The sequence below is a fragment of the Lampris incognitus genome, chromosome 17, assembly GCF_029633865.1.
Source record: "Lampris incognitus isolate fLamInc1 chromosome 17, fLamInc1.hap2, whole genome shotgun sequence".
Lineage (NCBI taxonomy): Eukaryota > Metazoa > Chordata > Actinopteri > Lampriformes > Lampridae > Lampris > Lampris incognitus.
This window is the reverse complement of record NC_079227.1, coordinates 17,934,182-18,006,270: the sequence shown is the minus strand read 5'-3', so window position 1 is coordinate 18,006,270 and position 72,089 is coordinate 17,934,182. Positions and strand designations below refer to the sequence as shown.

General features: G+C 41.8%; 2 protein-coding genes across 2 annotated transcripts; one reads left to right on the top strand and one right to left on the bottom strand.

Annotated features, from left to right (window-relative positions):
• Positions 1-18,942: 18,942 nt before the first annotated feature.
• LOC130127354 (60S ribosomal protein L19-like) lies at positions 18,943-25,628 on the bottom strand. The gene is made up of 6 exons (XM_056296969.1): positions 25,595-25,628; positions 24,279-24,385; positions 22,401-22,523; positions 22,066-22,186; positions 21,427-21,537; positions 18,943-20,305 (listed from the first exon to the last, which is right to left on the bottom strand). Exons 1-6 carry the CDS (start codon positions 25,597-25,599, stop codon positions 20,179-20,181), a joined length of 594 nt encoding a protein of 197 aa, XP_056152944.1. The 5' UTR covers positions 25,600-25,628; the 3' UTR covers positions 18,943-20,178.
• A 1,737-nt stretch (positions 25,629-27,365) lies between these two features.
• gpam (glycerol-3-phosphate acyltransferase, mitochondrial) lies at positions 27,366-69,614 on the top strand. The gene is made up of 21 exons (XM_056297474.1): positions 27,366-27,501; positions 38,274-38,400; positions 38,532-38,651; positions 41,094-41,167; positions 43,676-43,789; positions 44,308-44,457; positions 44,824-44,923; positions 45,534-45,670; positions 46,595-46,694; positions 48,783-48,995; positions 49,312-49,425; positions 50,793-50,878; positions 59,518-59,630; positions 61,439-61,509; positions 63,358-63,625; positions 63,997-64,154; positions 65,291-65,368; positions 66,280-66,417; positions 67,775-67,964; positions 68,373-68,431; positions 69,079-69,614. Exons 2-21 carry the CDS (start codon positions 38,317-38,319, stop codon positions 69,193-69,195), a joined length of 2,484 nt encoding a protein of 827 aa, XP_056153449.1. The 5' UTR covers positions 27,366-27,501; positions 38,274-38,316; the 3' UTR covers positions 69,196-69,614.
• Positions 69,615-72,089: the final 2,475 nt, after the last annotated feature.

Below are 72,089 nucleotides of genomic sequence, written 5' to 3'. Positions count from 1 at the left end.
GTATGGCTGATATAATCACTTCTTTCCATGAAACTGGAGTTTTCCCTTTTGTCAGAGCCCAGTTGAATGTTCTTAGTAGAATAGGTGTCAGAGCCTCTTTCATACTCTTGTACCGCTCCGAAGTGAATCCGTCTGTGCCCGGGGATTTATTAGCTTCAGTCTGGCTATAGCCAAGTAAATTTCTTCTTTTGTTATCTGTGAGATTAGTGCTTTGTTTTGATCGTCTGTAACGGGTTGGCAAATTTAATGATTTGAGTAGTGCTCCATTTTCTTATCATTATCGACCAGAGGTTCTGAATATAATTTTTCGTAATATGCCTTAAAACAGTCTTCAACTTCCTCCTGTTGGTGAGTGTCCTTAGTTTTGGGGTCCTTTATCTTATATATTGTGTTATCTGCCTGTTGTTTTCGACGTTTGTAGGTCAGTAATTTTGTGTATTTGCTGCCACCATCATAGTACTTTTGTTTAGTGAATATAATTTTCTTTTGGATTTCTTTGTGTGTGTGTGTGTGTGTGTGTGTGTGTGTGTGTGTATATATATATATATATATATATATATATATATATATATATATAATCAGCTCCTTATTAGTTGAGCACTCGCAACACCATTGACGGTTTCGGGAAAAAAAAGCTATATATACACTACCGTTCAAAAGTTTGGGATCACCCAAACAATTTCGTGTTTTCCATGAAAAGTCACACTTATTCACCACCATATGTTGTGAAATGAATAGAAAATAGAGTCAAGACATTGACAAGGTTAGAAATAATGATTTGTATTTGAAATAAGATTTTTTTTACATCAAACTTTGCTTTCGTCAAAGAATCCTCCATTTGCAGCAATTACAGCATTGCAGACCTTTGGCATTCTAGCTGTTAATTTGTTGAGGTAATCTGGAGAAATTGCACCCCACGCTTCCAGAAGCAGCTCCCACAAGTTGGATTGGTTGGATGGGCACTTCTTTGAGCAGATTGAGTTTCTGGAGCATCACATTTGTGGGGTCAATTAAATGCTCAAAATGGCCAGAAAAAGAGAACTTTCATCTGAAACTCGACAGTCTATTCTTGTTCTTAGAAATGAAGGCTATTCCATGCGAGAAATTGCTAAGAAATTGAAGATTTCCTACACCGGTGTGTACTACTCCCTTCAGAGGACAGCACAAACAGGCTCTAACCAGAGTAGAAAAAGAAGTGGGAGGCCGCGTTGCACAACTGAGCAAGAAGATAAGTACATTAGAGTCTCTAGTTTGAGAAACAGATGCCTCACAGGTCCCCAACTGGCATCTTCATTAAATAGTACCTGTTAGAGCCTGTTTGTGCTGTCCTCTGAAGGGAGTAGTACACACCGGTGTAGGAAATCTTCAATTTCTTAGCAATTTCTCGCATGGAATAGCCTTCATTTCTAAGAACAAGAATAGACTGTCGAGTTTCAGATGAAAGTTCTCTTTTTCTGGCCATTTTGAGCGTTTAATTGACCCCACAAATGTGATGCTCCAGAAACTCAATCTGCTCAAAGAAGTGCCCATCCAACCAATCCAACTTGTGGGAGCTGCTTCTGGAAGCGTGGGGTGCAATTTCTCCAGATTACCTCAACAAATTAACAGCTAGAATGCCAAAGGTCTGCAATGCTGTAATTGCTGCAAATGGAGGATTCTTTGACGAAAGCAAAGTTTGATGTAAAAAAAATCTTATTTCAAATACAAATCATTATTTCTAACCTTGTCAATGTCTTGACTCTATTTTCTATTCATTTCACAACATATGGTGGTGAATAAGTGTGACTTTTCATGGAAAACACGAAATTGTTTGGGTGATCCCAAACTTTTGAACGGTAGTGTATATATATATATGTTCAATCTGGTTTCTTTTTCTCATTATTTCTACGTTAATTTTGGGATCTATTGAGTTCTTATGTGCAGACTCTAGTTTTTTCAGTTCACCCTGAAGGGTGTTGCATTTCTCTGCTCTTTGTTTCTCAAGAACGGATGTTAATGTAATTGCCTTCCCTCTCATTACTGCTTTACAGGTATCCCAGAACATGGGCGGAGACACCTCTCCATTATCATTATATTCTGAATAATCTGACACTTCCTTTGCAAACTGTTCAATGCTACGTTTATTCAATATGCTAGAATTAAATCTCCAATGTGTAAGCCTCCTTGTATACGTTGTTGTTAGGGACGGGTACACTGGGCAGTGATTGGAGCGCTCCATTGTTCCAATATGAAATTTTTGCACCCTGCTCTTATCTGTTCCAAATAATATGCAATAATCGTTTCTCAAGGCATCCGGGTAGCTTAGCGGTCTATTCTGTTGCCTACCAAGTACCAACACGGGGATCCCGGTTCAAATCCCGTGTTACCTCCGGTTTGGTTGGGCATCCCTACAGACGCAATTGGCCATGTCTGCGGGTGGGAAGCTGGACGTGGGTATGTGTTCTGGTCGCTGCACTAACGCCTCCTCTGGTCGGTCGGGGCACCTGTTTTGGGGGGGAGGGGGAACTGGGGGAAATGGCGTGATCCTCCTATGTGCTACGTCCCCCTGGTGAAACTCCTGTCAGGTGAAAAGAAGCGGCAGGCAACTCCACATGTATCGGAGGAGGCATGTGGTAGTCTGCAGCCCTCCCCAGATCGGCAGAGAGGGGTGGAGCAGTGACCGAGAAGGCTCGGAAGAGTGGGGTAATTGGCTGGATACAATTGGGGAGAAAAAGAGGGAGAAAAAAGAAGAAATAATCGATTCTCGAGTATGTTGAATGTGGGGGTGAAAAGAATGTATAGTCTCTAACTGATGGATTTAGGTTTCTCCAAACATCAGTGAGTCCTATCTCTGATATTATTGAGTTTATTTTCTTTGTTATTTTTCAGGGTTGAAACATTCTTGTACCAGATGAGTCAAGGTGAGGATTCAGAGTGGTATTAAAAATCACCACCACATACAAGAGTCCCTTATGCTTCTATGGCAATCCTATCCAGTATTTTTATATAAAAATCTGACTCTGAGCCAGGGGGAATATATACATTGTAGAAGGTAAACAAAATTTCATCAGCTTTTCTCTTTATCAGTACGAATCTGCCTTCTCTGTCCTTGTTAGTAGATATACACTCACCGGCCACTTTATTAGGCACACCTGTCCAACTGCTCGTTAATGCAAATTTCTAATCAGCCAATCACATGGCAGCAACTCAATGCATTTAGGCATGTAGACATGGTCAAGACGATCTGCTGCAGTTCAAACCGAGCATCAGAATGGGGAAGAAAGGTGATTTAAGTGACTTTGAACGTGGCATGGTTGTTGGTGCCAGACGGGCTGGTCTGAGTATTTCAGAAACTGCTGATCTACTGGGATTTTCACGCACAACCATCTCTAGGGTTTACAGAGAATGGTCCGAAAAAGAGAAAATATCCAGTGAGCGGCAGTTCTGTGGGCGAAAATGCCTTGTTGAGGTCAGAGGAGAATGGCCAGACTGGTTCGAGCTGATAGAAAGGCAACAGTAACTCAAATAACCACTCATTACAACCAAGGTATGCAGAAGAGCATCTCTGAACGCACAACACGTCGAACCTTGAGGCAGATGGGCTACAGCAGCAGAAGAACACACCGGGTGCCACTCCTGTCAGCTAAGAACAGGAAACTGAGGCTACAATTCGCACAGGCTCACCAAAATTGGACAATAGAAGATTGGAAAAACGTTGCCTGGTCTGATGAGTCTCGATTTCTGCTGCGACATTCGGATGGTAGGGTCAGAATTTGGCGTCAACAACATGAAAGCATGGATCCATCCTGCCTTGTATCAACGGTTCAGGCTGGTGGTGTAATGGTGTGGGGGATATTTTCTTGGCACACTTTGGGCCCCATCTTCTGATGGCTACTTCCAGCAGGATAACGCGCCATGTCATAAAGCTCGAATCATCTCAGACTGGTTTCTTGAACATGACAATGAGTTCACTGTACTCAAATGGCCTCCACAGTCACCAGATCTCAATCCAATAGAGCACCTTTGGGATGTGGTGGACCGGGAGATTCGCATCATGGATGTGCAGCCGACAAATCTGCAGCAACTGCGTGATGCTATCATGTCAATATGGACCAAACTCTGAGGAATGTTTCCAGTACCTTGTTGAATCTATGCCACGAAGGATTAAGGCAGTTCTGAAGGCAAAAGGGGGTCCAACCCGGTACTAGCAAGGTGTACCTAATAAAGTGGCCAGTGAGTGTATGTTCATATATCACTCTTCCAGAGATCAATATAACTACCCCTTTTGTGTGTTTTGATCAATTTGAAGAGGAAAATACATATTTAAAGCCTTGTCTTTTGAGTTTTTCATGTTCTATCTCTGTCGTGTGGGTTTCCTGCAGGAATGCAATATGTTTTCTCTTTTTAATTTTGTAAGAATTTTGGTCTGTTTGACTGGGCTGAGAAGCCCATTAACATTTAGAGAAATTACATTAACTATGTGGTGCCTATACTCAAAAGTTTTAATTTTGTCTTCATCCGTGGAGGATATTACCTTATATAATATAGCACACAACCATGTGGTGCCTATACTCAAAGTTTTAATTTTGTGTGCTATATTGAGCAGGATAAGCGGTTAAGATAATGGATGGATATTGTATAAGGTAATATCCTCCACGGATGCAGATTTCTTACATTGAGTAAAAAATAAAAATAGATCTCCCCAACTTTTAACACAAAACAATAACACACACTCAAGAACATTAGAACTAAAGAAACTTCCCAGAAAAAACTGACCCTCATCCCTGAAGTCCCTGTTGGAAGGTGGAGGATAATGTCCCCCCAAAGGGGTGGCCCTCCCTACAGGCGGAATAACCAACATTCCATATCCCCTAGATAAATCCAACATATACAATAATGCTAACCTGCTCAATCGGTGATTTCAGTATTTGCAAATTGTCTTACTTTATATTAGCGGGGCGGATAAGTGACTGAGGTGTGCACATCTGGATAAAGGCATGAAAATGGGTACATGGGGGTTTTAGAGTATGCTGATTTCAAAAATAGCGGGATCCACGATGTCACTCCAACGGTTCCCGCCCAAAATGAAAAATGGCCACAATAAAACACGTTTTTGCAAATAAATCAGCCTTAATACTGTGATTGCTACTATCAAAAAGACTATACCTAGGTTTTTTGGGTTAACAAATGCAATAAAACGCATGTTGAATCAGTTAAGGTACATCTTCATGCTAAAAATTAAAAAAAAATTAAAATGGCCGTCATGAAATACCTTTTCAACTATCGATGAGCAGTATAAACAGAAATCACCATGATAAAATGCCTATACTTAGATTTTATGTGCTTTATCTAGTGCTTTCTCAAACATGCTTTTTTTTTCAGCCTTTAAACATGTTTGCGTATTTAGTCCTTGTACCTAGCAGGTAGGTTGCGCTGTCTTCCAGAACATGTGGTGTGACATTTTGACCTTGGATAAAGTCTGTCTGGTATGACCTGCTTTGGACTGTGAGTAACAGCCATGTCTGCTGACTGCACAGCCTCAAGTTCAGCACAGTGTTGCTCCATCAACTGTTCTACTTGTGATGCCTGTTGGAAAATTAAGCTCCTGCTTCATCTGCACAATTTGCTGACCATACATCTCATCTAACTCTGCCCTAAGAACCTCAAGCTTCTGGATAGATTCCCTCTCTATCCTTTGGAGTGTGTCCATCTCAGGCATGCTACCCTGGTGACAACGTTTCTGCAGGTCTTCTATTGTGCACATGAGTAGCATGATCTCATTAGATGACATTCACTCCTTCTGTCTGGAGGTCATAAGTTCACTCTTGCAGCTTTCCAACTCAATTTGCCCTTTCTTCAAGGCCAATTTACAACTAACCAACTCACCCTTACAGCTCTCTAAATCACCCTTGGCGCTTTCCATCTCATCCAGGCATCTTTCAAGCTCCAGCTCCTTAGAGGTCATTCGCTGGTGGAGGTCATTCAGATGTTTCTTAGAGGACTCCAGCTCATCTTCCAGCTGGGTAAGAGAGCAGTCACATTCTCTTACCCAGCTCTCTTACCCAGCAGTCACAGCAGTCACGTTCTCTTACCCAATCGCTGTCACGTTCTCTTACCCAATCGCAGTATTTATGGCTGATTTATTGGCAAAAATGTGTTTTATGGCGTCTTGATTTTTTAATTTTCGGCGGGAACCGTTGGAGTGATGTCATGGTTCCTGCTATTTTTGAAATTAGCATACTCTAAAACCTCCATGTACCCATTTTCATGCTTTTATCCAGATGTGCACACTTGAGTAAAAAATGTTACATATCCGCTCCGCTATATTGCCTTCAGCGGGCAACTATCCACAGGGGGGGAAAAAAAGAGGAGAGAACGACTCAAATTTACCTCCCTCATTTCTAAGCAGTTCACTTACATGTTATTTGTGGTCTTTTAATGCTGGGGTGATCTTCTAAACTCCTGAAGCTTTTCTCTCTCTCGCGTCTCCATTCGTTTTCCTCCGTCCCTGGCGTCTGCTTGTTGCCATGGAAACGCCTTCTGTATGTTCTCCTTGTTGGAGCCTGGATCCTTTCTGGTGGTGGCCCCTCGCTCACAGCTCCCGTGCAGCTTGCTGTGTGTTCTCGTAGGTCCGTGGACCGGTACTCCCGTAAATCTGAATCACCAGAAGTCCCCAAACCCTTCCTATTAAAGGCCTGAGGCTAGGGAGTAGGGTAGAATCTGACACCGGTGGTGTGTCCAGTTGTATCTGAGTCTTAACCAGATTGTTCATGTTTCTGTGTACATGCGGTGGATTGACGCTTTGTAGAAATCATTGACGCTCATTGCACACTTAATAATGCATCATGTGTAATGTAAGCTTGGGATACACACGGTCATTTGTGCTCACAGGGGTTTGTACCAGCATGCTTAAAATACAAAGTCTTTTGTAACTAATGTGCATTTGCCTAAATCAAGCCTTTTGGCAGTTGCTTTTGTTTAAATTACTGCCATCTGGGGTGTCGGCAGTTTAGCATTGACCACTCAGAGATCCACTTGAAATAACAAAGCACTGCTGTATTAGTGCCATCAAACAATTATAACAGTGGAAGCTGAATTTTACACACTGGTGCTGTAGTATCTCTTGGTAAAGGTCATCCTTGGTAAAGGTCATCCTTTAGTATGGCTTCCGACATCCTTCCTTTTTTTCTGCCGTATCCGTGTGTTAGCCATAATTTCACCTCGTCTCTATCTGCTCTCTCCTTCCTCATTTGGCTGTTATGGTGAAGACATAAAATGTTGTGCAACACTAACCATTGAATTGAGCAACTACAAACACTTAATGATTTGGAGTTACATGGATTGGTTATTGTCTTAGATATGCCAACAATCCAAAGCATCAAAAAGCACTCCCTCCCCCCTTTTCTCCCCAATTTTACTTGGCCAATTACCCCACCCTTCCGAGCCGTCCTGGTCGCTGCTCCACCCCCTCTGCCGATGTGGGGAGGGCTGCAGACTACTACAGGCCTCCTCCAATACATGTGGAGTCACCAGCCGCTTCTTTGCACCTGCCTGTGAGGAGTTTTGCCAGGGGGTAATAATGCGTGGGAGGGTCACACTATTCCCCCCAGTTTCCCCTCCCCCCTGAACAGGCGCTCCAATTGACCAGAGGAGGCGCTAGTGCAGCGACCAGGACACATACCTTCATCCGGTTTCCGACCTGCAGACATGGCCAGTTGTGTCTGTAGGGACGCCCGACCAAGCCAGAGGTAACAAGGGGATTCAAACCAGCAATCCCCGTGTTGGTAGGCAACGGAATATACTGCTACACTACCTGGCACCGTCCAAAAGTACAGCTATTTGAACTTTGACCCTTAAACCTTGACCTCTTACAACTTCGGATTAGGGGTTATTGAATGGTTACAGGACAGTGCTCCGTAGACTGTTGCTCAACATTTTCATGTTGCAGCTCACATATGAATCTACATATAAACATCACGTGTACCTGATGATCAATGTAAACTCAACATTTCTTCTGCTGGAATGTATGTACCTCAGCTTGCCTTGCCATGTTTATGAGACAAGAAGCACAGAAGATGGCAAGTTTCAGTTGGTCATCAAATGAATCAAATGTAGCACAGAAGCTGTGGAAGATATTTGAGATAAGCAGCTCTAAGTTGTAGATGAGATTGGATGAGAGTAAGAAAGTGAAAAGCGAAGTGTGAGATCAGTCAAAGCCATTGGAAGACTTTTAGAAGACTTTCTAAAAGGGCCGAGCCTCGCCTGTATGAAGTCAGTTCTGACAGCGGAACCTAAAGGAGTGTATCTGATCTGAGGTACCCTCAGATCTGACAGCACAGCCCCTCTTGATTGATCCCTGATCCGTGTCACCGAGCACAATTAATCCCTCATCGGATCATTTGAAGGAAGAGGGAAAAGACGAGAGCGGAGACTAAAACCTTTCAATCCATCCCATGCTTTTAGCTGGTACAATCTGTCTACCTCAGAATTAAAGTCAGCCAATCAGATAATAGAGGTGAGTGAAGTGAGAATGGCAGAAAAGGGAAGAGCAGTAAAAAAAAAAAAAAAAATGTACAGGTAACGTATGAGACGTTATAGTGTTTATAGTGCATGCTGTTATGTGCTGGGAGGATTGCCATGACTTGTACATTGGGGAAACCAAACAGATGCTGGCCAAGAGGATGGCACAACACAGGAGGGCTAATGCGTCAGGCCAGGTCTCTGCAGTCTACACCCATCTACAGGCCAGTGGCCACTCTTTCAAGGATGAGGATGTGCACATCCTTGACAGAGAGGAATGCTGGTTTGAACAGGGAGTCAAAGGGGCCATTTTTGTCAAGAGGGAGTGACCATCCCTGAACTGAGGGGGCGGCTAAGAGTACATCTGTCACTATCTTACAAGGCTGTGATTGCAATCATTCCCAAATCCTCTGTGAATAGTACACATGGCCTTTGAAACTCTAGTTAATGCTCACAGCCATTTGCATATGTACTACTACTACTTTTGGCTGCTCCTGTTAGGAGTCACCACAGCAAATCATCCATTTCCATCTCTTCCTGTCCTCTGCATCTTCCTCTGTCACACCAGCCACCTGCATGTCCTCCCTTACCACATCACATTGGTTTCAGTCATCATGCCACTATTGTTTATAAGGGTGGAATACCTGCAGTCAGTTGAGACTGAAGAAGTCACTTAGATGAGTGATGAAACGTTTCTCAATAAACGTGTGCAGATGAACTGATTCAACTTTCTGGTATTTCCTTACTTGGATTATTGAGCATGCATCAAGACACCGATAGACAGTTTTACAATGGTGTTTTATGGGACGTCACACTTTATTTAACACTTTTTAATTACTTCTTGCGTGAAGCACTTTGTAACTCCTGTTTTGTAAAGTACTTAATAAAGTTTATCTATTATGTACTGTCATTTACTGTATTTGCCTGTTTCTCCCTCTATGAATGCAAAGTCCTCTGAGACTGTTAGTTAGATTTGATTCAGGGCCATACATAAATAAACCTGACTTGACCTGACGGCTGTAAATCTCAGTTTAGGATTAAATGTGGATTTTATGCAGCTCCTGTCTAACGTTCATCAATCAATGTTTGAAAACCAGTGTGATACCATGGTCAAAAGGGTCTTTCCATTGTGCATAACTTTCACACCAATTTGATAGGGTTTATTGATAAAGTATCATCTTTTGGAAATTGCAGATGTTTTGTTTTGATGCAAAAATTGTCATTCTTTATTTGATTCAGCAGGAAACCCTGGAGATAGAGGCTGATCCAACACAGGTTGGTTGGAGTATAGGCTCTGCTGGTTCGAATCACTGTATCAAATGGAGGGTCTATTCCTTCTTTGGGTTGGAAACTGGAAGATAGCATGTAAACCTACAATGTCCACCATATCTGGCCTCTATCTGGATGCTATATCTATGTCTGTATCCGGACTATATGTCTATATCTATATATCTTTGTCTATAACTGGACTGTCTATATCCGGACTTTAAGTCAATGTCTATATCTGTATGATATGTCTTTGTTTAAATCTGGACTATATGTTTATGTCTACATCTGGACTATATGTCTGTCTATAGCTGGACTATATGTCTATATCTGGATTATATGTCTTTGTCTATATCTGGACTTTAAGTCTATGTATCTATATCTGGATTGTATGTCTTTTAAATCTAGACTATATGTTTATGTCTATGTCCGGACTATATGTCTATAGCTGGACTATATGTCTGTATCTGGACTGTATATCTATGTCTATACCTGGACTATATGTCTATATCTGGACTATATACTATAGATCTATGTCTATATCTGGACTATATGTCTATATCTGGACTATATCTATGGACTATATGTCTATATCTATATTTGGACTATATGTCTATATCTGGCTATATCTATATATAGACAGTATATCTATGCAAGGTAATGCAGCCCTAAAGACGACACTGTATTCTGACTCTATTTAAAGTCACGTATTTATGGCATTGTGAATATTTATGTGCCTTGAGTATTTTTCATGTTGGGTAAAAAATGAAAAGTCCAGTTACTTTTACAGTTACTATTATGTTTAAAGTGGCCATCAACATGGTTCCTCATCTTCTACTTTATTCTCTGATGTCAATCAGGACCCCCAGAATCGACCCGCTGAGTGAGTTTGTGTTTTGTTTCATCTGTCTTGGGGAAGAGTCAACTGACGTACAAGTGGAAAGCTAGCTGTGCTGCTCTCTCACCCTTTCCCTTGTAATCCTCCTCCTCCTGGTCCCTATTTAATCCAATTAAAGCTCACGCTTCAGGAAATAAGAATGGCCCCTGGTAATGAAGAAATACATTAACCAAGTTAAAAAAAAACTGTCTCCTTGCACAATGCCTGTGTTCTCCATCAGTAATCCCTATCATTTGTGTCTGAAGATCTTCCCACATTAATTCTTCGAGATGGTTTTCATTCTATATATAGCCGCCTGTGAAACCATTTGATAACAATTTACAGAAATAGTGCCGTTGGTGTTAGCACTGTGTAGTGAAAACACAACACAAAGATAATGATGGTGGGTTATGAGGCGTGGAACCACCATCCCAGTTTTTCTAAGTTCTTAGAGATCGCTCTCAGGCTTTAAGCTAGTGGACTGCTCACCCCTACTGCCTGCAAAGACCAGGGAGACGATGGCTAAATACAGTAAAACAGCTTTTGTTATGTTGGGGGAGGAAGCCAAGGAGGCCATTCACCTTCTGGTGTCCAACCAAACAGACTTATGACCTAAAAACCATTCTACAGTTCTGGCCAATATTCTGATTTTTAGATGCAAAGCACTTAAAAATGTCACAAATTGACATTTTGTCTCATCTTTAGCTGTACCATCTCCAAAAATGTCTTAGTGAGTGCAGCTAAAAATACATGCTGTTGTTAGACATTAAAGAGTCTCTTTTTTTCATTTCTTTAACATTATCCTCATCAGTATGAAAACTGTCAAAATGTATATTTTTCTGCACCCCCACCACAGTTATCGCTTAGTCTCTCTCATTCGGTATTAGCAAGTGGGATCTCGTAGAAACACCACCGACAGAGACACAACTAAGACGTGCTCTATCACTTTTAATGTGCCCAAACAAATTAGTTCTGTTTATTACCCTATCGGAAATTCTCTTTGTGTCTGTGGCAACTCTTAGACAAATACAACCACAACAGAAAATACATTGCAATTAAAGACAGGCATTTGACAACAAAGTGCTCCACAACAACATCACCAAAAGTTGAGAATTAAGTGCAGCAAAATACAATTGACACACACCACATATCTCCAGGATTTGTTTAACAGAGCTATCCTGGAAGGTATAAAGGATCTCTGGGCGTGGAAGTTTTCGTTCTTTGGCGTCTGCCATTTTTGTTGTCTCCAAACACTCGAAAGAAAATTAAAGAGACGCCGATCTTGTTAACATTAGTCACAGCTCTCACTTTGACATTTTTTCATTCACCTTGACACTGACAGTGAATGTAAGGTTACTCCATACGTCAGAGCTTGCGAGTGAGATAATTCACCAATAATACCTTGATTGACATTGAATCTGACTAATACAGGACTAATGCAGACCTTGCCTCTTAATGATTTGTCAGATTCGAGGTCAGTCAAGACGTGAACACAAGGGACTGCGGATGTTTATTTATTTATTACAAAATCTAACTCAATTTGTCAAAATCAACCGTGATCAACTGGCAATCAGCCTGCGATCGACTGGTCTATCATGATCAACTGGTTGGGCATCCCTGCTGTAGGCCATGATTAACAAACCATTTCAAGGGCTTGTAATCTGTTGATCAGCCCCACAACTCAGTTTCCCCCAATGAGCGACATCATTCACACATCATTTGAATACCGCTCTTGACAGCATTTGATAAGATCTTCCCACCTCTCAATCGCGCACACGCACATACGCATGCACACAGGCACATGTACACACACACACACACACACACACACACACACACACACACATCACTGCCTTTCTGTTCGGGTTACCAACAGATGCGTCTGCAAACACTTCAGTCACATCCTCTCCAGGGAGCATAAAAGAAGGCATCCTTCAAGGTCCAGACTAGAAGTGAAAACAACTGAAAGATGGGCACATCAGGGACCTGAGGCCTAATTTGGCTGACAATGGTTGCAAGTCGACATATGGTGGCCCCCAGCATCCCCTACATCCCAACATTTGCACAGAGCTACCATGCAGCTGTTAGGCATCTGTGGCTTTATCGCTCGTCTTTAGGACAAGCTCAGGGAGAAAGAAACTGCATCGGAGAAGGCAAACCATGTAAGCATGAAGCATGATATCTGCCATAAAGAAGCTGCTGACAGGCTGAGAAGATACGCCTCTTTGCCGGTGAGGGTTTTGCGGTTCAATGGAGACTGGAGTAAAGCCACCTACATGCTGTTTGATCTTCTCAAAGAAAGGCGAGGTGGGGAAGCAACACCTGACGTGGCTGCCTATCATTTCTCAACTGCATACACCTCATTCACCGACGTTAATGTGAGACGGAAGTCAGCGCCTCTGAGATGCAGCATTGCATTTTCCTGAGAAGTGGTTTCTCAGTCTAGATGATTTTAAGAGGTGAAGCGGGCCTCTCTAAATCCTCTAAAACCTAGCATGATTTTTAACAATATTACAGCTACTACTACTATTACCATTACTGCTGCTACTTCAACTACTATGGATGTAATATGTGTATTATTTGATGACATTTTTCATTAAAAACAAATGGAGTGCAACAAGCTAAAATCAATGAAAAAGTAAATTAAGAGCAAAGCATATTGAAGAAAATTCATGGTTATATTTAGCATATGACAGGCCTGACACTGAGCAAAGGGACATCAGATTTAACTGTGAATATGACCTTGGGGGCGTCCGGGTGGCGTGGCGGTCTATTCCGCTGCCTGCCAGCATGGGGATCGCTGGTTCGAATCCCTGTGTTACCTCCAGCTTGGTCGGGCGTCCCTACAGACACAATTGGCCGTGTCTGCAGGTGGGAAGCCGGATGTGGGTATGTGTCCTGGTCGCCACACTAGCGCCTCCTCTGGTCAGTTGGGGTGCCTGTTCGGGGTGGGGGGGAACTCGGGAGAATAGCATGATCCTCCCACGTGTTACGTCCCCCTGGGGAAACTCCTCACTGTCAGGTGAAAAGACGGCACAGTGGCCCAGTGGTTAGCGCTGTCGCCTCACAGCAAGAAGGTCCTGGGTTCGAACCCCAGGGTTGTCCAACCTTGGGGGTCATCCCAGGTCATCCTCTGTTTGGAGTTTGCATGTTCTCCCCATGTCTGCGGTGGGTTTTCTCCGGGTGCTCTGGTTTCCCCCACCATCAAAAAGACATGCATGTTAGGGTTAATACTCCTGTCTGTGCCCCTGACCGAGGCATGGCAAGATGAAATGGAGTTGATCCCCGGGCGCTGCACGGTGGTTGTTCACTGCTCCTAACTACACAGCTAGGATGGGTTAAATGCAGAGCGTAATTTCCCTACGGGGATCATTAAAGTATATCAAATCAAAATATCGAGAGCCACGAGAAAAAAAAGTCCCAATTGTAATTAGTTCAGTATATACTTGTATGGGACAATCAACAGGGGCAATGAGTAATCAACTGTCCACATTAAAAGAGGTCTTGACTCTTCTTTACCTTAGACCGGGGTTTTGCTCTGACATCACACACACATCATGAAATGAATTCAAATTGGCAGCTACCAAGCCAAACGATTGCTCACCCAGCCCAGCTGGGCGGATAAATTGATAAGTCAAGGATGAAATGCGGCACGAACACACTTATAGAGACTACTGTGACAAGCAGACACTCAAATGGGCACACGACCATAAGGTATAGTGACAGCACCAGGTGACCGCCAGGGTGTTTGTGCCATGTAAAAGCATTTGAAGAAAATGTTGAGACAAATCCTGGTTGACACACACAATTATGCAACTCTTCATGCCTGAACAGGCCTATGTATACAGTAGGGTTTCAGGTCAAATGGTACGTATGGCCATCGATACAGGAACCAACCGGTACATTAGGACAGACAAGGCGCTGACCTTTGTAGGGCAAATACAGAAACCGACACACTCAGTGAGTACTTTGGGATCATAAATGAATCAGTAAAAAAAGAAAAACATAATCCTTTAACAGATGTACAGGCCACCTATTATGGACTTGCGCATTTAGGAGGCATTGACAGCAGAATAAGATAAGATGCAATCTATTAATCCCCGTGGGGAAATTCATCCTTTGCATTTAACCCTTCCTATTGTATAGGAGCAGTGGGCAGCTGCAGCACCCGGGGACCAACTCCAGTGCTTTTTTCCATTGCCTTGCTCAGGGGCACAGATGGGAGTATTAACCTGAACATGCATGTCTTTTTGATGGTGGGAGGAAACCGGAGCATCCAGAGGAAACACCCATGCAGACCAAGGGAGAACATGCAAACTCCACAGAGAAAGGGCCTGGGGTTCGAACCCAGGACCTTCTTGCTGGGAGGCAACAGCGCTAACCACTGGGCCACCGTGCTGACAGAATTATAAACTTGACATAATTACACTAAGTCCTTCTGCAGCATTTGCCGTCACTCGCCATGTAATTGGTAGACTTGCTTTATCAATAACTAACCAATTACCTCCGAGTCAGCCCACAAAGGAAGGAGGGGAGAGGGGGGTCTGGTGACGTATATCTGATGTTCGTTACAGACGTGCTTCATTCAAAAGCCTAGACTTGAGCTGCAGTCTGCCTCAGTAAATGGTTGTTTCACCAACATTGCGTCACTAAAGCACTCATCCACTGTCAGTAATTAAAATCCTACTTCCCTGGGATCATGTTGTAGATACAGCCAGCCATTAGGCAACAAAGTATTTTTATAAGGTCAAAGTGTGGGTGAAAAAATGAAAAATTAATAAAACCTGCACGAATTTATAGCATTTTATAGCTCCGTCCCGTAACTCTCACATACACAGACCTTTATAAAGCGCTTTATAAAAGATGCATTTGGACACTGAGTGGCAATGTGCACTTTGTTTCTGCTAATGCACACAAAGGCTCAAAATAAATCGAGGGTAACATCTATGTGAAGTTTGATTTTGATGTGAAACAACTATTCAAAATCACAGACAACTAATTCTTTTTTTCTCTCTCTATTCCCACTTGAGGTCAATATGGTCAATAGGCTACCCAGACACCATTGGAGGGAAAAGCAAGGAGACACGGTGGACAGGCCGCCAGTCCATCATAAAGTACACATAAAGTCACTCACACTGCCATTCATACCGTAGCTATGGGCAATTTAGAGTCTCTGGTTCAACTACCATGCATGATTATTGGACTGTCAAAGGACCAACGTGCTAAATACACACAATGTATGAGGCTGCAACCGTTAAAACCAAACCTTCAGTTGTGTCTCCGTCATCCTCTAAAGCCAAAGACCCATTCTGGTATCACATGGGAGAAATGAATAATGCTTTATTTTGTGTTTAAGTACTCGTCCCATTTTGCTGGTGGTAAAGGCGAGTCGGTGTGTGGCTTTGGTCCACAGTGTGGTACTAGTAAGGCAATGTTGTAGAAGGGTGCACTCTTGTGGTTTATCAAAGCTAGAGCAATAAAAGTCCTTGTAAGGGATGCAAAGGCCAAGGTGACCAATAATGTAATGCAGGAGTTTGTCAGGTCAAGTTTAACATTGTCATTGAAACGGAATAAAGGTGTCATTTTAAGTTGCGGAAAGTTGAATCAGTTAATCTGGACACATCTGTTGCCATTTTACAATGCTGTGATTGCAACTATTCCCCAGTCCTCTGTGAATAGTACACATGGCCATTGTAACTCTCGTTAATGGTCACGCCCATATTTGCATATGAAACCGATCATTGTTTTCGGTCGTTATGCCAATCGGGGTGGCATGCCTCAGGAGGTAGAGTGGGTCATCTAGTAATCGGAAGGTCGCTGGTTTGATCCCTGGCTCCTGTGGAGAGCCTGTCAAGGTGTCCTTGAGCAAGACACTGAACCCTTAACTGCTCCTGATGAGCAGGTTGGCATCTTGCATGGCAGCCTCCACCATCAAGTGTGTGTGTGTGTGTGTGTGTGTGTGTGTGAGAGAGAATGGGTGACTAGAAAAGCGCTAATAAATGCAGTCTATTTAATGTATTGTTTATAAGGGTGGGGATACCTGCAGTCAGTTGAGACTGAAGAGGTTACTTAAATGAGTGATAAAACGTTTCTCTCAATAAACGTTGTGTCCAGATGAACTGATTCAACGTTATTTGATTTCCTTAACTGGATTATTGGGGTATCACTTTAAGTGTCATTTTAAGAATTGAGTTTTAATCTTCAAGTTTTGGAAAATGATACATATCCAAATATTAAATTCATTGTCAGTTTTTCCAATTGGGCAATATTTTTGAAATCAGGCTAGGATTCTGGGAGATCTTGGCATCTTTTAAAGAAATGATCATTTCATGTAATGTAATGTAGAGGCATGTATTAACCATTATGAAATTGCACTAAATTTTTGGGGGTCCTTTAGAGAGTACAGCTCAGAGAATATCATCATATATATTCATTTAATATGTCAACTATATTATACATCATATGTTGGTAATGAGCTGCTCATTACCAACCATAATTCTAGCATTTCAGTCCTTACCACACACTCATCACAGACACACACGCCACTGATATCCATAAACGCTGCCTGCAAAGACACTCTGTCATTCATAAACTCAAGGCACCTTCTGTCAAACCTCACTCTCTCTCGTTATTGTATAAAAGCATACTTTGCTGCTCCACCTGTTTCTTAACCATCACAAGAGGCACCAATAGGAACCAGCTCATCCGCTTCTCACACAGCAGCATCCAAAATCATCAGCCTTCCCACCCCAACCTATCAGACCTCACCCCATTAACTCATTCCTCATTTGGCTTCCATCTGGTTGCAGGTAGAGGTCCCTCACGTGCAGACGGCCCACTTTAAAAGGTGCTTTTTTCCTTCTGCCATTGAAGTCTAAACTTATTGAACCTCTTAACTCTTGTGCTAATGTATTATTGTCTACCTGTTCTCTATGTGTGTCCTATATGTGTACATCTATTCACTGCATGTGAGGCTCTGTACAATGGGTGAAAACCAATCTCCTCTAGTGGGACAATAAAGTATCTACCAATCTAAAAAAAAAAAATGCATTATACAAGAAAGTCAATGAGACCTTATCTTGGCAAGATGGTATGACATGAACTCTGCAATGCTGCATAACTCTGCATTATCTGTGACATCTCGTCTCCTTCTGGATCTTAAGCATTTTGTAGCTCGTCCCTAGAAATTCATAGGTATGAACAAAATGGCTTCAATCTACAATTTAATAAGCTCTCTCTTTCTTTTCTGTTGGGAATCTAACAGTGTAACTGCTGCTTTTCTTGAGAATATTCAACAAAATCCATCCATCCATCCATTACCCAAACTGCTTTATCCTGCTCTCAGGGTCACGGGGATGCTGGAGCCTTATCCCTGCAGTCACTGGGCGGCAGGTGGGGAGACACCCTGGACAGGCCGCCAGGCCATCACAGGGCCGAGACACACACACACACACACGCACGCACGCACACACACACACACACACACACACACACACACACACACACATATGGGGATAATTTTACATTGGCTAAGGATAGCTAAAAATTGTGTTTGTATAATTCTAATTTTGGCCACGCTAGGTACCGAGCTAAAGTTGTTTCAAAAAGTTGTTCAACAAAATCATCAGAAAATAAATAAAATAAACCCAATATTCGGAATAACTCTGGATGAACACATTAGATATGTCACGTCTTGTCTTCAGATGACATGGCTGGTGTCTGCATTTGTGATTGTACACAGCCCTGATTGGGCTTCACTAGAATGGTAGGGAGTACACAATGCCCACAGGAATTACTGGTTCCTTGGTGAAGATCAGACAAAAATATTTGAGATGTTCAACACACACGCACACAGAGGAACAAGTTTCTAACTCATTTTATATCAAACGATATTTAGCACAACATGTAGTGTCCATCTCTCGGCCTTCCAAGTTTAAAATGGTGTGCATCGGGGCGCCCCGGTGGCTCACCTGGTAGAGCGCGTACCACATGAGGCTGAGTCCTTACTGCAGCAGCCTGGGTTCGAATCCGCCCCGGGCCCTTTGCTGCATGTCATCCCCTCTCTTTCCTGTCTCTCTACTATCACTATCCAATAAAGGCAAAGAATGCCAAAAAAAAAAAAAATCGAAAGTGGTGTGCAGCCAAACAGACATCACCTAAAGGTGATGATAAGAAATCATCAATAGATATGATTGATGATTTTTGACCATTGAGAGTTAAAGGACAGATAAAAGGTTGAGGGGAACATGGAGACCAGTGAGACATATCCATTTTTTAAAGCTTCAGTTCAAATAAAACGCTTTCATCTTTTTATCATTCACACGCTATTTTATTGAAAACACTGAAACCATGACATTGCGCTTTGGGTGTCTAGAAAAACGCGATATAAATGTAATTATTACTATTTTTAATCCAAAAAAAACAACTTTTAACATGCCACGCTAACATTTTTTTCACCAAGATACAGAGGGGACCTTGTCAATAAAAACTTTGAGAACTTTTTGCACTTTGACCTATAACGTAAATGTATATCTTTTAATGTTCTGGTACATTTCAGCATAACAACCTATGAATTGATTGTTTTTATTTCCTTTACTAAATCAGAAAATAGAAATGTCAACTGTGTTAGGAAATTAAAAAAAAAAAAAAACACGCAACTGCATTTAATGATAAAATGAAGTAACTTGCCAGTAATTCATTCTTTCCTATGTTGGCTTCTTAGTCATGTTATCCACAAAACTGAGGCTACAGCTTATTTTAAGAGGGAGCCGAATCAACAGCTCGCACTACCAATAACATATTAGTCGAAGTTGCCTCAAGCAAGTTTTAGATGCCCCTAATATATGTAATTTAGGCCATAGATTGAACTAACTCTTAAATCACTCAAATACCGTATGGAAGACGCCATTCATCGGTGGATGACATTTGAATTCAACTGCTGATAGACCAGACTAGTGAAAAATCCATCGTCCTTCAATCATTACACATGAAAATAGAGGGTTATTTGGTTTGACACACTAGTCCCTCAAGGAGAAATTCTCAATTTCCCAGGTCAGAGTGACGTGTCGGCTACAGAACGGCATCCCTGAGCATCCGATGTCTTTCTCAAACTCCTTCAGCACAGTGGATGCTCGCTGTCACTCCAACCCTCTAGTTGAAGGAGAATGACCTTCCTAATCCTCACTATGGCACCCTGCTGCCAGGTTACACCTGCCCTGATGGAAAGCAGACAGGAGCAGCTTTCCCTACTTTGAAAGAAAAAAAAAAGTCCGGAACAGGACATTTCACTGAAATGTCAAACTTGTCGTTGAAGGCCAAATTTGTCAACAAACATGGGTTGCGGTGGCACAAGTCAGCATCAAAAACAACATTTATGGTACACTCTTTTGTGCAGGCAATCATTTTTGATGCAAGAAAATTAATGTTTGACAAATGTAGGCCTTTGCACGGGTTGATAATGTTCACAATTAAGAGTCATGTAAAAAAATTTATTGACAACAATAGCAGGAATTTTTGGGTAGGAGATGTGTTGGTACTCATTTCTTTGCTGTCTCCTCCTCTTTTGACAAGTTCTTGATAATTTCTTCTTTCTTGGCCAGGAGACGTGCCTCTCTGCGCTTACGGGCCTCCTTTGTCTTTGAACGGCGGGCTTCGGCCTGGTCACTAAGTAGACAGGAGACAAAAATAAAAAATGACGCACTGGAGCCCGACAAAATTAACCTTACAAGGTGGTATAGATTTAAATTGCTCTGCAAAGCATACACAAAGGTAAATCCTAGATGTTTCCACAGATAATTAGTCACCCCCCCCCTTTTTCCTCCCCAATTGTATCCGGCCAATTACCCCACTCTTCCGAGCTGCCCCGGTCGCTGCTCCACCCCCTCTGCCGATCCGGAGAGGGCTGCAGACTACCACATGCCTCCTCCAATACATGTGGAGTCGCCAGCCACTTCTTTTCACCTGACAGTGAGGAGTTTCACCAGGGGGACGTAGCACATGGGAAGATCACACTATTCCCCCCAGTTCCCTCTCCCCCCCTGAACAGGTGCCCAAACTGCCCAGAGGAGGCGCTAGTGCAGCAACCAGGACGCATACCCACATCTGGCCTCCACCTCCAAACACAGCCAGTTGTGTTTGTAGAGATGCCCGAACAAGCTGGAGGTAACATGGAGATTTGAACTGGTGATCCCCGTGTTGGTAGGCAATGGAATAGACCACTACGTTACCCGGACACCCATAATTAGTAATGTCAGCACAGTGGACATAGGTGTCAGTTTATGGAAATTTTTTGGAGCAACCACTAAAGTGTTGTTTCATGCATACAAATAAACAACAAATAATCTAAATGTAGTTATTTTGATACTAACTTAAAATGGTTAAATGATGACGATAGCCAAAGTATAGCTGCTAAACAATATAACTTCAGCAACAGCTATATGCATCAAACAGACACCAAGCTGATCATCCACTGACATCACACATTATTTGGCAGTGCTTAACCATAAGTACATAAGGCATTACCCATCAAACATAATTCAACCAAATAGCAAACATTCTTCAATGGGCATGTAAATGCAGTGGTCTTTTGCCATTTTACGGAATCACTCAACACAATCTGAATTCTGGAGGGAGCAGTGTGCACATACTCTTGTTGATTTAGAAAGGTCGCCTTTTCCACAAGAGAGTATTATCAAGCTTTGAACAGCAAAACATGTATTTCACAAGAATAAATCAATGAAGAAAATCTTGAAGCCACATTAGAAAAAGATTCAGTGAGAACTTACGCCAGGAGTTTCTTGCGAGCCTTGTCTGCCTTCAGCTTGTGGATGTGCTCCATGAGGATGCGCTTGTTTTTGAAGACGTTACCCTTGGCTTTCAGGTAGAGACTGTGGTACCTGAAAAGAGGGAGCACTGCAAATTACCAAAGAGCCTCTTGAAGCAATATCCCTTTCCCTACCCAACGATAAAAATAGAAACGCTCTCAATTGAGCCACCAAACCGAGGACAGATTGCTTGTTTAAAAAGGAGTCTTGAAGGCCGTTACAAAAAAAAACATGTTCTGGTATGCTCAGATAGTTATAAAATGTGTGTAAGAAGGGTATTAACAAGGTGATTTTTTTATGGGGTATTCAAAACAGAAGAAAGGCAGGGAAGAAGGCTGCTTTAAAGTAAAGTGGAGGGTGAGGCTAGGGTTTCTCACAAATCAAGGCACTTGATGTACAGAAAGGATGAAGAAAGTATTCGTCAAAATCCTATGCCAAATCAAGGCCAGTGTGGGGAACTTAAAAAAGCCATTAATTCCATCAGCCCTTTTTGAGGAAAGACCCTATCAGATTCATGATTTCCGGAAAAAGACCAGCCTAAACGCAGTGCTCTCTTTCAGGTGAAGTGGCTTTCTTTTCCACATGATGGCCTTCTCTTACATGTGTCTGTCAATCTTCTTGGACTCCCTGTAGCGCCGCAAGAGACGACGCAAGATCCGCATACGTCGCATCCATGTCAACTTCTCTGGCATGCGAGCGTTAGCCGTACCTTTCCTCTTTCCTAGGTTAGAAGAGAAGATAATACCAATGTGTCTCATCCCCGTTCAAGAACAACAGAATAACATTTGCTGTGTTTTAGCACCACATGTATTTTTTGTCTGATAATGGTTTGCACTATCAACATTTTCCTTAATGAAAAATATGTAAAGGAAAGTTGGTACAGCATGAAGAAACAATCATGTAAGTAGCCCTTAAAGCATGAGTCAAATACTCACCGACACCCATATGCCGTCCTTTGCGGCGTGCCAGTGTGTTCTTGCGGCAGCGAGCATGGGAATGAACTGTCACAGGTTTCCTAATAATCAATCCATCCTTCACTAGTTTTCGAATCTGTTGGCCTATGGAACATAGAAAACAGGTTAATATTAGTGCTGTCAAAATTAACGTGGTAATTTTTGCGATTAATTTGAAATATCTGGAGCTTGTTCAGAAAGCTGCAGCTCGTCTGGTGTTCAACCACCCTAAGTTCTCCCACACAACTTCCCTTCTCATGTCCCTACACTGGCTCCCAGTAGCTGCTCGCATCCAGTTTAAGACTCTGGTGCTAGCCTACAGGGCAGTGAAAGGAACAGCTCCTTCCTATCTCCAGGCCATGGTCAAGCCCTACACCCCCGCCCAACCACTTCGCTCTGCTGCCTCGGGACGCCTGGTTGCCCCATCGCTCAGAGGCCCCTGCTGCCGATCGACCCGGTCACGGTTCTTTTCTGTCCTGGCCCCACAGTGGTGGAATGAACTTCCCACTGGTGTCAGGACAGCGGAGTCGCTGCCCATCTTTTGGCAGAGGTTGAAAACTCACCTGTTTAAGAACTACTACCCTATTACTTGTTCTTAACACTCATTGTAATCACGCATAAAAAAAACAAAAAACTCTTTCTTGCACTTTTACTTTAGCACTGGTTTTGCTCTTAGATGCTTGTTTAGATGCACTTATGACCTCTGATGACTAGTAGTTCTCCTGATTTCCTATGTGAAATGTACTTATTGTAAGTTGCTTTGGATAAAAGCGTCGGCTAAATGACTGTAATGTAATGTAATGTAATTTAAAGCGTTAAAAAAATTCACAACATTATCGCAGCTGCGTTTTGTTTTATTTCCTGTGGTGGCTGTGCAATGCTGTTTCACAGGCATACTGAGCCCAGCTAACACAAAACGTTGCACCAATGTCGCCAGTAAGTGCCCATTTGGTCACCGCGACATTATCTTCTGGGAACGTTCTTGTGATGTCGCAGCAATGTTTTGAAGCAAACATTGCCATTTGGTCCTGTGGATAACGTCGCAATGTTGTGTCGGTTGCAGACATGTATGGTGCTGTGAATAGCGTTTCCGTTGTGCATTCTCCCTCCTGCTTGTCAGCGTATGGAGAACTGTTTTTTTCCCCTACTCTGGTCCTCACTGGACTATTACAGTGCGTAACCTTTGTCTCCGCTTTCTCACGGCAGTAGGCTTTATCTACTTCCAGCCCTCATCCCCTCATGGAGAATATTAGATATTCTAGTACTATGCTGTGCCATTGGGGTGCATATGGGGTTCTGTGATGCGCCACTATAAACACGTAATAAACGTTATGAATTCACAACACCTTAAATTCAACTGCCAATTGAACATGGAACACATTTTTGTTGTTAATTATCATTTATATTAATTCACGGAAGAAATTATTGCCTTCGATGGTTTGGAAATTTGACTAGCACTTTAACATATCAGTGTGGGTTTTGTTGTTATTTAAGTTAGCGCATATAGAACTATGCCTTCCAAGCTGACATTCAGTTTTGATGGCCTTGATGGTTTTATTGGAAATCTATAGTTCACAGGAGAGAATCTGTATCCAAAGTTAAAAAGTAGTTGAATTTAAATATACTTTGTGTTGATTCTACATTAATTCCGTGATTTTACATTTAAATAGCCATACTATACGCTCCAGTTTTAAGAAGAAAAAGGTGATTAATCACAGTACATTTTGCTGTGATTAATCGCGATTAATCATCATCAATCATCATTTTTAATCGATCGGCAGCCCTAATTAATTTACAAACAAAGAGGAAATGGGGCAACCAATAAATGTACATTTTGAAGAGAGATTTAAAATGACTTACGAGAGTTTGCATTAGCAATCTCATTGGTCTCATTTGGGTCCAGCCACACCTTTTTCTTGCCACAGCGCAAGACACTGGAAGCCAAACGCTTCTGTAGCCTGAGCATGCTGGAAGAGGGGGAAGAACAAAATTACATTAGCTCTTATGTGGAAGGCATCACGTCTGTCGTGTCTCTGAGAGCGATGAAAAAATACAAGGCAAACTAAAAACAGCAAGGTGAAGATACCAATTCACAAACAATTCAAATGTAAGTCTATGTCTGCCACTGCTAAACTCAGACGACCTCACGACCCTATCAGCAGTCTAAATTCAATGTATCCTCCTGCATTATCACTTAACTGTTTTCCCTTCATGAAGACGTTCAATGGCTTTGGCTCTCAGCCATAATAGAATAGAATATTGTAGAATATCTATTTTTCCAAAGGGGACTTTATAGTAGCCAGTCCGAAGCAGATAAACAAAATATGCACATAAATTACACAAAGATACCCTAATAAATTACACATGATATTATATATACTAATAAATTATACTTCTTTCAGCTTGTTCCCTGTTTCTCAGGGGTCGCCACAGCAGATTGCACAGTTTTCATCAGTCCCCTGTGAGGGCACAGCGCCAGTGGCGGCCGTTGTTAACCCGGGCCTCAGCCAATCCCGTATGGAGCCTCGGTCTTGTCAATCCGCATAATGATTTGGCAAAATTTTACGTCGGATGCCCTTCCTGACACAACCACTAACCCTATGGACGGGGTCACAGGTAAAGCGCTGGATGCCATCCCAGTATTCATGGACTTGCACCCATGCCTGTCGCCTGATACTAATAAATTATACTACAGTACTTAAATGCCAATATACCATACTAATATACTACCATCCTAATAATGTACCAATACTAACATACTGTACAAGTAATATACTACGTAATTATACATAGTACATACAAATATGGTTGTAATACGATCTCTTCTTTGATTCGCACTACTTTATACCACATCAAATTGGGACAGAGGAGATCTGTTTGACAGAGTAATGCTGCAGGCCTCATTAAAGGCTCGACTGTATTATCAATCGCGGTTGGCTAATTAGCGATACGGTACAGTACTCGCTAGGTACATGTAGGGGCATATCTTCGCTGTTGTTGACGTTGACTGCATAGGACAACGTGCCTCTACGACGTAGGAACCTAGACACGAACCTTGGGGCTCACGATTGTCTTAATTTACCAAGGAATAACGACAAATAACACATCATGAAGTGGTCATTTACACACGTATTACACAAATTATACAGATAACATTTCACACCACGTACTCTCACCTCATTGTTTGCAAAGCGAAATAAGGCGTTTGCGCCTGCGTCACGGGAAACAGGATTCGTTTCTCAAAGTCGGGGGGGGCTGCCTATTGTTCAGGCAAGTAGAAAGTCGAAATGTTTCTAATGTTTTCTTGAAATTGTATCTGCATTTAAAATAACAATCTTTATGGGATTACTATACGCTTTTGCGTCTAGGTTGGTGCTTACGTTTACATAACTTTAAAGTCACATTTATGTGATCCCCTACAGACGGCGCAGTGGTAAGTTCCATAGCGGTGTATGGCCCTTTTCTAATCAATAGGGGGCGATGTTTCCCGATTAAGCTGGTAAACGGCCATACCTTCCTGCTCACAAACGTCCCATCATATATGAATAGAAAAACAATGCTTGCTGTTGAGCCTTTATATTTGTCTGGATGTTGCCTTTTGATCGGTGTTTCCTTGGAAAAGTGATTTTTAAACTAAACGTGACCAACCCCATCGGATAACGGCAAAATGCATAGAAAAAAACAAATAAATAAAATAAGTGACGAACAGTTGATCACAATTTAAAATATAATAATATAAAACCTAGATATTCCACTGGCTCATTTGCATTCAATGGGCCAAAAGTCCAGAATTTCCTGTTCAAGGGATATTTTCTGTTATCAACTCTAAATTACAGCACATCAATCCCTGATTTGCATGAGGTCAGAAAATGGAAAATATTGTTATATATGAGATGTAAAATTGAAAGATAACTTAATTTGAAGAGGAGGGGGGGCTTTCCATAAATTATCTATTTGCTTTTTTAACTGTGTTGTCTGGTTAGGCTGGTTTTATGTTTATGTATTTCTAGGATAATTTATTTTTTAATTCTTTTGGCATTCTTTCTCTTCTTTGATTTGTCCTCTCTCCATCCAAGTAAACGGACTTTGTGACGTGTGTGACTGTGTGCGTGTGTATGTCTGATAATACACAAGCAACGTCACCAGTAGCTACACACATAGACATCGCCCTAAAAATAGAAATGACTCCTGTCCTGCAGCAACAATCAAGCTTTAATTGACTGCATAAACCTGTGGCTAGACGTGACACTTTAATCTCAGGTGGAGGCTTGTTTCACTTAAGTCTTAAATGTACTGGGGATAAGATCAAGTGGCATCTCCTCCACTGGAATATGCGCGTGTGCGCTTGCGCATTTCTAACGAGTGTAAAATAATGGTTGAATTGACTTGGGGTACAACCCTGCAGCCTTCTGTGCGAAATACATTTTCAGTTGGATGACTCGCTTTTCAGTAGAAACCCACTGTAGATCTCTTGATCGTTCAGAGCACAGTGAGTTCCGGGACCGAGATTCAAAATAAATCCATTTTTTTCTATTTTTTGCTTCATGCGTCTTCATTTGTAGAAATGGGCCACTTCAAATACTCACATTGTAAGCTGCAACAATTTATTTCCCACAGACGGCTGGACTTCAGTCTTATTCATGCTAAGATACGTTTGTTATACTCTCCCTTAACTTTGATTTTAACAAATCTATTCGCATCTGTCTTCATCACGTTGATTCGTTCATCCATGATTAAAGAAAGAAAAGTATAATGAGATACGATGTATGATTGCGGATTAGAGTGCCGGTCAGTGCTCGGACGCACAGAGAACAGCGGCCTCTGTCGGTATGTGTTGGCAAATCATCACCCGGTTGGCAGCTCCCGCTGCCCTTCTTCCACGGGGGTTCATTTGCGTCAAACTGCCGGTTCTGAGTCACCGCCGTCGGCAGAGCTCAAGAGCGGCAGCTCGCCGAGGTGAGCGGACAGGTGGCGTCGTGACTAGCCACTCAGCCGTAAAGGGTGATAACCCGCTACAGCTACGTGACAGTTTCGCAGACCGGCATATTCTTAAAATATGATTCAACGTGAAATTGCTTTCAAGGTAAGTGGAAACGTCTCGCCTGGTAAAGGCAAGACAGCTAAAGCGGTTAGCCGCGTTTTTGTTAGCTAGCATGTGGCTGTAATGTCTTGACATGTCAAACTGATATTTTTTGAGATGCGCTGGCCGTTTCTGTTTTTGTTTTTTGTGGCTACTTTTCGGCACATCAACATAGCTTCATCAAGCCAGAATACTAACGTTAGTTTGTTTTCTCATCCGGTACTGCAAATTAAAACCAAATTTGCTATCTGTTGCCTTATATACATTCAAGTTGGTGACTATTGACAGTCGCAACTAGAAAACGTTTCTATTACGACCCGCCGCCCCATAATGCAGATCATGACTTGCGGTGGCCATGGGCTTGGCACGGCAGTCATCTCATTCAGCTGCTTTGACGGCTCTGTTAAACACGGTAATGTCACCAAGAGCCTACTGTGTCTATGGAGGGACTCTGCTGCGCTGCACTGAGGGAGTGACAGTGACGAGCCGGCACCCGCGATCCGATCACTTCAACGTAATGTGGACCCAGTAGGGGCATTGGAAACGGGATATTGTAAAGAAATGAGATGGTAGTTAAACCAAAAACAACACGATCTAATTTGTAGGCCAAGCCAAGCACTCCCCAACGCAGTGTAGCATGTGCCATTGTTGTCATCCCCCATCTGTCACACTGACCTCTCGTATTTGACCCGCTTTGTGCAGACAGTGTGTTGTTTCTGAGTCGGATTAACCTACTAGTCAAGTGCATCGTTTCGTGGCTGGTTTTTTTTTTTTTGTTGTTAGTCTGACCATCTCTCCCATTTCTTAGCTTGCAGGGTATGTGCAATTTTTAAGAATCATTCCCTTTTGAATATTTTGGAATTAAGGTGATTGCTTTGTTTGGGTCTGCTGCAAGATGAAAGCTTCTGCTCAGAAACAGGGACCCCCCAAAACTCATTTGAAGCATTAATAGTTTCTGGACTTTTCATACACTGTACCATGTTCATTCATGAAATTTTAGTTTTAGCAAAGCATGTCTTAAATGGGAAGGGCTTGATAATTGAAGGCTATGAAAGGTATTGTGGATTTTTTAAGATTTCTAGTAGAGGACTTGCACGGCAACTTGCACTTTGTGTTGTGTTGCGTTGCATTTACTATACATACACCATTTGTCATCCGCCAGCCTTTGTTTTGTCCCCATCAGTTACACTTATCCACTGGGGTACTGTCAGTCGTTGACCCCTTCGCAAAACCCAAATTTCCCTCATCAATGTACTTGTCACCCACAGTGCATCAATGGGCATTCATCCTCTGCTGGCTGACTTGAGCCAGGCAGGACTGTTTTAGCCCAGAGCTGCACATGTCTGCTAAATCCCAGACTGACAAGGCTAGAGATTAGACCACACTACCCCCATCTGACAAACACACACTCATCTACACGCTTTGTTGGAAGAACATTCATTCATAAAGTGCCTCAATGTGTACATGACCCATTTCAAACTAATTCAAACTACTGGCAGTGGTGTTTTCTGTTTCATTTGCACTCACTTTGCACTTGATCTCTTCCTCTGTGTGTTTTACCATACATGACTTCTATAGGACATTTCATCTACAACTAATTTTGTTTAGTAGTTGGTCCAGTGTAGCAATATATTGATGCGCGACCAAAATTAACCCATTGTTTTCCATAGGTTATTGAGCTAAATTTCTGTGTGGTGGAGCCCCGACAATTTAAAATAGCAACAAGTAGACCTATTTTATCAATTTACATGATGGACAGTGCCCGTACATACACAAACATGCACACATGCAGGCACTGTGCACTAATACAGTACATACATATATACAGTATTGTATTGTATTATTTGAGCCTGCTGTATTATGTATTTCTCTTCTTCCGCGATCCAAGGTCGAGAGGGTCAAAGCAAAAGAAGTATGCTGTGTTTTAGTTCTGACAAGAATTTGAATGCAGATGACAGACACTAAAGCCAAATCTGAACCTCAGCAGATTTCCTATTCAGATACTTGAGAAATTGGCTGCTTGTTTTACGCTTATTTTGATTGTTGTTACAATGAAGAAATAATAATCTGCATTTAACAAAAAAGTACCGTATATTTTAGGATAGTTGGATGAGTTTAAATACTTGGGGTCAACTGTTCAAAATAATGGGGAGTGTGGAAGAGAGGCGAAGAAGCATACAGGCAGGGGGGAGTGGGTGGAGAAGAGTGTCAGGAGTGATTTGTGATTAGAAGGGTACCAGCAAGAGTTAAAGGGAAGGTTTACAAGATTGTAATGAGACCAGCTATAATGTATGGTTCGGACGAAAAGACAGGAGGCATAGCTGGAGGTGGCAGAGTTGAAGATGTTAAGATTTTTGTTGGGAGTGATGAAGAAAGACAGGATTAGGAATGAGTATATTAGAGGGACAGCTCAGGTTGGATGGTTTGCAGACAAAGCAAGAGAGACAAGACTGAGATGGCTTGGACATGTGTGGAGAAGAGATGCTGGGTATATTGGGAGAAGGATGCTGAATATGGAGCTGACAGGGAAGAGGAAAAGAGGAAGGCCAAAGAGGAGGTTTATGGATGTGGTGAGGGAGGACATGCAGGCGGCTGGCATGACAGAGGAAGATGCAGAGCACAGGAAGAGATGGAAATGGATGATCTGCCATGGCGACCCCTAACGGGAGCAGCCTAAAGGAGAAAAGACTATATTTTAGGATTTCCTGCCCGGCTATCATTTAGATAGCCCATTTAATTTATTTCAAGCTGCCAAGCAAAATGCACATCAGGTAGTATTAAAAATGATGTTAATGCTTTGATGATGTTAATGAAGAAGTTTGCGTAATTCTTCAGATTAATTAGGGCCGAGGTGAACACAAGACATTGAAGGGTATTAGCTCCGAGCATATGCACCAACATTTTTATGGCTAAAATTTCTAGCAGTTTCTCAGTTAAAAAAGTGGCACTAGAGCAGTCAGATGGGCAACATAGGAGAAGAAGCATCTTGATAATGAAAGAGGGAATGAGGCGGGGTCAAGAAGGCCAACACAAAACTGATAGTGGTCTTTAATCATGTGCCTTTAACATCCTTATGAGGGTTTTCTTTTCATCCTAACACCACATCAGCAGATTTCACTCATTAATCCTCCCCTGTCTGGTTGACGGTGTGTTAACTGGTGAACTCAGCTGGTGTAATGTTAGGTTGGAAAGAGGATTTATATAATATGTATCTATGTGTGTGTGTGTGTGTGTGTGGGGGGGGTTGGTCTGAAGGAAGTGGCCATATATATATATATATACACTACCGTTCAAAAGTTTGGGATCACCCAAACAATTTTGTGTTTTCCATGAAAAGTCACACTTATTCACCACCATATGTTGTGAAATGAATAGAAAATAGAGTCAAGACATTGACAAGGTTAGAAATAATGATTTGTATTTGAAATAAGATTTTTTTTACATCAAACTTTGCTTTCGTCAAAGAATCCTCCATTTGCAGCAATTACAGCATTGCAGACCTTTGGCATTCTAGCTGTTAATTTGTTGAGGTAATCTGGAGAAATTGCACCCCACGCTTCCAGAAGCAGCTCCCACAAGTTGGATTGGTTGGATGGGCACTTCTTGCGTACCATACGGTCAAGCTGCTCCCACAACAGCTCAATGGGGTTCAGATCTGGTGACTGCGCTGGCCACTCCATTACCGATAGAATACCAGCTGCCTGCTTCTGCTCTAAATAGTTCTTGCACAATTTGGAGGTGTGTTTAGGGTCATTGTCCTGTTGTAGGATGAAATTGGCTCCAATCAAGCGCTGTCCACTGGGTATGGCATGGCGTTGCAAAATGGAGTGATAGCCTTCCTTATTCAGAATCCCTTTTACCCTGTACAAATCTCCCACCTTACCAGCATCAAAGCAACCCCAGACCATCACATTACCTCCACCATGCTTAACAGATGGCATCAGGCATTCTTCCAGCATCTTTTCATTTGTTCTGCGTCTCACAAACGTTCTTCTTTGTGATCCAAACACCTCAAACTTGGATTCATCCGTCCACAACACTTTTTTCCAGTCTTCCTCTGTCCAATGTCTGTGTTCTTTTGCCCATCTTAATCTTTTTCTTTTATTGGTCAGTCTCAGATATGGCTTTTTCTTTGCCACTCTGCCCTGAAGCCCAGAATCCCGCAGCCGCCTCTTCACTGTAGATGTTGACACTGGTGTTTTGCGGGTACTATTTAATGAAGATGCCAGTTGGGGACCTGTGAGGCGTCTGTTTCTCAAACTAGAGACTCTAATGTACTTATCTTCTTGCTCAGTTGTGCAACGCGGCCTCCCACTTCTTTTTCTACTCTGGTTAGAGCCTGTTTGTGCTGTCCTCTGAAGGGAGTAGTACACACCGGTGTAGGAAATCTTCAATTTCTTAGCAATTTCTCGCATGGAATAGCCTTCATTTCTAAGAACAAGAATAGACTGTCGAGTTTCAGATGAAAGTTCTCTTTTTCTGGCCATTTTGAGCGTTTAATTGACCCCACAAATGTGATGCTCCAGAATCTCAATCTGCTCAAAGGAAGGTCAGTTTTGTAGCTTCTGTAACGAGCTAAACTGTTTTCAGATGTGTGAACATGATTGCACAAGGGTTTTCTAATCATCAATTAGCCTTCTGAGCCAATGAGCAAACACATTGCACCATTAGAACACTGGAGTGATAGTTGCTTGAAATGGGCCTCTATACACCTATGTAGATATTGCACCAAAAACCAGACATTTGCAGCTAGAATAGTCATTTACCACATTAGCAATGTATAGAGTGTATTTCTTTAAAGTTAAGACTAGTTTAAAGTTATCTTCATTGAAAAGTACAGTGCTTTTCCTTCAAAAATATGGACATTTCAATGTGATCCCAAACTTTTGAACGGTAGTGTATATATATATATATATATATATATATATATATATATATGTGTGTGTGTGTGTGTGTGTGTATACACATAAAAATCCAGTTGGTTAAGTAAATTTTCTGAGACAGTACAAGCCTGTTTCATGCTATAAGCAATCGTCGGCTGCAATCATCATCACCCACAGACACAGTCTGTGTGTGTGTGTGTGTGTGTGTGTGTGTGTGTGTATCTATCTATATATATATATATATATATATATATATAGATACACACATACATATATTTAAGGGAAATATATGGGTTCTACAAAAATTCGAATTTTGCATTTTTGTATGTTGCACCTCTCCCTTCCCCATTGGACACTGCACATGATGTGCATGATGAGGCAGTAAATGGTATGTCCTTTCCTCGAGTAGCTTTATTGACAGCTGATGATTGCTTATGGCATGAAACAGGCTTGTCCTGTCTCATAAAGAATTTACTTGACTCACAGGATTATTTTGTTCCTTATTTGTTGAGAACTCACTGGATTATATATATATATATGTATATGTATATATGTATGTATATATAAAATACACACACATATCCTAATGGCCCAAAGCTCCACCATATTATTGACATTCGTACAGCCTTGATACTTGCATGTAGGTCTATTTGATAAATTTTTGTTTCACGGCAAGGAAATGGAACTACCATGTCAAAATATCTACAGATTTGTATGATTTCTTGCTGTGTAACACCGTGGCAAGAAAATTAACTCTGCTAGTGTGACAATGGCCTACCCTTTTCCACCCATGCCACTCAAAAAGCCAGTGAAACACTGAACATGATGCTGTCAGCATAGTTTTTGATTTAACAAGATTACCAAATAATTACCAAAGAAGACTCCAATTTTCTTTTGAGATGAGAAAAAAAGTAGGTTTGCATTTAGATGGCTTCACTGGTAATCATACAATTACAACCTGAAAGTGATTGTGCCTTTTGAAAATGTCATGCCCTCTTTGCTGATAATAGTAATAATAATGGATTAAATTTATATAGTCCTTTATCTAGACACCCAAAGTGCTTCACGTTGAAGGGGGTAACTCACCTCAACCACCACCAATGTGTAGTGCCCACCTGGGTGATGCGCGGCAGCCATTTTGCACTAGAACGCTCACCACACATCAGCTTGAGGTGGAAAGGGAGGGAATCATTGAATAATACATGAGGGGGATTATTAGGTGAGTCAGGACCTCGGTTAACATCTCATCCAAAGGACGGCATCTCCTACAGCACAGTGTCCCCATCACTGCACTGGGGCATTGGGATTTTTTTTAATTTATTTTTTTTATTAAGATCAGAGGGAAGACTGCCCCTACTGGTCCACCAACACCACTTCAGCAGCAACTTAGTTTTCCCAGGAGGTCTTCCATCGAAATACTAGCCAAGCCCACACCTGCTTAGCTTCTCTCATTCAGCAGAGCCAGGGTACATGTTGGTATGGGTGATCAGCCTATCATTCCATTAGGCTAACCAATCAGGTAGGTAGTTGTCACTGGTGGTGCATTTCTCATGTTCTTTGTTTTTATTCTGAGCAGAAGATGACCCCAATAGGCTTGCTTAGCATCTGTAATCCTTTTGCTTTGTGGGATTATGGTGTTTTTGGAAAGATTTCTCTTGTATTTTTGCTCCAGCTCCACTGAATAGCCAGGCAAAAGGTAAATGATGTACTTCCCTTATCAAATGATATTTTGTTGTTATGCATACTTCTAAGCTCTGCTTTTATCTTCAAGCTGGAAAAAATTGCATCACAGTTGGTTTGTGTGTATTTCCCGGGGTGAGGGTCCTGTGGGATCACTGTTGTTCAGCACCGTTGGGATTCTAAATTCCCAGCCGCTCATGCAGGTGCAAGAGTGTTTGTTCTGCTCCAGAATCTCTGTTAAGATTTCAGCACCTTTTCTATGGAAACAAAATAATACAAAGCAAATGTCAGTGCATATAAAAGAGGTTTGTATTATTGTTGAGCTTTGCGTTGTTTGTATGAAACAAGCTTTTGGCAGAGAGGTGTAAATGAAGGCAGTATATTAGAAAGTGAAATAGAGAAACTTCCCAATAAGGTGGCTTTACAAGTATTTTGATATGGTTGACTAACAGCGGACAACTGTATATTGATGGATTCTAGCAAAGCATGCAACTAATTTGGCCAAATAGCCTGTGCACATTGCAGAAGGCTAAAGGCAACATCGCCCTTCTTTTACACTGAAAATGTGCCCTCTTGTTCATGCACAAACCAGCTGAATTGCACACCGTGTGGCAAGTACACTGACAATGACACACTCAATGTCATCTGTCTGGGATTTTAAAACCTTCTCTGAGGGCATATCTTGAAATTTTAACAGGTGACAATGTCAGATCCTCATGTTACTTCCCCCATATTAAGCAGAATCAGTCTTAGAAATTACCTTCTTAAGCTTCATAGGAAATAGACAGACTTGGGAACAGGGCTGTCAAAAGGTACAGTAATCTTTTAAGGTCCCTACAGGAGCTACCTTTGTTTGATTATTTTTATGAGTTCTATTAAAATGATTGAATCAAAATGAAATGAGAGTAAAGAATGGGGATGGGAAAAGTTGAAGAAGTGAGTTGTAGATGAAAGAGGTGAAAGGAAGACTGTTCAGTGATACAGCTAGTTGAACCGTTTGCACTGCCAGATCAGTCTCCATAATTATAATTGACCTATTTGTTACTGCTACAGAATTGAGACACATTTTGATGTAACTGATGAGGTCAGCTATGTCAGAACACAGTAAATTGGAATTTAAACAAGAGTTTTCCTTAGAGTTCAATTCAAGTCAATTTTATTTGCATGGATCAATATCACAAATTAACAATTTGCCTCGGGGCATTACAGTAATACAACATCCTGTTCTTAGACCCTCGCATTGGATAAGGAACAACTCCCTGAAAAAAAACCCCAACCTTTTACCGGGTGAAAAAATAGAAAGAAACCTCAGGGAGAGCAACATAGGAGGGATCTCTCTCCTAAGATGGACAGACATGCAGTGGATGTCATGTGTAGAATACAACACTGAAAGAGGATAACAGGATTATAATGGTGCTATAAGATATATGAAGAATATGATGTGGATGCCAAGCAGTGTCCAGATGCCACCAGAACAGCCTAGGACCTGAGTCATGTGACCACCATCACCATGTAGACGTGACAAGAGGACAGACTACACATGCACACTGGGGAGACTTACATCTCACTATTCATATACACGGCAGAAGAGACAAGAAAAGATATTAGTCACACATCAGAGACAGAGAGAAGGATACAGCATTGAAACAGGATAACAAAATTATATGGATTTATAAAAGAATGTGATGAGCAGGATGCCAAGGAGCATCCAGGTGGCGATCACCCTGGAGACCTGGGAGGAGGACAGACTACACATGCATACAGGGGGGACTCACATCACACCATTCACATACACGGGAGAAGAGACAGAAGAAGACGTCATTCAGAGAGAGAGAAAAGGTGTGCGTGAGAAGAGAACAGTTGCAATAATCTGTACTCTATAATCTCGTCGGCAGAACAGTACTTGGTAAATTCATTGAGACAGAAACCGACCTGCAATGCATTACAGGTCCGTGAAGTACTTTATTTAAAGGCAACTAATTGTAGGTTAAGGCAAAAAGATGAGTTTTAAGTTTGGATTTAAATGACTCCACAGACTCTGATTGTCTGACCACAGCAGAGTTGCTCTGAAGTCTTAAGTAGTTTTGCACCTCGGTTTATTTGCCATCCTTTTCATCTTTGAACTGACACTTAGTAACCTCAGTCCCTCTGATCGTTGGGTGAGGAATACTGTTGGCTCGCTGCACTGCGTTTCGCTGTGCTGCACTGCACTGCAAAGAGAGGAGGGCCATTTGTAAGCACCAAGACCTGGCCTGCCATCTGTGACTCAAGCCAAAATTCCTGACTAGGAGCTTTTTTAGACTTTATCTCCTGTCTCCTCAAGGTTGGCAGATATGCTACATAGAGTGCACCATAGTGCTCTAGGACTGCTGTACATAAAGAGAATGAAACACTGAATAAAAGGTTTATAAAACAGAGAATACTCTGTCCTCATTTGATGTGACACAGACCAGTTGTTCTTAACGTTGCACTGGGGCACTTGCAAGGTTTCCCTAAACAAGGAACATTTGGACTAATTATTTTTTACCACACATCAGATTCAGCATAATTTCACACAGGCACCCAAATGTATTTGGTCATAGCCTCCAATCTCTGGATCCCTACTTGAAGTATAGACAGCTGGGAAACTGTACTAAATTGTGTTCAGATGTGTTTATTTGTCCTCTACATCACACACCTCTACATCAAAAATGATCTGGAGCCTCCGACACAGGCCATAAATTAATCATCAGGGTGAGAGGATGGATAAGTATGAGGGGAGGATGTCCTGCTGCTCCATCCATGGAACTGAACTGATTTTTGTGGTCCACAAGACCAGGGGTGCTCCCTTCGTTCTTACAGACTCTGCTGATATCCAACAAATAGAAAATACAGAACATACAGAGATGTTTTGTATATGTACCTATGTACACTTGTGTGTTTGTGCGTGTGTGCTGCTAGGCATCAGGATTTGAGTGTTCTGTAAAGTAATGAGTGTTGTGAGAATGTTATTAGCAGGCACAGGAGCATTACAGTGGAAAGATTAGAGTGTGTGTGTGTGTGTGTGTGTATGCATGTGTCTGTGTTTGTGTGTGCGTGTGTGCTGGGGGGCATGATTAGAGAGTGCAGACCTCCGTCACAACCTGACACCAGAGGGCAAAGCCTCTAGCCCATAGATCGGCTGACACTGGAGCACTGGGTGCAGTACCAACAAAGAACAGGAAGTGTAAAAAAAGATGTCCCGTGTTGGCTGTGTCACCAGCCACATGGTACCCCGTGACCTTTTCAAACTGTGGCCCATCCCTCAGTGCTTCATTCTGACCTGAGCTGCACTTAACACGTGTATATTTTGTCATGTAATCGTTTTAGTACACATCAAATGACAGATATTTATACAACACGTTTTTCTCATTTTAGAATGAAACCTGTAATGGAGCATATAAGGACCATGTTATGATCTGGACAGTGGACACAGATATAAACAAATCAAACCCTTGGAGATGCTATTCGGATATTTATGCAGTGAGTGGAAACATGAGTCTTTGTCACTTGCTTATTGGGTATCATGCTTCTAGCAAACGTTACAGGCCTTATAACAAGGCCTGTAATACTCGGCTTGTTAGAAGTTTGGATTTCTACCACCTGAGCAATCCCAAATGTGAGGTGAGAAATGGACGAACCAAAACCCTAATGAGTCATTGCACTTCACAGATAATTTGGACTGATTTGGCTCATGCCCTAGCAGTGTGGCACTACACGCAAACACAAAGTTGCTCTCTAATCGGTTTCCATTCAATAAAAATGTAGGTTAGGTTTGGTAGCTTTTGTTCCCCTGGCTGTCTAGGTGAAATGGTGCTTCTTGATTGGCCTGATTAAGGGCCGAGCTAGCCCTTACAAATGATATGTGAAGTTGTTTTGAGCAGACTTAAACTTTTTGTTCAGATTTTGAGGTTTGCTTTTATTTGATTTCTCCGACATGAGTCAAAGACCACAAAAAAAACAGATGTCAGATCATTTCAATTTTCTGGGATACAGCATGGTTAGAAACTTGTATGAAGTCCTTTGAATTGCTTGAGGCTAATCACCTTTCTATTTTATGACAAAAAGATACCGAAAAAGTACCAGCGAAGTTCACATTTCTAAAGACACGTTAGCAACCAGCTTCTGTTTGCTAAAACTACCTTTACTCTGGTAATTTGAAATGAAGTCCTTTGGTTTCCATGTGTCTGACAGCTTGCCAGCTGGTGGTGTACGATCTAAAAGGAGGGGTGAAGAGATGGAGTTGTCAGACGGCCTGTTGCTGCAGGTCAACAATGGTGAGCAAGGGGCTAACCGCTGGAAACCATCCAACGATGACTCGGTAAGCCCAAAGTCTACACCCTCAATTCATAATCCATCTATGCTTTGATCTTAGCAAGATGTTGTTTCTGGGCCTTGGTTTGTTATGTACCCTCACTCTCAGTGGTTGTGTGTGTGTCTGTGTGTATACAGGATCGTAGCTCTAGCCCCTCAGTGCTGCGCTGTCTTGGCAGCACATGGAAGGAAGGCCTGCTGAATAGGAAGAGACCCTTTGTAGGCCGCTGCTGCCACTCCTGTACACCACAGAGCCAGGTACATTTACACCAAGTTTAACCAACACTGGACACCAGCCAGGTCTCATATGAGTTGTGCTGATGTGTGTTGTTGTTGATAATTGGGGAGGAAAGTTGGTAATATGCAATGTATCTGCCAGTAAGGTAATAGGTGAAGTGTTCAGGACTTAAATCGCTATATCACAGGCCATTTTAACATTAGAATTAGTCATTTGACATAAACTACCTTCAGAGATCCTATGAATTATAAGATTAACAATTAGTTGCTTTTTGTAATTTTATTTTCACCCAAAGTGTAGTGTACTATGACTATACTGTATATTTCATTTGATAATTAATCCAAAGTTACCCAAAATATAGGATTAAATGAATAAAATCAAAATTATCTTGACCCTAAATAGCATATGACTGGTGACCACTGTCTTACATTGCAAGATATTTGTGTCATGTCATGATGTCGATATGATCTCAGTAAGCTGAACTGGTAGATCTTGTACCTGGGATTTTTTCTCTCCAAATGATCTAATAGGAAATGCAAAAAAAGCCTCCCCCATGCTTTCAAAGGTACCTTATCATGCACTTGTACAAAGTACCAGTGTGAGAGTGCAACTACTTAACTCTGTTCTCGACACAGATATCGTCATGCCTTGCTGATATCTCTGCGTGGATAAAAAAAACGCCACCTTCTGCTTAACCTATCTAAGACTGAGCTCCTTGTCATCCCAGCCAGTCCATTCTTACAACAACAGATCAATATCCAGCTTGGATCAACCCAACTCATGACCACAAAGTCTGCCCGAAACCTGAGTGTCATGATTGATGACCAACTAACCTTTAAGGTTCATGTGGCCTCGATTGCTCGGTCATGCCGATTTGCCCTGTACAACATCAGGAAAATTAGACCCTACCTGTCTGAGCATACAGCACAACTCCTGGTACAGGCTCTTGTAATATCACGTATTGACTACTGCAACTCCAGTAAGCCAGTAAGGAGCTGCAGCCCTTTCAAACTACTTTGAACTACTTTCAAACTTCTGCAAATGATCCAGAACGATCCAATCAACCCAAAACAGCACATGTCACTCCGCCGTTCATATCCCTCCACTGGCTCCCAGTTGCTGCCCACATCAAATTCAAAGCCTTAATGCTTGCTTACAAAATAGCAACTAAAACGGCTTCCGCCTACCTGAACTCCCTCATTCAGGTCTACACTCAGTCCAAGTCCTGCTCACTACGCTCTATGCACCCTATGCATTGCCTTTGTGCACTGCCTGTTGACACCTGTGTCCTATCGGACTTGAAACTCGTTTTTTTTTACACTTACTTGCGTTGTCGCCTCCTGACTAGATCCTTGCTTGTGTTGCGTTAACTCTCAGATGTACATCGCTTTGGATAAAAGCGTCTGCTAAATGAAATTGTAAATTGTAAAACTGTTCACCTCAGTCCAGTTTCTACTGCATTGTACTTTGCCAGCTGTCCCATCAAGGTAGCCTACATGGTATTCTCACCCATAAATACACAACCTCAACCTTGCCACACAACCACTTTGCACTCACTTAGGTCTAGCTGTCCCTAGGCAACACTTGATCTTGTAAATTCTGACTGAGCATTTGTCATGTCAAGTTTGTGGTAAAATCCATAGACATTTTTAATACTTTTCTTACTTTACTTCACCAGGTACTTGTGACAATGTACTATATGGAAATTAGGGGGGGAAAAACAATTGAAACAGTATTGACCTATATGATGCAAAGCAAAAAAACATGTCCTGCCACAAGTACAGAAATCATAACCAACATGTAATTGATACAGTTTTCATCAAATCAGTGTTGATGCCGAATATTTGTGATTACTTGGTTTTTAATTTCAAAATCCAAGAGAATATTGGCTGTGGGGGTTTTTTGCTTTTTGGTCCGATTGTTTTTACTTCTTGGTCTTGGCTAAAATCTGAAGGAAAACCAGAGGGTAGGCATTGATATATATAGGGTAAAAGGGATGTTGTTGATGAGAAAGATGGGGGGTATACAGTCATAATTGTTAGCTCTTGACTCGCAAAATCTGCTTATGCACATCTCAATAACTGAACTCAAATGCCTTCTTCAATTTAACTTCAGATCAGAGATCAGAGGAAACATCCAGATAAACGTCTTTTAAATTTATGGTATTCTTGAAAATAGCTCATTTCCTGAGGGCAAGAGATATTGTTCACTTCCTTTTGCTGATCATAACAGTATAGCCACCACTAGCCTCAAGATAGCTCTTTAGCTTTCAGATTGTTTGGGCTTGGTGAGGAACGATAATGTTAGAAAGGTGTTTCTCCACATATTAGGTGGAGGTTCTGTGATAAAAAGCACCAGTGAAATTCAAATAATGATGAGGAATATTTTTTAGACAATAACTAACCTGTCCGTTGTGCACCTGTCCTGAGGGTACTTTTCATTTTTACATTTTTCTCTTCAAGGAGAGACTCTTCAACCCCAGCATTCCCTCTCTGGGATTGCGTAATGTCATCTACATCAATGAGACCCATACCAGGTAAACAATGCCGAATCTTTCCCATGGTATATCTCTTCCTGTCAATGTTATTTAATTGTGAATAGGTCAGGGGAACTTGTTCAGCCATTGAAACTATGGCTGTCTCCTTTTGGCCTACCAACCCGATGACCTTTACAATGAGTTTGCATCTTCCATGTGGTATTGGCATGCAGGTAGGGATGCACCGATACAGTACTTGGTATTGGCCCGATACTGTCTTCATCTACTCATACTTGTAAAACTACTCCCATACAACAGCACCTGATACCCAACTAGACAATCCCATTTGAAATTGTGGAAAGTGAGCAGTGCCTTTTTTTCTCCATTTGTACGGGAAGAGGAGGAGATGGAGCCAGATAGACAACGCAAAGTGATGGCTTGAAAGCAGACAAACACGTTGATGTGTCATTTGTCCAAATGGAGAAAGAAATGACAAAGTTACAAGGGTGTGTAATTTGGATGGGTGCAGACAGCCCAGGCAAGGGCGCGGCATGTCACGTGGGCAGGGCGTAGCGGAGGTTTTTTTTTACCTGCTAAACCGACTGTGAGTGTGTTGCATGCCAGCCGTGTTTTCTGCTTCACTTCAGCTTCAACAGGTAAAAACTACATAGAGCTAGGCGTCCAGGTGGTGTGGCGGTCTATTCTGTTGCCAACCAACACGGGGATTGCCGGTTCGAATCCCCTTTTGCCTCCAGCTTGGTTGGGCATCCCTACAGACACAATTGGCCGTGTCTGTGGGTGGGAAGCTGGATGTGAGCATGTGTCCTGGTCGCTGCACTAATACCTCCTCTGGTCGGTCGGGGCGCCTGTTCGGGGGGGAGGGGGAACTGGGGGGAATAGCGTGATCCCCCCACGTGCTACATCCCCCTGGTGAAACTCCTCACTGTCAGGTGAAAAGAAGCGGCTGGCGATTCCACATGTATCGGAGGAGGCATGTGGTAGTCTGCAGCCCTCTAGATCAGCAGGGGGAGTGGATCAGCAACCGGGATGGCTCGGAAGAGTGGGGTAATTGGCCAGATACAATTGGGGAGCAAAGGGGGGGGGGGGACACCAAAAAAAAACAAACTACATAGAACTGTGTAAAAAAAAAAAGTTCAATCTGTTTAAAAATGATTAAGATAAATATCTCATTGCATCAGAGGCAATGCAGTGCAGCAATGCAACCTTATGAGGGTTTTTTTCATCACACAATAAAATAAAGCAATCTAATCAATGTGTATCCATGATTCTAAGTTAAAACAATCTTGTTAATCAAGTCAGTGCCAGTTAATATAGCGTACACTTCCTAACCCTGCATAACCAACTGCATTATCACTTGGCAAAACTCAATATGCACGCAGAAATCTTCTCAGAAAACACAGCTTGCAGGCCATCACATGCAACACAGACACAGTTGGTGAACCCCGCTCCGTCCCGCCCACGTGACGTGCCGTGTCTGTGCCTGGTGTCTTTTAAGGGTTAGTCCTCACAGACAGCACTAACATATGATAACATATCATTTCACTTGTTCTGCTTCAGTTGTATGTTGTGTGGTACTGAAATCCACTGAATGTGTTACAGGTTACATCTAAGTGAAATGTGTGAAAGTGCCATGTTTTTTTCAGGAAAATACAAAATTGAATGTTAAAATGTCATCAGCAAACAGCATCATGTTGTATATTTAATTTCTTACTGTCAGAAAGTGAGGAATATCTGAGGAAAATTAAACTTTTTTCAGTTTTCAAAGTCAATTTTTGGACTGTAATAGTATTAATAAGTACTCATATCGGTACTCGGAATCAGCAAGCACCCAAATGTAAGTACTTGTTCTTGGTCTGAAAAAAGTGGTATCGATGCAACCCTACATGCAAGCCAGCGAACCAACTTGTTCATTGTTGGTGTTCACATGTGGCAGTGATGATGTATGAAAAAGGAAAGTTGCTGAAGTGAAATGCAGTCTGTGAGGCTGAGGGTTAAGAGTACTTCTCTATTTGATCCAGTCAAAAGGCAAACATGAATAATTGACTGTGTCTGTTAGTGGACACCAGCCTCAGATCAAGTGACTAACCTCAACGGGCAAAACTCTGTTAACTACCCCAATATCTCACAATATAAACTCTACAGTATGCACAGTACTGTACAATATCAACACAGTCCCTGTATAAGTATAGATGATGAGGATGATGATGATAGACAGCTTACTATTAGGTCTTTATAGGAATGCTTAAATGTAGGCTGGCTGTCATGTTGCTCAGAACATGGGTAACGTTGAAGTTGAAATACTAGTTTATGATCATTTTTACCATCTGTACTATCAGCATATATGTATGGCCGTCACAGTTTTCAATCTTCTCAATTAAACCATTGAAGTGCAGAATTTGATTCAAAGTATTCGTTATAATATGTGTTTATGTCAGAGAGGTTGAGTACAAAATTGTTAATGTAGCTTTTGGTGTGTTACTGTACATATGGCAGTCTTTCTGAGAATGTGTTTTCTTAGTGTGTGTATTTGTATATCTGTGCATGCAGACAGCGGGGCTGGCTGGCACGCAGGCTGAGCTATGTGTTGTTTGTCCTGGAGAGAGATGTCCACAAGGACATGTTTGCCCGGAACGTGGTCGACAATGTACTCAATAACAGCAGGTAGGACTCAACATAACTACCATCCCATTTAATAATGAACATCTCACTGAACGCTTAATACATTTATGGGTATATGCATTGACAGTGTTGGTCACACGCTGTCTTTTTAAGGCCAAACATGGAATGAGAACCCTAACCCCTGAAGTTACTGTGGGTGGATACATTGGGTATTTGGTGGATGATTCATTGGTTGATAGGGAAACATGGTAGTGATAGACACCAACTTGCAAGATCCCTGTGTTTACATGAAATGGTAGATGAATAAAGTGGAGTGTAGGATAGACCCAAGCTAGTTATAAAACCCATATATAAATATTGACCCAAGCTAGTTATAATACCCATATGCATGAATATTGAATCAGAATTTTGACACCTTGGGACAAATTGTCCAGGTAAACTTGAATTTCGCAAGGTCAAGATATGAACCCAAGGTTCTGAATGTAAATGATATGGATAATGGTGTTAATAACCTTAAAGCAGCAACCTTTAGACCCTTGATTTTCTCTTGATTGTCACAGGGTGCAGACTGCTATCGTGGAGGTGGCCACAGACTTTGAGCCTACAGCCAGCCAACGTGGGCAGGAGCACAAAGCTGTCAGCAAAGTAAGACGGAAAGCCAGAGGCTTCCTTCAAGAGATGGTGGCCAACATCTCACCAGCCTTCATTAGGTATACCTCAATGATTTTTCAGTTTTCGGGTTGATGTTGCCCGGCACATTGGATGTACTTGGATTATAGGGGTCTCAAATTATCCTATCATGATGTCCTGAGGAGAGCCCTGGAGTAGGATGTCCATCATATTGCACTCAAGTCAGACCTTTCATATAATACTGCAACTGCACATAGAGTACTTTTTTTCTGTGGTACATGTATGTCAATGTTCCTTTCTCATGTTCAATGATTTGTAGTATAGTATCACACCTCGAATGCATGTCAGGATATTATGCAAACTTGTTTTGAGTTTGATTCTCACTGTCACATTTTGAAATTTTTAAATATATATTTTCTTTGTTTTTAAAAAAAAAATCAATCCAGACTTACAGGTTGGGTGCTCCTTAAGCTTTTTAATGGATTCTTCTGGAGCATCCAGATTCATAAGGGCCAGCTCGAGATGGTCAAGAAAGCTGCTACAGAGGTCAGCAACAATTGCACTCAACATAAAAACACATTGTTTTACCATGACATGACGGTCTGCTTATCAAGATAGACATGGTGCGATTTCTTAGACATGTACTTACTGAAAGTCAACAACATTTTACAGGATAGAATACAGATAATGTTCACAAACCGAGATATTAACAATTTAATCATTCTCTTTGTACTGCATATGCACTTTCATAACCACTGATGGCTATGTGTATCCTACCCACCCCATCTTGTCATCATTGTAGTCACACTAGAAATCTTTGGAAATTATGCAGTTGATACAAGCAAATTACACACAATGCACTCTAAACTATCCACCTTGCTAGCCCTTAGAAATGTGGTGATGTTACTTAGCAGTATGCTATGTACATTAGATTTAGGCAGAAGCACAACATCAGCCACAGTATAGATTTTACTTGCATATGGTTAGTGCCTTGCTCCAGGACACAAAGTAATGACAGCACCAGAAGTCAGTTAACAAACTTTCAAATAAGGAGATTCAGCACTTCTTTTGCGATTCCCTAAAATAAGTTTGTCATTGTGTTAATTAATCTGGTAATTTTTGGGCAAGTATTAACTTCTTTTTTCTGTCCTTTCAGCATAATGTGCCCCTGGTGTTCCTCCCTGTTCACAAGTCCCACATTGACTACCTGCTCATCACCTTCATCCTCTTCTGTCACAACATAAAAGCCCCACACATCGCTGCTGGCAACAACCTAAATATCCCTATCTTTAGGTAAGAGGCTGCAAAGCTTGATCAAGTCAGGCCCGGTCAGGAAATAAAGCCACATTCTACACTCAGTGACGGAGAAATAACAGCTGACCTGAGTTCAACGCAGAAGATGTTCTGTCTTTTTACATCCACTTGAACTGAAATAGCCCTTAGACACCGTTTAGCCAGTGACCGGGAGATCAGCAAGAGGGACAAGTTCCCTAGAAACCAATTAGAGAAGGCTGAAAGCTCATTCAGGATGTGTGACCAAGGGCTATTTGTGTGCTGATAGAATGTAAAAAGCCAGGAAGCTGAGCTGAGAACAGGTTGCCGAGCTGCATTATCCTGGCCTGGCTCAGATAGGATTTAAAACTCTTCATTCTTGACTGTTATTTGTTTGTTACACAGAAGTTTGTGACATTGCCTAGGTAGTAACCCCTCCAACCTAGAACCATGAGAGGAAAAAACATGTTCACTACCATATGACCTGTGATGAGTAAATGTATTGGTTATACAAAAGGGCAAGAATATAATTAGAGCTGCATTTTCTCTCCTTTTTTTAAATACTGTCAGCTGTTTATTTGTAATAATCAAAGTAATCAACTATTTTCAGCTGCATCATACTTTATGTGATTTGAAAATTACACGATTACAAGCCCAATCATTACTTGCTTCCAATACTACGACAAATCAGTACGACACAGTGATGCACTTTAATCAGACTTACACCTCAGTCTAGACGTTTACTTGCCAGTATGAGTGTCTGTCATACATTCGTTGGGTAATACAGTTTTTGAAAATAATAATTTAAGGTTGAAACTGAACTGTATTGACATCATCAGATTATGTATCGAGACTAGCATCAGACAGCGGTAAGGACACCGCACTACCCACCTTGCCAAAAGCATATCCAGCTAAATTCCTGCACCTGATCTTATGTTTTTCAAGCACATTGATCCGTAAGCTGGGAGGGTTTTTCATACGGCGGAAACTGGATGAGACCGAGGATGGGAAGAAAGACATTCTGTACAGATCACTGTTACATGCAGTAAGTCCTAACAGCATGCAGGTTTTCTGTAGCCTTTGTTTTATATAAAGGCCGATGTCATGTTTGTGGGGAGTCTCCCTGTGTATGCATTTTTGTGTGTTGCATTCCTGTTTATGTGAAACCACAATTAGTCTTCATGCATGTGTGTGTCTGTTCTCTGTATGCCAGTTGTGCATGTTTGTATTTTTTTCTACCATTCTATTGTTTTATTGGCTGGATCTATACTGGGAATTCATCAGTTGAGCCCCAGGGCTTTGGTCTGGAGCTGTATTCTCTCCTCTCCACTCCCTGGGTGGTGCACAGTCAAGGCTCTGACTCATCACCCTCTCTCTTGTCTCTGCTGCAAAACGCTGTGTTACGTAATTCGGCTCTCGCTCGGTTACCTTTCTAGTTAGAATTTCCAGGCCTGCCACATATTTTCAAAGGGATTTACCAGTCAAACTCATGTTCAATGACATTTTACATTTTAGGGAGTCAGCAGATGGAGTTTTCCAATAGCGCTTGCATCAAAGATAAAATGCTATGCATGTTCTGAGTCAGTACCAGCATTGATGCTTTCTGTATGTCCTCAACTATTATTGTAACTTGAGTAGGCCCTTGCATGTTCTGATAAAATTTGGCAAAAATGTAGCTTTATAACATGTGATACAGAAAGCCTGGTTGTTGGTCCTATTGAGAATGTATAGCAATTCCTATGACTGCCAAAGTCTAAGCTACGCCAGCATCATATCGTGGATGTATATAAAACACTGCTTGAAACATTCTTCTAACAATTAACTACATTTTCTTCCGCTATTAACACAGATAAATCTGCAAGGCTGTTTTGGATAAAAGTAATGCCAGACCCTAATAAATCGGCCTCTTAAAAAACCTCAAATAAGGACTTTGTGCTCAGCTTTTTGGGATAATGCTGTGTAAAGAGCCTCAATTAATGAGAACAATTGAAGTAGAACTAATGGGAAACAGTGCTTAAAACATTAATGCCTCTCCATCGTCAGCTATTTGTACAATGATTTTCAATAGCAAGCATTTTGTGCACTTCCCACAAAATGGAAAGGCTGCTTAGCGAATTAGGTCATTGGTGACATTCCAAAACAAAAAAGAATTAGTAATGATTTTATTTTTGGTTTTTTGAGTGGGGGCAGATTGTAAAGGAGATAAATCCCCTTTTGTATTCCACCTTAAGATCAGATCATCTGGCTTAATCATGGCCATTTGCTAGAAAGAGTGTTCAGTGGCAGTGTGAGATATATATATATATATATATATATATATAAAAATTTGTCTAGTGGACATTTGCTACTGAAATTATGAAAAATATGCAGCAACTGCTGCTTTAACAAAAAAAACCCAAAACCAAACATTGGTGCTTTTAAGATCCTATCAAAGATTGAGACTTAAGACTTGAGAAGGACATTTTTCACATGTTCATGTCAGTCGTGTTCAGGTTGTTGGCTGCATTTTACCACAGGCACAAGTACAGGCAATTAAAACAGTATTTGGCCCTGCAACCTTGGTTACCCTTAAAGAGAGAGTGCAGAATGGATCACATTGTATTCCAAATGTGGCAGCCCGGGGTCTATTTCAGGCCAAATTATTTCTCCCCCTAAGTCTCTATATCACAAGAGACAGCTGTGTACTCAAAGTAGTAAGGCTTAACACAGCATGACCGCCCTGGCATGTACCCAATTGCTGTGTATGAGGTGAAACTGTGTCCCAGCACCATGGGTGATGACCTCAGACCGAACTCACGCTCAGGCCACACTGTACAGCAGTACAGTCTTAATATGCCCGATGTCCGCAACTGCATTGCAGTCAAGTTTGTGTGCATGAGCTTTGAGGAATGAACTGTAGAGATTATTATAACGAATGATCCTTTTCACCCATAGTGTCACTAATCAAAGTGCCTGTCTATGTTTTTCTGTTTCTCTTGTCTTTGCTTCTGCCACTGCACCTGCAACCTTTTTTATACTCACTCCCCATCATCCCACATACCTGGCTTTATCTCTGTCTCTGTCTCTGCCTCTCACCTGCCTCTCTTCTTTTTCACCCCTTTCCCGTCCACCCCCCACCCCCCGTCTCCTACAGTACACGGAAGAGTTGTTGCGTCAGCAGCAGTTTTTGGAGGTCTACCTGGAGGGCACACGTTCCCGCAGCGGCAAGCCATCTCCGGCACGTGCTGGCATGCTCTCCATTGTGGTGGACACACTGTGCACCGGCTCCATCTCAGATGTGCTGGTGGTGCCAGTTGGCATCTCCTACGACCGTATCATTGAAGGCAACTACAACAGCGAGCAACTGGTGAGGCAAGGAATGATGACGTTGTGTGTGTGTGTGTGTGTGTGTGTGTGTGTGTGTGTGTGCAGGACATGACAATGATTAAAATCAGAATACAGTTGTGACATCGGGGTTTCAGACAAGAGAGACATTGGAGTCCTTGTGATTTCAGAGTGTGATAATGAGTCTGTTTTTGGCACTTGAAGCAGTGTCAATGGGATAAAGAAAACGTATATTCACTATGTGTTTGAGGATTATAATGTTGTTTCAGTGTGAGTCTCTGGTGCCCTGTATGACTTCACCGGCACACTGACAGCCCTCCCCTCCTCAATTCCACCAGGGCAAACCCAAGAAGAATGAGAGTCTGTGGGGCGTTGCATGTGGAGTGTTTCGGATGCTGAGGAAGAACTACGGCTGTGTTAGAGTTGACTTCACCCAGCCTTTCTCCCTAAAGGTTACTGATAACACATTTCTAATCACATATACACATGCACAACTACAGATATACACGTCTTAAGTTAGATATTGGACTTATTTCACTCGCTTATTTAGGATTGTCTGACAGACATTGTTCAAACTGATAAACTTTATTGTTTTTTGCAAGTATTCACTCATTTTGAATGTGATATCTGCAACACGTTCCAAAAAACCTGGGACAGGGTCAACAAAAGATTGGGAAAGTTGAGAAATGTTTGGAACATTCCACAGGTGAACAGGTTTATTGGAAAGAGGTGAGTGTCATGATTGGGTATAAAAGGAGCATCCCCAAAAGGCAAAGTTCAAAAGCCAGCATCTGTGATGGTATGGGGGTGTGTTAGTGCCCATGGCATGGGTAACTTGCACATCTGTGAAGGCACCATTAATGCTGAAAGGTACATACAGGTTTTGGAGTAACATATGCTGCCGTCCAAGCGACGTCTTTTTCAGGGACGTCCCTGCTTATTTCAGCAAGACAATGCCAAGTCACATTCTGCACGTGTTCCAACAGCGGGGCTTCGAAGTAAAAGAGTGCGGGTACTAGACTGGCCTGCCTGCAGTCCAGACCTGTCTCCCATTGAAAATGTGTGGCACATTATGAAGCGCAAAATACGACAACGGAGACCCCGGACTGCTTAGCAACTGAAGTCGTACATAAAGCAAGAATGGGAAAGAATTCCACCTACAAAGCTTCAACAATTAGTGTCCTCAGTTCCCAAACGCATATTGAGTGTTGTTAAAAGGAAAGGTGATGTAAACAGTGGTAAACATGCCCCTGTCCCAGGTTTTTTGGAACGTGTTGCAGGCATCAAATTCAAAATGAGTGAATATTTGCAAAAAACAATAAAATTTATCAGTTTGAACATTAAATATCTTGTCTTTGTAGTGTATTCAATTGAATATAGGTCGAAAAGGATTTGCAAATCATTGTATTCTGTTTTTATTTACGTTTTACACAACATCCCAACTTCATTGGAATTGGGGTTTGTAAATGAGTTGACCATGGTCTGATTCTGTTTACAAAAGAGATAATAATAACAATGGATTACATTTATATAGTGGTTTATCTTGACACCCAAAGCGCTTCACAGTGAAGGGGGGGTAGATGACATGTAGAAATTGAATTTATTTTAGACATTCTAGTATTATGAAATGTACATGAAAAAAAGCATTGTTTTACCTGCCCTGTCCGTATATTAAACTAACGTAGATATTACTGTTCACATGTAGCTTTATTGCGAGGAAAATCCATTCACCAATCAATACCAGCTTTATTTAACAATGCACAGTAGAGTCTATTAAAGGGTCTAAAGTGGCAGTGGGCCTTTTTTATGTCATTTACAGGAGTACCTCGATACCCAGAGGAGCCGCAACACACCACCCCCGCTGTCCCTGGAACACAGCCTGGTGCCCACTATCATTTCTGCTCAGTAGGTGTACATACACACAGACAATATGACAATTTACACACACACACACACACACACACACATATATATATATATATATATATATATTTACACACACACACATACTCTCTCTCTCTCTCTCCACACACACACACACACACACACACACACACACACACACACACACACACACACACACACACACACACACACACACTCTCTCTCTCTCTCTCTCTCTCTCTCCAGTGTTTCCCACATGTATAGAATTCATTGTGGGTGGCACGGCATGTGACAGATGAGTTCAGTAATAAACTAGTCAAAGTTTTATGAATAATTCTATTGTAAATGAATAACTACTCAAAATTAATAGCTATATCCATCCATCCATCCATCATCCGAACCACTTATGCTGCTCTCAGGTCGCGGGGATGCTGGAGCCTATCCCAGCAGTCATTGGGCGGCAGGTGGGGCGACATCCTGGATAGGCCGCCAGGCCATCACACAGGGCTAATATGTCAACAATAAATAACTATTAAGAAATAAATAACTATTTAGATATTGAAATACATTTTCCATTTTCAAAATATATTAAAGAAGAAAGCATAGACTTTAACTCTACTTTTTGATGAATATGTCAAAATAGATAACTATTTACATAAAGTATATTTCACATTTTCAAAATATACTCAAGCAATCAAACAATATTCGATATATAAATATTCAATTTAAATATTATTGATTATAATAATTAATATTATCAGTAATACTATTAGGGCGACAGGGTGGCGCAGTGGTTAGTGCGGTCGCCTCAAAGCAAGAAGGTTCTGGATTCAAGCCCTGGGGTAATCCAACCTTGGGGGTTGTCCTGGGTCGTCCTCTGTGTGGAGTTTGCTTGTTCTCCCCGTGTCTGTGTGAGTTTCCTCAGGGTGCTCCGATTTCCTCCCACAGTCCAAAAACATTTAGGTGAATCGGCTATACTAAATTGCCCCAGGGTGTGTGTGTGTGTGTGTGAGTGTAAGTGTGTGTGTTTGAGTGTGAGTGTGAGTGATGACCTGGCAGGGTGTCTCCCCATCTGTCGCCCAATGACTGCTGGGGTAGGCTCCAGCATCCCTGCGACCCTGAGAGCAGGATAAGCAGTTCAAATAATGGATGGATGGCATAATATTATTATTAGTTATATTATATAAATATCATTAATATTTAGATATTCAAGAGATCAAAAGCGAGACAAGGAGACTTGGTGGTGGAATGAAGAAGTACAGCAAAGTATACAGAGGAAGAGGTCGGCAAAGAAGAAGTGGGATAGTCAGAGAGATGAAGAAAGTAGACAGGAATACAAGGAGATCCAGTGTAAAGCCAAGAGAGAGGTGGCAAAGGAAAAGGCATATGGTGAGTTGTATGAGAGGTTAGACACAAAGGAAGGAGAAAAGGACTTGTACCGATTAGCTAGACAGAGGAGCTATCGTGGCAATTATTGAATTCCACGTTGACGGAAATGAGGAACGAGACAAAAATCTCTTACAGTATTGTCACACGATTTTAATATATGTCCACGTGGTCTTCAATACTGTATCCTCATTTAAGTAAAAAAGCAATATCATACAGTTCCTCTCCCCACAATCGCACAACTCTCTTCTCAACCCCGGGAATTGACTACGAGCTATCCTCGGGGGAGGTAGACTTCCTGGGTCTTAGGCGATTTTTCAATCCCTTCACCAAACTGGCCAGCCAGATTCCGCGCAGAGCGTGGGTCAAGGAAGAATATGAGTTAGGCTTCCTGGGCGAGCCCCCAAACTGTCATGGCAATTATTTAATTCCCCTCTGACAGAAATGAGGAACGAAACAAAAATCTCTTACAGTATTGTCACATGATTTTAATATATGTTCATGAACAGAGGCATCCACGCCCAGGTGCCTGAATGCGCAGCGATCAGTACAGTACAGTCTCTCTCATAGGACAGTTGTCTGTTCTTCCCCTCCTTATCTCATGTCTTCCAGCTGTCATCCACCAAGGCCATTTCTCCTTTTAGTGTGTACACACTTGCAACACTCAGTGAGTCTCCCATACAGCCAGCAATTAACAATAGGCCCTTATTTGTGCACCTGGAGAAGACACTTTATAAGACTACCTTTGTTCTACTACACATTGACTTCAAGCATCCAGCTAAGCAATGTAAGGTCATGGTGAAAGATTAAAAGTAAGCAAACCTCAAATACGAATTGCCCTCATAGGGACCAAGCTTGGAAGGATGTGCAGCAGGTTAGGGCGATCAAGGATAGAGATGGAAATGTGCTGACAAAGTGAGGGGAGTGTGTTGAGAACGTGGAAGGAGTACTGGAGCGAGAGAAGGTTGGATGATGTGGGCATAGAGAATCAGGAAGTGCAGTGAATCAACAAGGAGTAAGTGAGAACAGCTATGAAGAGGATGAAGAGTGGAAAGGCAGTTGATCCAGATGACATACCTGTGGAGGCATGGAGATGTTTAGGAGATGGCAGTGGGGTTTTTAACTAGATTGTTTAACACAATCTTTCCCTTTTGTATCTGTCCAAGTGGGAGAGTACTGCTGGCATCGTGTGTGGCTGCCGCTTCTCCCTCTCATAGGCCCCCTTCCCATCCACCCCTGTATGTCTGTGTTATGTTTATCTGTCGTCATGTTTCACCCCGTTTATTGTAAAGCAACTTTGAGTATTAGAAAAGCGCTATATAAGTTTTTTTTATTATTATTACAATCTTGGAAAGTGAGAGGATACCTGATGAGTGGAAGAGAAGCATACTGGTACCGATTTTCAAGAATAAGCGTGATGTGCAGAACTGTAGCAAATACAGAGGTATAAAGTTGATCAGCCACAGCATGAAGATATGGGAAAGAATAATAGAAGCTAGGTTAAGAGGAGAAGTGACGATTAGTGAGCAGCAGTATGGTTTCATGCCACAAAAGAGCATCACAGATGCAATGTTTGCTTTGAGAATGTTGATTGAGAAGTATAGAGAAGGCCAGAAGGAGTTACATTGTGTTTTTGTGGATTTAGGAGGTGTGGTATTGTATGAGGAAGTCAGGAGTTGTAGAGCAGTATGTAGGAATGGTGCAGGATATGTATGACAGTGGTGAGGTGTGTGGTTGGAATGACAGATGGGTTCAAGGTGGAGGTGGGATTACATCAAGGATCGGCTCTGAGCCCTTTCTTGTTTGCAATGGTGATGGGAAGGTTGACGGACGAGATCAGGCAGGAGTCTCTGTGGACTATGATGTTTGCAGATGACATTGTGATCTGTAGCAAGAGTGGGGTGCCAGTTGAGGAGAGCCTGGAGAGGTGGAGGTATGCACTGGAGAGAAGAGGAATGAAAGTCAGTAGGAGCAAGACGGAATACATACGCGTGAATGAGAGGGAGGACAGTGGAATGGTGAGGATGCAAGGAGTAGAGGTGATGAAAGAGTATGAGTTTAAATACTTGGGGTAAACTGTCCAACGTAACGGTGAGTGCAGAAGAGAGGTGAAGAAGCGAGTGCAGGCAGGGTGGAGTGGGTGGAGTAGAATGTCAGGAGTGATTTGCGACCGAAGGGTTCCAGCAAAAGTTAAAAGGGAAGGTTTACAAGATGGTTATGAGACCAGCTATGTTATATGGTTTGGAGACAGTGACACTGACGAAAAGACAGGAGGCAGAGCTGGAGGTGGCAGAGTTGAAGATACTAAGATTTTCATTGGGAGTGATGAAGAAGGACAGGATTAGGCACGAGTATATTTGAGGGACGGCTCAGGTTGGACAGTTTGGAGACAAAGCAAGAGAGGCAAGATTGAGATGGTTTGGACATGTGTGGAGGAGAGATGTTGGGTATATTGGGAGAAAGATGCTGAATATGGAGCTGCCAGAGAAGAGTAAAAGAGGAAGGCCAAAGAGGAGGTTTGTGGATGTGGTGAGGGAGGACATGCAGGTGGCTGGTGTGACAGAGGAAGATGCAGAGGACAGGAAGAAATGGATGATCTGCTAGTTAGTTATTAGTTAAGTTGTTTAGTTAACTTAAGTAAGTTAAGTAAGTTAACATTAGTTAACATTAGTTTGTTAGCTAGTTAGGGGTTGCTGGGAGCAGCCGAAAGTAGTAGTCGTAGTAGTAGTAGCAGTCGCAATTCAAGAGATCAAACTACTTACTCTACTTTTGGTCCAGAGTTGTTTTCCTTGGCCTTTTGTCATGGGCCTATTTACACAGTTGGCATTCCCTGTTGGAACATTTAGTTTTTCTTGCTTTGGAAAAAAAACATTTCTAACTCCTGTCTGTATGGGTATGCTTCAGGGGTAGGTCCATTTATTGAGATACTGAGGCATGTAGCCAGGTGCTCTCCTTTCAGCTTGTTTCTAAGGTCATTATTGACCTGAAATAAAAACAAACTTGCATAACCATTTTGAAAGGCTGCACAAGAAAAAATTTACAGAAAATGTACACGTTATGCTCTCTTGCATGGTTGAAAATCATTTACCCTGCTTATTGCTGAAAAGTCTCGCTCACAGTTAAAGCTGGAGACAGGGCTGGAGACAGTTCAGTGTCGAGGCTAACATTACTAACTAGCCAGTCCAACTATCCTCGTAAGTTATGTTAAAATATGATATGTAATATTAACACTTTAAATACGACAAAGCATTATTTTTTTAGGCATCCAAAACACAAACTGCTAAGTGTGGTGCTTTGATTGAGTTAGGGGAAAAAAAATTAACCTACCTCAAAAAAACTTGTTGCTGTTAGTCTCCCTTTGAAATTGGCATATGAAACGAATTGCTGTGTCACGCATGTCTTACATGCGCATTATCTTGAGAAGGGAGGGGATGAGTGAGGGGAGGGGGGCCTGAAGGTCTGCTGGTCTGTGTGCATTATGAAATGACAATTCTGCATCTTGATTAAACTGAAAAATTGGAATTCGGATTTTCTAATCTACTTGTGCGGGCCACCCAAGTAGAGCCTATGTATGGAAAACATGGCACTCACCGAACACTTTATTAGGAACACCTTTACTCCTGCATATTCATGCAATTATCTAATCAACCAGTTGTGTGATAGGAGTGCATGCATAAAATCATGCGGTATGGATGAGAAGCTTCTGTTAATGTTCACATCAATCATCAGAACGGGGAAGTTTGATCTCAGCGATTTCTACCGTGGCGTGATTGTTGGCGCCAGACAGGCTGGTTTGAGTATTTTTGTAACTGCTGATCTCTTGGGATTTTCACACACAACAGTCTCTAGAGTTTATTCAGAATAGTGCGTAAAACAAAAAAAAAATGCAGTAAGAGGCAACTCTGCGGACGGAAACGCCTTGTTGATGAGAGGTCAATGGAGAATTGCCAGACTGGTTTAAGCTGACAGAAAGGCTATGGTAACTCAGGATAACCACTCTGTACAATTGTGGTGAGCAGAAAAGCATCTCAGAATGCACAACACATCCAACCTTGAGACGGATGGGCTACAACTGCAGAAGACTGTGCCGGGTTTTACTTCTGTCAGCCAAGAACAGAAAGCTGAGGCTGCAGTGGGCACAGGATCACCAAAACTGGATAGTCGAAGACTGGAAAAACATAGCCTGGTCTGATGAATCTCGATTTCTGCTGAGGCACGTAGATGGTAGGGTCATAATTTGGTGCCAACAGCATGAAACCATGGACCCAACCAGCATTGTGTCAATAGTCCAGGCTGATAGCGGTGGTGTGTTCGTGTGGAGAATGTTCTTGGCACATTTTGGGCCCATTAATACCAATCAATCATCACTTGAATGCCACAGTGTTTTTGCTGACCATGTGCATCCCTTCATGACCAAAATTTACCCATCTTCTAATGGCTACTTCCAGCATGATAATCCACCATGTCATAAAGCAAAACTTGTCTCAAACTGGTTTCAGGAACATGACAATGAGGTCAGTGTTCTTCAGTGGCCTTCCCTGTCACCATATCTGAATCCAATGGAACACATTTGGAATGTGGTAGAACAGGAGATTCGCAGCATGAATATTCAGCTGAGAAATCTGCAGAAATTGCATGATGAAATTGTGTCAACATGTACCAGAATCTCAAAAAAATGTTTCGAACATCTTGTGGAATCTATGCCACGAAGAATTGAGGCTGTTTTGAGAGTGAAGGGGGGCCCTACCCACTTTTAGCATAATAAAGTGCTCAGTGATTGTATATATTCAGACAGGTGACAAATGAAAGGAAAAACCAGTATTAAGTGTAACATCCGCATTTTGTAATAAGTTGTTACATATTGCACCGGTTATTACAAAATGCGGATGTTACACTTTTTTATGAAGAAAACGTAATAATTTGGTGCATTATGTAATAAACCACCAAAATGTATGTCTTGATTTGAAAAAAACGTGGCGTTATTGCATAATGATGTGAAAATTTATTACATTATTACATAATGCGGCCTTATTACATAATGCGGCGCTACACACCTGAAATATCATGAACCATTCATTCTTTACCTCAAGTTCAGGTTTTCCCTCCCATGGCTTCGAAACAGTGTTTAGTATACATCTGAGGTCAGAGAAGTTAAGTTAACATGGAAGAGGGTCACTCCGGGCCAACATTGTCCCAGAATGAACAGCACACAAGTCGCCCTCTCACTAGGATTAGTAGTTTCATCCCAGCTTGGTTGGCGCGAGCCGAGGTTTCGTGGCAGTTTAGAAATCCACATAAGCACAGCTGTATAAGCAAATGAAGGATCTTTCAATGAGTTTGTTCCTCTTGAAAAGGGAGTGTATTAACAATGCTGAAGCCAGTAAAGCTTTGAGAGCAAAGTGAGATTAAATAATTTCACTTTCACAAAGAACACTATTCAACTATAGACATGCAAGCTACACCATAGTTGTTCTTTTGAGACGGTTGTTCCTTTGAGTTCTTATTTTTAAGAAAATTGAGTATGGGACCACAATGGAGAACTGGAAAAAAAAAGAAGCCGTCTGTCTCATGAACTGCCATACGACCCACGCAGTAGTAGAATGACAGACAAGACTGAATTATAATCATAAAGTATGTGATGTACAAATAATTTAGCCATTTACAGTTTTTTTCCTTGTGGTACTTTATATGCTAGGTAAAAACTACATGGTGTACAGATGCAGATGAGTCACCATAATCACATTTATGAAAACATATCTTCATCTGTTCAAATCAGTATCATTAAACTGTTCAGCTAATACTGATTCAAAATTGGGAAGGAAAAAACTTTTGTTCTTGTTAGGACCCTTATAAGTTCATTATTTTAATCCATTTTACATTTTCTCAGATGCTTTTGTCCAGAGACTTGTAAGCAATCATTCAGCAATTACCAGATATATTTGTATGTCAAGCTTCAAGCCCCTTAGAGCATTAAATAGTAATCATATTGCCAAGAACGCATGTCATGTCAAGTGCAAAGTGTGCCAAAAAGAAAAGAAAATGGCAGCACGGTGGCCCTGTGGTTGGTGCTGTTGCCTCACCGCAACAAGGTCCTGGGTTCGAACTCCGGGGTTGTCCAACCTTGGGGGTCATCCCAGGTCATCCTCTGTGTGGAGTTTGCATCTTCTCCCTGTGTCTGTGGTGGGTTTCCTCCGGGTGCTCCGGTTTCCTCCACCATCAAAAATACATGCATTAAGGTTAATACTCCTGTCTGTGCCCCTGACCGAGGCAATGGAAAGACGAACTGGAGTTGGTCCCCGGACGCTGCACAGCGGCTGTCCACTGCTCCTAGCTACACAGTTATGATGGCTTAAATGCTGAGAAAGAATTGCCCCACAGAGATTAATAAAAGTAGTTTAAAAAAACAGGTAGCTCACCAACAGTGCTATGACTTGGGTGTTAAAATTACAAATACACTTGGTAATTCCACAAATCAGTATAACAGTCATGCTTGGACACCATCTATGGATTAAGGTAAACCTGGAAACGGAAGCTTTCAGACATTTCTCGAATGAAGTGAGCAAGTCTGTAGCTTTGATGAGGGCCAGGAATTCGTCCCACCATTTTGGGGCCAGCTGAGAGAGTCTAGACCGAGAGCTTGGCCCCTTCAAAAGAGGTAGAAATATTTAAAATCTTTATCCTCTTTATGGAGAGAATATCATAAAATCAAATGTTTGCGGGTGTCTGGGTAGTGTAGCGGTCTATTCCATTGCCTACCAACACGGGGATCGCCAGTTTAAATCCCTGTGTTACCTCCAGCTTGGTCGGGCGGCCCTACAGACACAATTGGCCGTGTCTGCGGGTGGGAAGCTAGATGTGGGTATGTGTCCTGGTCGCTGTACTAGCGCCTCCTCCGGTCGGTTGGGGCACCTGTTTGGGGAGGAGGGGGAACTGGGGGGAATAGCGTGATCCTCCCACATGCTATTCCCCCTGGCGAAACTCCTCACTGTCAGGTGAAAAGAAGTGGCTGGCGACTCCACATGTATCGGAGGAGACGTGGTATTCTGCAGCCTTCCCCAGATTGGCAGAGGGAGTGGAGCAGCGACCGGGACGACTCGGAAGAGTGGGGTAAATGGCCAAGTACAATTGGGGAGATAAAGGGAGAGAAAAAAAAAATCAAATGTTTGCCCATGCAATTTAACAAATAAAATGGTTTTACTTTCCAGGCTGACCTTTTGTTCAGTGGTCTATCCTAAAATGAGTTATGGCATGTAGAGCTGTTGTCTTTCCTCCAGACCTGATGCTGTGCTGTTTGAGGGCCAGGAGGAGGAGGAGCTGAACAGAGAGCTACCTGATGACCTCTGCAGACGACAAGTCATTGCCAACCTGGCTAAGCACGTCCTCTTCAGTAAGGAATCTTTGTGACCACTGAGTCCATGGGTTTAATCTTTATTTGTGGCTCGTGCAGTTGATAATGACAGGTCACATTCAACCTGATCAAGCAGCTAATGTTGTTGGGGCATCCGGTTAGTGTAGCAGTCTATTCCGTTGCCTACCAACACGGAGATCGCCAGTTCAAATCCTCGTGTTACCTCCGGCATGGTCAACTGTCCCTACAGACACAATTGGCCACGTCTGCGGGTGGGAAGCTTGATGTGGGTATGTGTCCTGGTCGCTGCACTAGCACCTCCTCTGGTCGGTCAGGGCGCCTGTTCGGGAGGAAGGGGGAACTGGGGGGAATAGCGTGATCCTCCCATGTGCTACGTTCCCCTGGCGAAGCTCCTCACTGTCAGGTGAAAAGAAGTGGCTGGCAACTCCACATGTATTGGAGGAGGCATGCGGTAGTCTGCAGCCCTCCCCGGATCGGCAGAGGGGGTGAAGCAGAGATCGGGACTGCTTGGAAGAGTAGGGTAATTGACTGGATACAATAAGGGAGAAAAGGGGAGGGGTCAAAAAAAGCAGCTAATGTTGTAACTCAAATGTTAAAACCATACAGTTCAGTATGTAAAGTATGTTAGGGACAGTAAAGGCAGACACTTTTGCATTGTTAATTTACAGAAAGTTGGGGGTGTTGGCACAGACATGACGGCTGACATTGAGTACACTATATGTGTCTCAGCCAACAAGACATCATTATTCTATGCTCACTCAAGTGGATTATGGTGCCATATAGCCTATCACGTTTAGAATATTTTGGGTCAATAATGCTGCATCTGCAAAATCCTTGCCTCTATTCATCATATATTCACTTTTAAAAGGAGAAAAGCTATGATTCAAAGTGATTAGGCTTGTTAATTTCAACAAGGATATCGGATAGAAATATTTTTCACCTTACACCCAACTCATTTTTTATTTTCGTCAGCCATTTTTGTAAAGTAGTAACGCCTTTATTAAACACAAAGATTACCTCCAGATGCTTTGGGTAGCAGTACACCTGCTTGCTGCAGCAGAGGAAGCAGGAATGAAACACCATCTACCAACACCGCCTCTAATTGAAATACAACACAGCATAGCATCACTCCATCCCCTTAACATCCCTCTGGGCTTTTTGTCCTGTAGTAACACAACAAAAACCGGTTCTCCCCGGCTCATTCAGCTGCATTCCCCCTACACTTAGCCTTATTTTACCCTGAGCCAATCACAACTTCCCCAGCCAGATGGCATGTTGTTTTCAGCCAATGGGGTGAAGGGGAGGATGTAGACGCAGGAGAGGGGTGGAATTGCAGTGTCAGTGGTGCTGCTCGTAAATGTTTTACACTCCTGCTCATGGTGTTGAAGATGACCACGGTCCACTGACACTTTCCAGCTGCCTGGCGATTTGTAACCAAAACGTGCATACACACTCGTGTGTGCATGCACAACATCTTTGTGTGTCCATTCATATTGTTTTATTACAACTGTTGTCATGCCTAACTATGGGTATATTTTATTGTTGTGTTATGAAGTCGGTAATTTATAGTTACCTGTAGATGAAGAGGACAGAACTAGTTAAATGTTTTGGTTTGTTATGGTGTATGGCCAGCCAGTCCTTTCTGCCATCACATTACTGACCCTCCCTCGGGAGCTGTTGTTGTGATGTACAGCATTGTAATTAGACTGATTGAGACCCACTGGTCAGGTCGGAAGGTATCTGCTCGGGTGTTAACTGTGTGTCTGACCAGAGCTGTCAAGTGTGGCAGATCAGTCAACATGTCCCCTTTCTATTCCCCCTCACAGCGGCTAACAAGTCCTCAGCGGTTATGTCCACCCATATCGTAGCCTGTCTGCTACTGTACAGACACAGACAGGTAAGTCATAGAGAAACAGCCCCCACCCCCGACCAGCCACACCCCCCCCCACACACACACACACACGTGCCGTTCTTCCTCACTGTTCTGTCTGTCTCTACCCCTACCCCTTCTTTACCTCCTCTCTTTTTTATTTTATTTTTGTGCCTCTTGAATCTCTTTCAAAAGCCAAGGTGATCCAAATGTCACTGACCACAGCATCATTGTCACTGATGATTTCATCTCCCTTCTGAGATATCAGTCACCCTGCACCCTCTCCCAACATCTTGCTGCTGTTTAAGTTCGTAGTGAACTTACTTTGCCCTCTGCAGGCACAGTGGTGTAAGTATATGACAATGGAAAAGGGTTAATGAAATAACCTTTCTTTTTATGTTAAAGCGGCCAGTGCCTCAAAGAAAGATATTAGGCAACTGGGAAGTTGTGAAAGATCATTTTCGATGGAATCTTCATTATTTTGATGTATATCTGGAATAACTTTAGGTTGAATGCTGATAACGCAACAAATTGCCCTCATTGACTGAATTGGCCTTTGTGCAGTTTACCTACTAATCAGTATGCTGTTTACATGATGTAATTTTATACTATGGTAGTTTAATTGGCCCACTTAACTTCTGTGTTACGCTATAAGTGCCGGGATGTTTTAGGGTTTTGTGGATTTGGTTAACATTTAACAACGAATTTATACAAACTGGAAAAAAATAAGTACTACTACTAACAATTATGATGATAATAATAATAATAATCATAATAATGATAGTCATCATCCTTATCATCAAAAACATACATCACCTCACACCCTCTTACCCTTAGTACAGGTGTTCCTCAAGGCTGTGTTCTCTCCCCCTGGCTCTTCTCACTTAACACCACCCACTTTACATCCATGGATAGCTCTGTGAAAATAATAAAATACACAGACGGCACAACCATTGTAGGCCTCATCTCCAGCAGTGATGAAACCCAATACCACACTGAAGTAGACCAAGCTGTCACTTGGTGTGCAAACAACAACCTTCTGCTTAATATAGCCAAAACCCAAGAACTCAGTATTGACTTCCAATGCATGCCGAATCCTAAAAGACTCATACAAATGAACGGAGACCCCATCACCATCACCAACTCTTTTAAATTCCTTGGAACATACATCAGCAATAACCTGAAGTGGAAAATTAACACACAACACGTCATTGCAAAAGCTCAACAACGACTTTACTTTCTTAGGCAGCTTAAAAAATACCGGATCAAACATCAACTACTCGTTCTGTTTTACTCAGCCATTATCGAATCCATCATAACATCTTCTATTACAGTATGGTACGGTGGCACGGACAGTCAAACACGGAAAAAACTGCAGCGGATTGTCAACAAGTCATCCAAAATCATAGGCAACCCACTCCCCTCAGTTGAATCTCTACATACTAACCGGACTGTAAAGCGAGCAAAGAAGATCATCTCCGACCCCTCACATCCTGCTCATCACCTCTTCCAGCTCCTTCCCTCAGGGAGGCGCTACAGGTCACTGTCCACTAAGACTAAATGCTTCACAAACAGTTTTTTCCCCTAGCTGTCAGGACTCTGAATTCCTCCCTATAGTCCCCTCCTCACACACCATTGGCATAAAGACCACCATTCACCTAATTGTTATGCGTGATATGTTTATTGCTGTTATTGTGTAACTATTGTTCGTGATAATATGTGGAGTGGACTAATTAATGAAAATTATTTTAACTGTCGACCTTTGTACCTGGAAAAGCTCTTAGTTGTTTCTTTTGTTTTTAAAATTGTGTCAAATTTTCTGGCTAACAGACAAGCCAGCATTTCCCAACTGTGTTTACAATGGCTCCTCTCTAGGGGGTGGTGCTGTCCAAGCTGGTAGAAGACTTCTTCAACATGAAAGAGGAGATCCTGTCGCGGGATTTTGACCTGGGCTTCTCAGGCAACTCGGAGGACGTAGTCATGCATGCCCTCCACCTACTGGGCAACTGTGTCAACGTGACCAGCAGCACCAACCGCAATGGCGAGTTCACCATTGCCCCAAGCTACACTGTGCCAGCATTATTTGAGCTCAACTTCTACAGCAATGGCCTTTTCCATGTCTTCATTGCTGATGCAATCATTGGTAGGTTGAGCTAACTGTAGTTTGTTCTTCAAGCAGGATGGTCCGTTTCTTTAGTCGGGGTGCCAGCTCAGATTTCTTTTTGATGCTTACTGCAAATCTTGCAACAGCCTTGAAATAGTCCTCTACCTATTTTGCTACCAGTTTTCAAGAGTTTAGAAAGATGCATAAGGTATGGGATAGTTCTGAAGTCGTATACTATCAGTTTCACTTTTACCTGGTGATTTTAGTAAAGATCATTGTTAGACTTTAGAACTGTCACATATGAAGTTATATTTTTTGCAAAGTTAACACTTGATATGGTCAAGGCAAGTAGTGAGGAGTTTGATGACACCATGATTTTCAAATAAGTCTTTTGTTGACTTGGTCCCTAGCTTGCAGTATTCTGGCCTTGCAGCGAGAGCTGATGGTGGACTTGGAGTCTGATCAGCAGCCTGTTATTGCCAACAGCTTCCTCCTGAGTCAGGAGAGACTGATCCGCAAGGCGGCTGGACTCTCCCACTTCCTCACCAATGAGGTGGCCGTGGCACCCGTAAGTCCACTGTCACATATTTCTATTCTAAGGCCTTCCATCTGTACTAAAATAGTCCAAGAAATGAAGAAAAATATTGGAATTGTATGAAAAAAAAAGTTAGCACACACTACATTGTTAATATTGTTTGATTGTTGATTGCTGAAAACAGGTCAGTCATTGCCTGCACCTATCACCCTGTTCACCATCAATGGTTGGGTTTATGAGCTGGCAGACATTAGAAAAGAGATCAGCTTGGTGTGTGGAACATGCTAACAGTCTTTCATAAATAGAAAACCCAAGTCCTCAAGCACACTTTAACATATGGTCGTACATAAATCATAATCAGAATATTGAGTATGTGTCTGGGGAGGAATTAAGTCTGGCATTTTTGCTGTTGCGTCTACTGCTAAATTAAGTAGTCAAAGTCAATAAGGGCTTTTCCAAGACATCATCAGGCAGCAGTCGGTGAACCAGTGTTTTGGCTAACACTGCAAAAATCTCGATTGGGTTGCATTATGGGGAAAAGATGTCAGCTTACAATTAAGCAAGGGTTTGAACATTTTCACCAGGGAACAAAGCCTGTTCTTTTATTTGTCTGGTGGCTTAGTGCACAAGTGATGTACCCACTGTATTTGAATCATCTCAACTCAAACTATGTGTAAAAGTGATGTGTACCTACTGTAATTTGATTCGTGCTAATATTTATCTCATAATTAAGAATAATTATTCTTGTTGTGCTGGCTCCAAAGATAAATGGTGGCTGCGTAAGGTTTTAGCCTGCACATGATTTGAGAGACTGAGGGCCAAGGACAAATAAGCGGCCCTAAAGTCATTCATTCTTCTTCTCATCGAATCCTTATCTTGCTTCTCATTTTTTATTCGGCAAGATGTCACGCCATTCTCATTTCAAATACTACTAGAGTATGAGATGTTGCAGTTTAAATGTGGTGCAGATTTTTATTAGATTCGTAGTTGTTGTTTTTTTTTCTCATTAGTCTACAGGTTCCCTCATCAGTCTGCCTCAGTTATGATTTGTTTGTTGTGTGTACTAAAAAGTTGTTGTTGGGTTTTCTTTTACATTGTACACAATATCATCATTTTTTTTCATATGTTATATCTTTGTAAGAGGCCATCTCCTCTTGTCCGTCCCACAGCCATGCCAGACAATCTATCAGGTCTTCCATGACGCTGTGACCCGGTTGATTCAGTATGGAGTTCTCTACGTGGCAGAGGTCAGTTCCACACAAACACCCTCTGCTGGTGGACATCAAAATGGTGGTCTATGGTCAAGATACTGACTATAAAAAGCCTTTATAGCTTACTTAGAACGTTTTTTCAAGTAATCGGGTCACACTTTATTTGAAGGGATGTGACATGACACTGTCATAACCGTGACATGACACTTGCCATGAACATGAAAGAATCTTTATGATTGCTTGACTGCTGTCATTAAGTGTCATTCAGTCAAGTGTGTAATTTTTAATGCAAAGTTGGTTGACATTGTTTGAGATGTCTTTGTTGTAGCCACCTGAGTGGGATCGAGCCGCTCGAGTAAGATATGTTTTGCACGTTTGTTGCTCGAAAACAGATATCTCAAACAATGTCAATGTTACATTAAAAATGATATAATTGACCAAATGACATTTAATGACAACAGTCATAAACATTCATAAAGAATCCTTTATGTTGATGGCAGGTGTCATGTCGGTCTTATGCACACCCCTTTAAATAAAGTGTTACCAGTAATTGTTGCTGTCTGTAAATCTGTCGTAATGCTGTCTTAGTGATTGTCTACACACCCTCGAAATTTGGTGTGACATTCCAGGTTTTTATTGACCACTTTTTTATTTTTTCAATCATGGTCAGGTGTTAAATGTAAGTGAGAGATTTTGGATACAAAATGTTGTTGTTTTCATCCTTTGCCCTGTTCCCTGTGTTAAAAAATAAGATTATGGGGTTCTGCTAGTCAAATACATACATGTTGCAAAAAAACATCTGTTTAATAATATTGCGACACAACTGCTGTGAATCAAAATGATTGCCTAAGTGATACTTTATTTCAAAATGTTCAGTACATTTGCCCATGTAGACATTCATGAACAGCAGAGTTTAGTGTGTGTGTGCGTGTATGTGTGTGTGTCAGGAGGACCAGGAGGAATTGAGCCCCAGCCCTACAGAGGAGCCTTGGCCCAAGAAGTTCCCAGAGCCCCTCTCCTGGAGAAGTGATGAGGAGGATGAGGACAGTGACTTTGGGGAGGAACAGAGAGACCGTTACTTAAAGGTCCATTTTGGTCACTACGTTAAATACTCTTATCTATGGATGCACTAATATCACCTTTTTTTCAAACCAAGTACAAGTATTTACATTTGGGTACTTGCCGATACCAAGTACCGATATGAGTTCTTAATAATACCATTACAGTTCTAACAATGAGCAAACAGCACTGCCACACATTTCCCCTCACATCCACATCCACATTCAGTGGATTTTAGTACAACATAAACCGAAGCAGAACAACTGAAATGATATGTTATCACTAGTGCCAGACGCAGACTTGGCGCCTCACCATAGCCGGGGCGGAGCAGGGTTTTTTTACCCAACACCAACTGCATCTGTGTTGCATGTGGATGCCTGCCAGTCATGATTTCTGAGGAGATTTCTGCATGCATATTGAGTTTTACCAAGTGATAATGCAGTTGGTTATGCTGGTTTTGGAAGCGTAGGCTATATTAACTGGTACTGAGTTAATTAACTAGATCGTTTTAGCTACAGGGTCATGGATACACATTGATTTGATTGATTTATTTTAATATGCAATGAAAAAAAACTACAAGGCTGCATTGCTGTGTCCCGTTGCCTCTGGTACAATGAGGTATTCATTTTAATCATTTTCAAACAGGTTGTACTCATTTTATACACAGTTATATGTAGTTTTTACCTATTGAAACATAACTTAAGCAGAAAACATGGCTGGCACACAACCACGTGCAGCACAGTGGCGGGGTAGCAGGTAGAAACACCCGCTCTGCACTGCTTATGTGGTGTGCTGCGTCCATGCCTGGGCTGTCTGCACACATCCAAGTTACACACACTTGTAACTTTGTCATTTCTCGCTCCGTTTGGACAAATGACACATCAGCATGTTCATCTGCTTCTAGCCGTCGCTCTGCGTCATCTGTCTAGCTCCATCTTCTCTTCTTCCTGTACAAATGGCAAAAAAGGCACCGCTCACTTTTCACAATTTCAGCAGGAATTGTCTAGTCGGGTATTGGTTGCAGTTGTATTGGAGTGTTTTTACTAGTTCATGAGGACGGTATGGGCCAATACCCAGTACTGGTATTGGTGTTAGTGCGTCCCTGCTCTTATCTGTCAAAATATTCAATGCCACCTTATTGTAAACCAGCAAAACATCTTGGGGCACCCCCATACTTGCAAAACATCTGCTCCCAGACACCATAGTACACAGTGGTTCTTATTAAGGTTTATCACTTAAAGGCCCATCACAGACTACGTCTTAACCAAAATTAATGGTACAGTAAAAATATAATACATTCATCAGTTGTTACAGGAATTCTTGCAGTAGAAATCCGATCCCAACATTCTCTCTTTCCCTTTCCGTCTCCTAATCTGCCGTCAGGTGAGCATGTCCTCAGAGCACCAGGAGTTCTTCGTCTTCCTACAGCGACTGGTCAGCCCAGTGCTGGAGGCCTACAGTGGGGCAGCCATCTTCGTCCACAGCCTGAGCCAGCCCATGGCCGAACGTGACTACACTCAGCAGCTCTTTAGATATCTGCTCACCCGCACAGAGAGAGGAGTGGCTGCTTATGGTAATACCAATATTACTTTAGTTTTGACGCAGCATTCACCCTCCAATGATATCCCCTACACTCACCTTAAACTGGCAGAAAAAAAATCTGAAATATGTTATTCAGCCTTGTCCCCTCAAATTACAAGTATCAAAATAAAAGCCATTTTTAAACTCCCAACAAGCTACTGCAGCTTATACTCAAAATGTATTCAGTATTCTTAAAATGTCAGCAGGAACTAGCTACTACTGTCTCTTATAACTAGACAAACTTGAAAACAGACACACACACACACATACACACACACACACACACACACATATATATATATATATATATATATATATATATATATATATATATATATATATATATATATACGTATATGACGGCTGAGCCTTGCCTAATCCTATCCACCTTGTCTTCTAGGTGAAAGTGCGACGCATTATCTGGTCAAGAACACAGTGAAAACGTTCAAAGAGCTGGGGGTAAGAGTGTTTTTCCTTTAAGTTGCCTGTACAGTGTAAGTGTAGCTAACTGACTAATGGTCTTGACTAAGCAGTGGACTCACTTTGGAGTTAATGGCATTTGTCTGTCACAAAGTCTGATGTGTTTTTGAAATGGACTGATGGTTGAGAATTAAGAGTAATTGAGAAGTGAAATACAGATTTACGAATCATATATCTGAAATTTAGACCTGAACAGAAAGTCCTTTTTGATACTTTCCCTGGTAAATTTCAGACAATACTGAATCCACTAATATCCAAATCTTGAACACTTTTGCATTTGCTTGTTTTAATAGTTACTGTCCGCAGCATGGGATACAACTTTCATATCACATAACATTTTCAGCCAATCAGCAGAAAATGTGCAGAATAAGGCAGGTAGCATCAAGTTTGAAGAGAAAGTTGTTTCCATGAAGCAGACTAAGCTCATTGAAAACCTTTACCAACAATAACTAAAAACCAGGTTCAGCTGTTTTATTTTATCTATTTTTTTTGGTTTTTTTTGGGGGGGGGTTGCTCATCTCTGGGGTCTGGAATGTTGAGACATTCAAAAATGATCTTCAGGATTGTAGGATTAATGGCATTTTCCTCTCCCATCATCTCCCATCATGGGATTTTTGTGGCTTTAGGTGCTGAAGGAGAGGCGGGAGAATCGGGTGATGACTCTGGAGTTGAGCAGTACCTTCCTACCTCAGGCTAATCGGAACAAACTCCTGCAGTACATCTTAGGTTTCATCCTGCTGTGACCTAGACACCTTCAGTACAACTTGGACTCCTGGCTCCTTCCAACAAAGGGCTTCTACTGGCTAATTCTCACTAATCCAGGTGCTACACTGTGGAAAGCTTTACCAGGAAGTGCCTTCACGCAATAGCCGCTAACCGTTAGACGTTAGCCGGGAAAGATTTTAAGCGAGTCTTCCCTTCTTTGCTCCAGTTAAGGACTCCCATCCCCCTGTCATAGAACTGTGCAGCTAGTAAAACAAGTGAACAGCTCTCTGAAGAGGTACCTGTAGGAATAGTCCTCTGTCTGTGTCTTTGCTTTGCCAGTGAAGACAAGAGGAAACTTTTAAACTTAAGGAAAAAATATTTACCAGTTAATCTACTCCGACAGTGTAGAAAATGTCACCTTTAGAGCAGTTCGAACAAAGTAAGCTGCCTTTGGCGTGAACAAGCAAGATAATATGTCTCAGCAATGGGAAGCATAAATCATCATAAACCATCAAGGACATTTTTATGTTAGCTCTTAAAACTCTTAGTTGTAAAATTGCCTTTTTTCAACATCCATTATAACAGCAAGTAAAAATTCAAGTTTAACAGAAAAGGTTAATTTAAAAATGAATACCGTGGCATGTATTCTCAAAGCAGAACAATTTATAGTGTGCAGTTTGTACAGCTTGGTAGGAAATCCTAAATCCTTAGAGACGTAATACTGGAGTGCCCAAAACCGTTATGTTGTATTTAAATCACAGCATTTTATTCATCGTTAAAGGGAGATAAGGTCTGCTTCATAATGCTCACTGGCTTTAGATTTCAAAATAGGAACAGCAACCTGTTGCACTCGTGCAAAAATATCTACTTTGCTAAGTCAAAGATATACCCATTGCTGGTCCAGCAAAGCTTGAGCCTGAGCCACTAGCATTTAAGTGCATTTAGTAATGTTTTGGTTTTGGACCTGTTTGCCTAACATCTCTCACACAACGAATGTTACAAGTAGCGCACGTAAAATACACAATTCCTTTCAGCACAACTGCTTAAATCAAGTGCAGTGAGCTGTGATACTTGATGTATATTTGAGGAAAAGATTGATTCAGGAATAGCTCCATTTCTTTTGAATCAAGGCACTGCAAAAGCAATTTTTGTAGCACTACTGCTGAAAAAAAAATCCTTCCAAAGTTGGGCATTATGAAGACATGGCAAATAAGTAGTATGCTTACAATAAAAGGTACATATCTAATGAGAAATCCTTTTTTTTTTATTCTGATAGCTAACATCTTTTGCAAGATAGTGGCTTAACCCTTTTTAACAAAGTTGTGTCTCTTGAAGAAGTGGGAGATACATTTCTACTTTGTGTTGTTTACGTTGTTTTGTATACAAATTGCTATGAAATTGAAAATCACAGGCGTTAGTTCTCTCTGGTTGTCCTTTTATTGTCCTTTTTCTGTTAAAAAAAATATTTCACTTAGGTAGATAATTTTCATCTCTAATATACCATTTACTTTTTATCATTTTTCCGTTTTCAGAAAACCCCAATCTAAAAGTAAACCTTACTTTGAACACATCTACCAGCGAGAAAAGTAGGTCCCACTGATGTTAATTCATTCTGTCCCCCAGACCAAAGTCATTCTGGCTTTTTACAAAGGTTAGCATGGAGAAGTAAGGGGAAAGATGGATCTCTGGTGATGCCGACCCCACGGCCACTAAATGATGGAGGACGACTCTTACTGAGCTCTGTGGAGGAGCAGGCTCTTTAAATTGAAAACATTCTGCCCAAGTGAAACATTGCTGAACACCTCACCTCACAATATATGTGCGTTTTAGCTGCAGAACGTGCTACGTCAGTCCTACCTTACACCTCATTTTTACTGCACTGTACAATGACATCTAGTCATGACAACATGCCACATTTAGGTCCTGTCCGTATACCTCCAAAACGTTTTCTTTTGCCTCGTTTTTTTTTGTTTTTTTTTTAAAAAGACAGATATCCACCTCATTTTTCCAAAAAAATAATAATAATAATGCAAAACATACCTACTTGCAAAAGTACATTTTGAATGCAAACATCTGAATACAGCCGACTCCTCGTTGGTTTGTAAATGTTCACGTTGCTCTAATCTATGTGCGCACAGTATGAAACAGGAAAGAAATAGGAAATGATGGAGTGATTTTGGTACGGCGGTGAAAGCCAGCGGAGGTACTGGGAAATTACCATCATGGCAGGAGGAGCTGGTAACACAAACCTTAGGCTGGTGTGGAGGGAGCAGTATGAATAATACAAGTCTGCTCTCTTTTTATTTCAATGTGAACAATTTCTGAATCCAGTGAATGTGAATTAGGTGTATTAATTAGGTATGTGATCGTTTTTTTTAGCCCTGAAATGCAAGGCTACATTGCATGTATTTGTAATATATATATAGATATATACATACAAACAAATATTTTAAATGGTGACCGTTGGTCGACAAGGCCCCTAATACTAAGTTATTTAAATACTTTGGCAGAACCTACAGCGTTATTGAATATTTCAGACCTGCGTAGTACTATGCAGTTTTCCAAAAAATATATAAAATTGTAATATTTATGTGAAAGTTTTTCTTATAACTGTGGTGGATTTCAGTTGTCGCGTATGCCATCTCAACCCGAGGGGGAGCAAATCATGAAATAACCCCGCCGGTGGATTATGTTACCAGTTGTGTTACGGATCAAAAAGAATGATGCCCACGGTATGTCGACGAACGGATAAGTATGTCATTTAAACAGGAGCGCGATCGGCGTGCACATTATCTGCTTACAGTCCCGCGACTTTCTATCAAGTCAGTTGATTTTCATTACATTACCAGAGATCTTGTGCACTTACTGTAAAGCAATACCGAATCCACAATTTCTACGGTACGCAAAGCTGCCCTGTCATAACCACTGTGTG

Coding starts and splice junctions, on each gene's coding strand:
- LOC130127354 (XM_056296969.1), bottom strand. Junction 22,187..22,400: donor AGGACGGCATATGGGTGTCG/GTGAGTATTTGA, acceptor CTTCTAACCTAG/GAAAGAGGAAAGGTACGGCT. Junction 21,538..22,065: donor AAGAAGATTGACAGACACAT/GTAAGAGAAGGC, acceptor CCCTCTTTTCAG/GTACCACAGTCTCTACCTGA.
- gpam (XM_056297474.1), top strand. CDS start 38,317: ATGGAGTTGTCAGACGGCCTGTTGCTGCAGGTCAACAATGGTGAGCAA. Junction 43,790..44,307: donor AATGTACTCAATAACAGCAG/GTAGGACTCAAC, acceptor TGATTGTCACAG/GGTGCAGACTGCTATCGTGG. Junction 59,631..61,438: donor GGCTAAGCACGTCCTCTTCA/GTAAGGAATCTT, acceptor TCCCCCTCACAG/CGGCTAACAAGTCCTCAGCG.